General features: G+C 38.1%; 1 protein-coding gene across 1 annotated transcript; it reads right to left on the bottom strand.

Annotated features, from left to right (window-relative positions):
- Positions 1-19,488: 19,488 nt before the first annotated feature.
- Positions 19,489-56,228, bottom strand: Plppr4 (phospholipid phosphatase related 4). Its single transcript, XM_041654761.1, has 7 exons — positions 55,808-56,228; positions 36,175-36,360; positions 32,779-32,908; positions 29,432-29,627; positions 27,880-27,937; positions 26,982-27,155; positions 19,489-23,514 (listed from the first exon to the last, which is right to left on the bottom strand). Exons 1-7 carry the CDS (start codon positions 56,027-56,029, stop codon positions 22,183-22,185), a joined length of 2,298 nt encoding a protein of 765 aa, XP_041510695.1. The 5' UTR covers positions 56,030-56,228; the 3' UTR covers positions 19,489-22,182.
- Positions 56,229-72,089: the final 15,861 nt, after the last annotated feature.

Here is a 72,089-nt window from a genome sequence, read left to right as displayed (position 1 = left end):
GGGGATCCACTTGCTAAGAGGCTCATTGGTCAAGGGACTTCTTGCCAAGCCTGAGGAACTGAATTCCATTCTTGTGAGTCACAAGGTAGAAGGAGAGACTTGATACTTGAAAGCTGTCCTTTGAAACTCCACATGTCCACTGTGGCATACATGCTTCCCTACACATAAAGATACATATAAATAAATACATGCAATTTTTTTTAAGGCAAAAGAGATAAAATGTCCATTAGGGAAGACACAAATGTTAGTGTGTCTTTGAACAGCAAAACTGGGGTAGGACTACTGGGTCACATGACAAAATGCAAAATAAACATGCCAGAACTGATAGTAAATAATCAGTTATGAGGACTGGTAATTTAAAAATCCTGACACAATTCTAGATTCTTTATGAGTCACAAATGAAAGATTCTTTGCTATTGTTGAGCATAAAACTGAGTAGATAGCTCCACGTTCCATGGGAACACTAACTGCTGCTTGGATATAAATTGTAAACTCAACAGTAAACCAAGCAGTAATGGGGAGTTTATGGCACTTTAAGCTGGTTTTAATGTTCTTATAGAAGAGTAGTTAAACAGAACCCTAATATACTTTGGAAACATATTAAAACACCCTTATTAACTGGTATCAGGGCATAAATAGGACAATAAATGAATAAGCTATAACAGTGAGTGCACAGTTGAAACTTCAATGTATGATAAGTAGTAATGTAAGATAAGGCTGAGTGCTGATAATCCCACTGAAGTCCATAAAGAGTATCTCATTAAAAACACAAGAGCAAATTGCAATAGATTTAAAACATAATATATTTTAAACGTCAAAGTGAACTAAAGTGGGATTTAAAAAGAATATGAAATTTGTGAGGGGATAGAGGAGAAATCGGATTGGGGGAACAGAGGGGGACTTGACTGAAAGACATCCTCTGCATGTATGGAACTCTCAAACAATAACAATGATGATCAAACTAAATGTAGGTGAACATTATCTAAATCTTGAAGTAACAAAAACGTCCTAGAAAAAAATACAGACTCAGAAATCACAAAGCAAAGGCTGACTCACTTAATTTTATGACGCCACATATCCTGAAATGGGGGTGGAGAGATGACTCAGTGGTTAAGAGCGTTGGTTAATCTTCCTGAGGACCTGAATTCAGTTCCCAGAATCCATGACAAGCGGCTCACAGCTCCAGAGGATGTGATGCCTTCTTCTGACTTTTGGTTGCATGTACGTGCACGCATGCGCATGCACACACACATACACACACACACACACACACACACACACACACAAATCATGATATGAAAAAGTTGAAAGACAAGGGATGGAGTAGGGGTAACACATATTCCATCTATAACTCCCATTATAGTTTCTACAAAACTGTACCACAGGGTCCTATAAGAGCCAACAAAGAAAACACAGTCTGTTAGAGCTTATATGTAGATGGCGGATGCTATTTTAGAAGATATCACACTTTTTCAATGGAGGCTAAACTTAAGGCATTTTCCAACTCCACATTCTGTTTTTAAAAGCTTCACTATTCTTTGCTTGCCACCTGCACTTACATGAATTTTCGATTTTACTCTTCTATTTTTACATCCTGACAGGTATAAAATACCTGTTTCTTTAAACCTTGGTTCATATGTTATTCTTTCTCTAGCAATTCTCCTCCCTGTTGCAGAAGTGTGCTTAAAATTGAACTTTCATATGCCTGCTATTATAAAATATCTATTTATAGGTAGGCAACTGGCAGAGTTACCATAGAAACTAAAACAGCAATCAATTCAGAAACCATGCAAGCGTAAGAAAAGATGTATTATAAACAGAATGCAACAAAATAAAAAAATACCTCATAATTATTAGAAAATGCAAAACCCAGAATGTTGTGTGAAGTGATAATGGTAGGAAAACAGTTGGCAATTATTGTTTATTGAGTAGTGCAAACCTGGACAGCTAATGAAATTAGGCATGCTCTCTTTGCTAGGTGCCACCACATGGTCACTTACCTTAAGAAAACTGGCTAAATATAAAATTTCAGTGTGCTCTGGAAAGACCTATACATGAAGGCATGTATCTGTGATTCCTCTCTCTAAATTCCAAATATCACTTCTTTTTCTAATGCAGTGGGCAAATCACTTTACCTTGTCATATTTATTGACTCTAACTCACTTCTAAAATGACATGATGACCACTGCCCAGGTTTGGTACTTGAGCCCACTGGATAAAATGCAGAGAGACTCTCAAAGTGATAGAATCTATTAATGATTAATTGCTGAAGGTGTTCTCAGTTGATTTATTTGGTGCGGCAATGCCATTTGTTGGGACAATTAGTGTGGTCAATTTGGAAGGATCTAGAATGCCCTGGGAGACTGTACTCTCGGCACACCTGTGCAGGATTATACTATGTTAATGGTTTTGGGAGGGCCGATCTAAATTATGAATGGGGTCAAATCCTGCACAGGGGCTCCTGGACTGTGCGGCACAGGGTGAGTGGAGCACTTCCTCACTTTCCTTCGTTTCTGAGTGTGGATGCAATGTGACCACCTTCCCTGGCTGCTGCCAAGTCTTCTACACAATGACAGATGCACGCTCTGGAACTGTAAGCCAAACTATACCTTCCTTCCTTAGTTGCTTTGGCCAGGGTGTTGTATCACACTGACAAGAAAGTCACTAAGATATTCCTGAGCTCATGTCTGTTAACTTACCAATAGGACTGCAAGAAGAGTTAACGCTATTTCTGGTAGGAATAAAATTTGGTCTTCACATTTAGAAATAAGCTTTAATTTATGAAAAGAAAAAGTGTTCTATTAATAAATGCCTTTATGAGTGGGCATTTATTTTAATCTATGAATTTTTTGTGCAGTGAAAAAGAGTTATATAGTTGTATGAAAGGAATGTCATCAAGCTGTGTTTCTCTAGTTAGTACATTATATCAGCTACATCTTAAATTCCAACGCAACCTGCATTTACTCTAATATAAATCAATGTGTAGCTATATATTTTTTCACATAACAAGGAAGTTTATAATTACTATGAGGGACAAAGTAATTTATGTTTCCATAAATATCCTTCTTTTAATTAAAAGCTTCTCAAAAGTTGACATGCAAGAAAGTGATTGCTTCCTCACGTATTTCTGAAAGGAAAAGAAAACGGTTAGAATACAGGAGATACAAACTAAACATGCCAGGTGCCTGCAGTGGTGGGGAGGAGGAGGATTATGGCTCAATGTAGACTTCTTCATCTGCAGCCAGCAAAGCCTTCCCTTCCTCATAGGAAGCAGCAGAGGTAACTAGGGAGCTACCACCCTCACCAATGGCCTCCGTTAAAGAAGAGGTAAGTTGAATGCAAGGGAATTACCTTGGAAATGTCAGAGGTCTGTTTTTTTTTTTTTTTAAATATCCCATGAGAACAACCATACAAACAATATAATGCACGGCAGCGAGCAAGAGAACAGTGGCTGACAAGAGCAGGCATAAGACGTTCAGATAATGAAAATACTTTGATAGTGCTTTTAACCAGCTAAGTTAGCAATAAAGAAAAGCATTTCTTCCATTTCTATTTGGATTTTATTTGAAATGTGGCAGTTGAATGAAGAGTGGACAAATTCAGCATGACAGGCCAAAGAATTCATACTAAATCAACCCTCTCTCATCAGCTGAACGCAGGAAATGGAACATTGCCAGCCTCCCACGAGCTACATACAGACCTCTCTTGGTCACTATCCACTGCTCAGTGATTAAGTTTATTCTCGTTCTTTCCACCCTGGAATGGTCTTGCCTATTGTTGAAACTTACCTGAATGAAAGCATATACGATTGCCACAGACACTGTTTCAGGTCTTGTTTCTTTCACTGGTTGCCTTTGTCACCTCTTACATATATTTGTTGCAGTTAATATTTATCATTATATTGTGCCTATTAGTGTGGATGCTACAGCTCAATTTTCTCTTCTGCTCCAGATCTTCGTGTTGGCTCCCACAGATAGTTCAGTTCTGAATGATTTTGAACATGACTTCATCAACATGTAATGGTAGAGAATACACTAAGAAGGTGGACTTCAGAGTCATAAGGTGCATGTATGCAGCTTCAGTAGGTACTGGAAACAGTTTTGCACAATGACTGCACACCAGTTGAAATGTCCATCAACAGCCTGAGAATTCCAGTTCATCGACGTCTTTGCACTCTAGCTTATTTTTGTTTTTATTCATCTAGCCATGCTGGTGGGTGTGTAGTGAATGCTCACTGTGATTTCTACTGAGCAATTTGCAGTAAAATTGAGGACTTCCTAGATTTGCTAGGCACCTGGATGGAGATGTCCTGGATGAAGTGGAGTGTGTACTATGTATAGTGTGTGCTGGATATCGTTATTATTTCATAAGAAAAAATTGTGATATGATCTATGTTTTAATAATTGTACATTCACATGTTAACTTTTAAACTTTAATAAATAAATATTGTTCAATGGCAATTTCATACATTTATATATAATTTACTCCCATTGCTCTCTCTCAATCTTCTCTTATCTTCCTCTAATCCTTGGTAACCATTTCTCTTCACTACAAATCTTTTTACCATATCAGTGACTTTTTGTTTTGTTTTGTGACCCACTGAGTTTAACCTGACCTGCCCATTGGGGCCGGAAAGGTTCAGCAGTGGCTATGCAAATGGACGCTGTGGATACTGTGCCTACCCATCTCCTTGACTAGCTAGTCACAGTCTTTCAGCAGTAAGTGACAGGGCCCATGAGCCCCTACCACCCATAGCTGACTGTTGGCTCCTGATGATGGTTACTTGTGTGGCCCTACAGTAACCATTGTTCCAGGCTGTGGTCATCATTTGAACAGGGGGTGTGTTGTAGTTACCATTGTATTTCTAGGGTATGCCATTGGCTTTGCATATTTTCTTTTAAACATGACATCTAACACAATAAATTTCCTTTTAAATACATTCCCCTGTACCTTGCTGGTTTCAGTGCATTGAATTTTTGTTATCATTTATTAATTGCTTTCTAAATTTATTCATTTTTTTTGTTGTTGTGATGGTTGTCTAAAAGAAAACTGATTAGTTTTAAAACTCTTAAGGGTTTCCTAGGTATCTTATTGATGTTTGAAAATGATATATGACAAAACAGGAAAAGATGTGATTATAGTCCTTTCAAATTTATCAAGACCAGCAAGATGGCTCAGGAGGTAAGATGCTGCCGCATGAGTTGGAGTCCCAGGACTGACGTGATGGAAAGAAAGTGCTGACTCCATGAAGCTGTCCTTTGTCCTCTTCAGGCATGCTGTGGCATGCTCATGCACCACCCCTCAAAAAATAAACCTAGTAAAAAATTTTAAGTCACTGGATTTGTTTCCGGACTCAGAAGGTCTTTCCTGGCGAGTGTTTTATCATATATTTACAAAGACTATATATGTGTAGTATATATGTCTGTTAAGTCATGAAAACTATATGTGTGTAATATATATGTATATTAGGTCATGAAATCTATATGTGCATAGTATATATGTATGTTAGGTCACGAAGTCTATATGTGTGTAGTATATATGTATGTTGGTCAAGTTCTGGTAGTGTCATTTAAAAATTTTACATTCAGCTATAGTGTTAACATCTCCACCTATGAGTAAGTCCTTGCTAATTTTTACTTTATATACTTCCAAGTTCTCTGAGTAAGTATGCATATGCATAGAGTTATTATGAATTCTCTATTCATTAGCTCTGGTTAGTCTGGCTTGGCTGATATCAGCATGCTTAGTTATTTTGTGTTAATCAAATTTTCTATCATTGATCTGGAGAGTATTGAACCTTTTTGACATTGTCTTGACATTCAATAGGAGAAATTGCATTTTCAAAATCCAGTCTACATATATGTTCACTGAACCATAGTATGGGCTTCCACCCCCATCTGTGGTGACTGCTTCCCAGGGGCACACCTCTTATTCTAAGGAACCCCAGTTTTAACCTCTCAAGGTCAAACCACTTCCTTATTTGTAGTTAAGAAGAGCAGCAATGAAAGACACCCAGTAGTTCTTAAACAGCCTCTGTTTTATCTCTATTCTTTTAAGGTACCCAGTTGTGCAGATTTAGCCATGTGGATAAGATGACAAAGAATGTTAGGCTATTTCTAAATAAACCCAAGCTAATGATATTTGTGAAGTATCTGGTTGCCAAAATTATGTGAATTAAATATCTTTTGGATCTACACTTGGGTTAAGGCTGAAATACTTTACTCTGAATCCCTTTTGACTACTGATTTGTCTATTTACGAGAAAACTAATTTTCCCAGGGTTCAAAACAGCCAATTAATTTTTTCCTGAATTATCAATGTTTCTTTCACATGTAGATAGATAACCATTGGAAGAGAAGCACATCAAAATTCTCACACGTTATTTTCATTATAATGTGACTAATTCAATCAGACCCTCCAATCAAAAACACCAGAAATCTGCTAAGACGGGGAGTGTGGATGAGTAAGTGAAGAAGGGAAGGGTATCTTACCTGCAATTGCTGACAGTTTCTATGTCTTGAGAAACGTCTTTTGGAGTTTATTGTCCATTTTTAGGTTGAGGTTTTTGTTTATTTGTTTTTCCCACTGAGACTTTTAACTTCTTATGTATTCTGAATATCAGCCCTTTGTCAGATCCACATTGTGTAAATAATTTCATCCATTCTGCAGGCTGTCTTTTTTTCTGTCCATTACTTTCATTCCTGTGCACAGACTTTTAAAGGTGATGCAATCTATATTGAGAAAGGTGGTTATACGAGCTGGGGAAAGCTAGAGGATTGCTTGGGTTGATGTTGGTCACTGGTTTCTAAGCTGTGGTTTGACAGAAATAGGATGTTATGGCTCTGGGTGATACTATTACCCTATAGGTGGGCTATAGATAATGTTCTATAAATACCATTTTCAAAAAGCTACAAGACAAGTTTTGAATGTTTTTACTCTAAAGAAAAATTATGAGGCTTTCAAGATGGATCAGTCAGTAAATTGCTCATGGCCCAAGCATGAGGGACTGAGTTATGATCCCTAGCATTCATTTAAAATGTTGTGTACAGCAGTGAATGTCTGTAATCCCAGCACTGAGGAGGCAAAGAAGGAAGGGTCCCTGAAGGTCAGTGACCAGTCAGTCTAGCTGAATTGATAAGGTCCGATTTCAATGAGAGACCCTGCCTCAAAAAATGAGGTGGAAAGTGATGGGATAAGATGCCGGACATTGCGTTGTAGCCTCCATGTGTACATTTGTGCACACACAAACACACATACACACACATGCACATGCGTCTACACATACAAACACCTACACACATTCAAGAAATTGTAAATGCTTATGGAGATAATGACATTGAATTTTTTTTAAAACATTGCCTGCATTGTATACATATATCATCAGGGAAGTCATGTAGAAAGAGGAGAATTGACAGGATGCAGAGCTTTATTAAAAATGGAGTATGGAAAGAGAGAGAAGAAAGGAATACTTAATTAGCCAAAGTTTAACATTTACATAAGGAGCTTGATCTTCCTAAAATAGCTTCTTCTTTGTTGTTGTTGAAACAACACGGCAGATGAGTCTCACTTTCTTATGCTTTCTATGAGAAGTTACATGTAAGTTTCAATTCCCTTCTAAACTTAGTGTCTTACTAGGAATTCATCTAATAATATTTGAAGTTATTGGTTACTATTATTTTATTCTTTAGGCTATCTAGAATGTTTTACAGTAATATATAGTACAGACTTATTCTTTACGAAGAAACATTTAGTATTGCATTAATTTTCTCATGTAGTCTTTATATTTTTGGCTGATTTTTTTCCTTCTCACATTCGAATTTTAATAACCCAAGTTAAAAATATAATTACCTTTCTGATTCAATATTTTTTCAAAGAACATATAACCCATTCAAGAGTTTTATTAGTACTACCCATGTGAAGTTTTCTCACGATGAGTTTGAAAAATGCAATTAAATACATTGTTTTTAACACTGCTGCTGTGAATTCACCTAACCCAGCACAGTAATCTAACTCAAGAGTTTGTTTCCTTTCCATTGCTGCATCTGTTCCTATGACAACTGGCCTCTTGGCACTCCTTTTTCTCTCAGTTTAGATACAGGTTACAAAGGCAATGTCCAGGAAGAAACATGAAATATTCATAGAGCCAGTGCTCCGCAGCAGCTTCAGTTTACAGCTGCATGCCTTCCCTTAAAGACTGTGCACACACACAGAAATCCCCACAGCACAAATTTACATATTTCCCCAAGCCTTCCTCACCAGAGCTGAAAGAAAATTCTCAACTCAGTAGCAAAACAGCTCAGCTAAGATGCTTGGAGCTTGCTTGGATGTGGACCACAGGGGTTTATACCAGAGGAGCGTAGCAATGGTACTAATGAGAATAATGAAGATCTGAGCAGGATGCATGCACATAGGTCCAGCCATGCTCCTGGAATCTGTCAAGAAAGTTAAAAAAGTCAGTTTAGAGACAGCAGGGCATCACCCAGTTTATTACTGATTTTGGCAGAGGTACCTATCTTTCTCCCACCACCAAAGTATGCATCTAAAGAACTCCAAATAAATAAATGTATTTGTTTTGTTTTTCCTAAATGAGAGAAAATTATCTTTGCTTACCTTTTAAGTTCAAACTGAACTCAGAACAAGGCCTCTGTTACAAAGTAAGCTGCTTGTATGCCTATGAAAAAGAGCAGGAAGGGGTGCCTGGGAGGGCATAGGGGGAAGAAAAGGATCGTAAGAATGAGGTATTCATATTACAATCTCAAAAGAAAATGAAAGAAATAACTTTAAAAGAAAAACTGGAAAAAATGTTAACCTTGTGAGAGTTGAAAAAGACATATGTCTCTATTTGGACAGAGGGAGAAGCAGCAGGATGGGGATGTTGGAAATGGGTGAGAACACAGAACAGTCTTTGAAATTAAGTGGGAAATAAAAGAACATAGGAACATCTGTACCTATTTGTGGTTGCTGTCAAATATGGCGATAAACTATGAAGAGAGGTTTTAAAAAGCAAGTCACTAAAGAATTAGCAATTTTTATTTTTGTTTTTACTTATTTTGCTATTGACTAAAAATTTCCCAAGATAAATTCCCTTGGTGGTAGTTTAATGAATTAATTGATCCGTGTACCTTCTCTGAACCTTGGGTGGCCACACCTCTAGGCTGGACAGTTCTACATTTCAGAGATCAGTGCTCATCTCAAAGAGGAAAAAAAATCTACGTTTCTGTAATTCATAGCACAGATACCCATCCCAGGCTGGAACCAGGAGTTAAAACCCTGGGCAGTGTGGAGTCAACCAGCCCGAGAAAGTCAAAAGCAAATAATTATTGCATTGTTGAGAGGATTCAGTCGATTTCCATGGATGACTTTGAGTTTCATTGATGCTGAGGTCCTATGAAAGACAGCAGAAATATTTCAGTGAGTGGAATATAACTCCTGTCCTCACTGTGAGGAGAAAATATGGATTTCAGCCTTTGGTTTTAGATGCTATCACCACAACTGCTTTGGGCCTGTGGTGCATTGTGCATTGTCTTGGGGACCCATGACTGAGGAAGCCTACACACACGTGGAGTGAAGGAGAGCAGAGAAAAGGAGAGGGCTGAGTGACCCAGTATCTTCTTGAAGGTCCTGCCTTCAATTTTGCACCTTCTCTTTCCTAGGTCAAATCTCCTACACTTTCTGCTACCAGGGGTGGCAGACCAAGTGTTTAGGAGACATTCAAGATCCAAACTTAGCAGACAGCAATGAAAAATTCAGACAGGAGAAAAGATTACACTGGAGGCTCATGGTCAAAACCAGGACTTAAACCTCAACCTTCTAACTTCACTTCAAGACTTATTCATGCTATCAGATAATTGCTAAGGAGAATTATGCACCGGTTTAAGAATATATCTACAATCATGCTTCTACCATATTCTTCAAATTTCTTGTCATGATTTTGAAGAATCAAATTAGCTAAGCCATTTGAAAATGTTATGTAAAATGAAATTAGCTATAAGAAAAATACTCTTGGTCTCTCTCTCTCTCTCTCTCTCTCTCTCTCTCTCTCATATATATATATATATATATATATATATATATATATATATATCTCACCGGAGAGGGAGGGATGGAGGAATGTATGATAGGGAAACGAGATAGAATGGACAAAGGATACAAAGCACTCAAAAAAAGGAAAAAATTGTGATCTATTATATTGCAAGATTAACAAATTTAGTCATAATGTATATTATTCATTAAAATTTCTAAAAGAATAGACCTTAAATGTGTCACTTATGGAAAATGATAAGTAGGAGAGGTGATCTGCTAACCAGTTTGATTTAAATAATTCCATAAAGTATATTCATGTCTAAGTATGAAACTGTACCTCCTGATTATACATAGTATTTGTTCATTTAGAATAATAAAATATTTAATGAGCTGCTATGGTGGTAAGTACAGTTCTGTATGCTGTACAGACAGCAATGGGGAAACATGCTTCTTTCATCCTGTGGGTGAAGCTCTGGGGTACCTGCTTCAGTAAAGGGGAGTGGAAGTGAGAGAAGACATAGGACCCAAAGCCACAAGACGAACAGATGGAAACATTGAAAAGAATAGTTGTGACAAGCCCAGAAATCAAGTAGCACAGATTGGAGCAGGAGTTCAGAAGATGGCAAGAGAGATGTCCTGAGGAATAGAAGTGATTGGCTGCATACAAAATGTTTGAGCAATTGGAAGAATGATTGCAGGAAATTTGACAGATATCAGAGCATTTGGGAAAAATTACCAATTGGGACTTAAAATAGGGAAGAGAATAAATAGAGCATTTACAAAGCTTTGGGACAGTAAAATAAAAGTCACTACATACATTCTTGATGTAAAGGTGGACAGCATTACATTAAAATATAATTAATATGAGCACTGAGTATTGGTTAAACTTCAGTTTGTGTGACCGGATGGCCACTGGAGGTTTTGATCAGGACATGGGACCAGCAGGGAAGAGCCAATGGCAGAAGATCTCAGCATAAATGGGAAGAAACCGGAAACTAGAGTTGGCAAATGTACACAGCCTTTCAAAGAGGACCAGCAAATATTTGTTAAAGTTTGACTAGTGCTGAGAGTTTATTTATGTAGACTCAAATTAATGCTTAAGAAAAAATTGAAAAATAAATTTATACAAAGGACACACTTCAATTCATGTCTGCATGCTCTTTCAATGCTAACCTAATTGAGATTCAGAAAGCAAACAAAATTCACAAATTGTGAAAAGCTGAAACTTTCAAAATTCACAAGGATCCTCCCAAGAATATAGAAGCAGCAAAACTACAGTAGAGGGGACACCCTCTGACCACGGCACAAGACAATTCTGTCACTGCAGAAATAACCTCACATAGAATCATTTAAAAAAAATCACACAGTGATATTGGATACTTATTCATATTTGTTTGGAAGTACTAAAGTACAGATTAGAGACTATAGGTAGACAGTACATCTATTTGTTTATATTTATTGATGATTATTTTTAATACTTATTTTAAATATGATACTTTTATTAATTCTTTGAAAGTTTCATAAGATATATTTTGATTATATTTATCTCCATCCCTCCCCCAGATCTTCCCTCTCCAACCCATGCCAAACTGCTTTACCCTTTTTAACTTTATGGTTTTTGTGTCCTGATTCTTTAAAAATAACCCAAGTCCAATTTGTGTTGCTCATATACTCATGGGGTGATGCCATCCCATGGAACATGGTCAACACATTAAGGAAAACTGACTCTTCCTTCTCCCGGAAGCCATCAATTGCCAATAGCTTCCTTTGGGTGGGGTATTGTCATACAAATGAGTTCCACAATAGTCCAGAAAGGAGTATAACAAAGATTTATTTATCTGGGAATAAACTCACAGAAAGAGTAGTGATCTGCAGTCCTCTGCATATGCTGGAAACTAGAACCAAATCCAGCATCCAAGAGGCCCTCACACACTTTATAGTACCACATCCAAAGTGGACTGGTATTTTATTTTTTTTTAAAGATTTATTTATTTATTATGTATACAGTATTCTCAGTACTCTACCTGCAGGCCAGAAGAGGGCACAGATCTCATTATAGAGGGTTGTGATCCACCATGTAGTTGCTGGGAATTGAACTCAGGACCTTTGGAAGAGTAGGCCGTGCTCTTAACCACTGAGCCATCTCTCCAGCCCTGGGCTGGTATTTTAAAGGCTATTGGCTGGAAGAGTTCTCACAGCAGTTGAGGTTCCTGTGCCCTTCCATGCTAGCCAGTGTTGTCATTTCCAGAGGACACACGCTCTGCTACCGTCCTCCCTGACCTCTTTTACCATGATCCTTCTTCCTCCTTTTGGTCCCTGAGCTGTGGTGTGTGTATGTATGTATGTGTGTGTGTTTATTTGTGTGTGTGTGCATGCAAGTGTGTGTGTGTGCACATGTGTGCGTGTGCATGTGTGATATTTATTAGTGATATATAACCTTTTAGGAAGATCAGGGAGTAAGTCACACTTTTAAGTAGGGATCACCAAATGTCAAACTTTGGAAGAAATCTCTACAGAACTATTTAGTTTTCAAGAGAAAAACAACACAGTTTCATTTGTGAGCAGGAGAGAGCATTAAGACAACCAGTTACAGAATACTGCAATAAAAGGATACTGTGAAAATAGAAGTTTGAGGGTCAGATTTAAACATGTCCTTGCTTTGAGTCACATACCTTAAACTTGTGTCCCATTGTAGGTAATATTCCTGCTCAGTTTCTTCAAGTAAACATCATCTTCTCTGGAAGAAGGACTGAGGGGGGCTTGTGCATCAAGAGAAGTGGAGAGCAGGATAATTACGTACACTTTCTACAGGGCCACTTGATTCCACTGTGTGACTCACAGCTTCTATCAAAATACCTACACAGGGTTGGAGATACTTGCCTCTTGGGCCTCTTCTTCCTAGGGTCAGAGCTCTGTGAATATTGATTTCTTTATATTATAAGCTAATATGATTACCCTTTTAGTCTATGCTCTCTTATAAAATAATTTTTAAAAAAGCCATCTATTGATATGTTTTCCTACTTTCCAAGACTATGTATATATAAAAAAACTTTAAAAAGCTTTTCTACATTGTTTCAGAATTTGGGAAGGGAGAGGAGTTAAACACATGGTTGATGAGTGTGTTTAACTCGATATTTTCCTATCCGATCTGTGTGGCTGTGTGCTAGATGATTCAGAGGTGCAACTGTAGTCAGATGGCTGTTTCTATGGTGAATGACAGCTAGGCAGCGACACAGAACATGCTCAGTGTTTGGAGACCAGAATAACTTTTCAATCATTTGACATTTAAACTATAGGCTATATATATCTATATCTATCTGATTCTTCTAAGTCTTTTCTCTTCTCAAAACAACATGTTTAGATGATTGCTATGATTCATAAAACAGCAAAGAGTTGAGAGATGAGCTATGATCAAATGCCAAAGAAAGCTTGAAGAAATCCACTTTTCCTAGCTATTTTTGAAATATTCTAGAGTCTGTATAATATGAACAGTTATTTTAGGGAAAATGAGCAGAATTGCTTAGTTTGGTGCAAATATTAAATTTGGAATAAGGGTAGCATTGTATTATCTTAAGAAATAAATGATATCTTGAGGTCTATGAGGAGGTACAAACTGCACACCTTTGATCCCAGAACTTGGGAGGTAGAGGTATAAGGATCAGGGAGTCAAGGCCATCTACAACATATGAAATTTGAAGTCAGTCCAGGTCTGCATAAGATCCTGACTCAATACCATCTTCCCTATACCAAAACATGATGCATAATTTATAAGCAAAACATATGTTAACTCTATATTTCTATAAGGGAAATAATTTCTGATCAAGTCAGCTAACATATGTTGTTGTTATGTTTTTGGTGAGAAATAGGGTTATTGCCAGAATTTTATCAAACAATGTAATTTGTTACAAAGAGTAGTATTTTTCCAGCTGAATAAGTTAAAAACATAGAGATATTACTTCACTGATCATCGCTTCATGTATTATACTGTATCATAATATGTATTGTTTGTTATTGATTTAGTACTTTAAATCAAATTGTTGTACTTATTGCTTATTATATAATCTAAATTATGATTTACTTTTAAAGAAACAAAACCAACTCTTGTCTCTATTACATTCTGTAAGAATATGTTTTATGTATGTCCATTTCCAAAATATCTAAACTATTTTTTCTATATCATATCATATCTGTATCATACATATACAAATTAAGTGCCTAAAATATTTACATATAAAGGTTAAAGGGAAAATTTCTGATTTATTCTGAGGTATGAAGAAGAAAGTCTTGCCTAGATCTTTCTTTTTGAGTTGGATATGACCAGTTTTTCTGTGTTTTTCACGTCATTATGCCCCTGTATAAATTCTGTGACCAAATTTTCCACAGTTAGATTGCATTAGGGTTCACTATAGCACATGCAAATTTACTCTCCTTGCAAAGACTCTGTCTTCACATATTGTCATATTCTGAAAGCCAGGGTTTTATGTGCTCAGCATGTGAATTTTGAGACAAAAATTCATTTCATAAAAGCTATTTCCAAAACAAAAAGCAGCATAACGTATAGTTGACTACTGTGGTTAAAACAGCAAGGTTGGGGGCACAGAGGGCATTACAGCTGAGTATGAAATAGTCACACTAAGGAAGAGGAAAGACAGCACTCTGAACAGAACACAGCAGGGGGTGGCAGGCTCCACCCTGTCCTGTGTCAGCCTCCCCTACTGCAACCCAGGAGCATGTGCAAGGCACTGGTACTCAATCCCCTAGTTAACCCAACTGTGTGGGTCGTACCTCCATACACATTCCAGAAACTAATTGTAGCAGACTGAATTGTGGGGAAGATTGGACACCAGTAATTTTTCTTCCCGTTTCAAGAAGGATATCACCCCAGAAAGCTTCAGAGGTTGGCAGAGGGAGGAGAAATGGTGGCCCAAGATTGACCTGTTCAGATCCTAGGTGCAGTTTCTCGATGCTGCTGCTAGTCTCCGTCTGCCTTCCACTCTGGAGTGTGTACTTAATTTCCACATTCCCTTTCTCACCTACTGAAATGAGCTCTGACTCCTACTCACTTTACCTGTGCCACAGTGTGATTCTTTTCCTTCTAGCGCCAAGAGCCAAGACTGTTACAGCTGGATTTGGAGGGAATGTGAAAGGAGACATCGCTCTTTGTCTATAACCAGCAAAAAGCAGGGAAGCCTGTTAATCTCTTTCCCAAGGTGGAGGCTCAGTAAATACGCTACTCTTCATTCTCCAGCATCTGGAGACAACAGCCATCATTTAGCAATACTCAAGTTTGCCTTCTTTTAGGCCACAGTGATTTGCCACAGTATGGCTTCCATTATATTTTACTCTGCCTCATTGACTGTTAGTACTGTTCACACTTCTGTAACTCCCTTTAGTGAAATCATTTAAGGGTATCATTCATATCCTGCTGACACCCTGACTGAATATACCTGTTTAACCAAATATACCCTTGAAATCTATTGGTTTTGATTTCAGGTTATGTGGATATTTAGGATATCCCCATGTCTGTTCTTTGACAAATAGCTTATTTTTAAACAGATAAAAGTTTATTTGGTTTAGAACTTCATCTTTGAAAATTAAGTTTTGGAAAATTCTAAGGTAGAGTTTATTAAGTTGACTTTGCCTTGACTTTTCTTTTTCATATGTCAACATAAGTTGACATATATATGCATATAAATAAACATTGCAATGAAAATATGTATATAAAGTGTAATATATACACATATATACACTACACATATATGTTTAAAATTAGCTAATTTTCTCAGTGCCTGTCTTAATGCCATGTTATATAGCGATGAATGATGAAGGCTTATTATGTATCATTTTGAAACCAATGTGGCTTTCCTTGACTTTCTGAAAATTTGCAACACTCAGAATGACCTTAGAAGTCACATGTTAAAGACTGTGATTCCCTCTCTTTATATGTGCACTTTTAATATCAAAATTGCATATCTCATGTGAATCATATAATATGTCAGCTCTGTGTTGGCTTGTCTGCCTAGCTTTTAATGGTCAAACCATTTCTCTGGATCTGCCTGATTATTTTCTGCATAAGTTCCTGGAGAATCATTCAAGTTGGATACATTTTTTATTTTTAAATTGCAGACTAATATTCCACAGGATGGATGTATAATGTCTTAGCTGCTCACACATAAAAGCACATCTGGGTTGTTCGGTGTCTTTGGTCTACTAGCAATGAAGCAAATCTCTGAGTGACTATGTGCCAGACTTTTGGTTGAAAGCCCCAGTTTCCATGTCCATGTGCTAAATGGTCAAAACTATGTTTACTGGTCTACAAGGTAAGTGTGTGTTTAGCTTAAAAAGACATGACTTGTGGTGACTTGAGTGGTAATGGCCCCAGTAAGCTCTTATATTTGAATTCTTGGTCTGCAGTTGGTGGAACTATTTGGGACGAATTAGGAGACATGGCCTTGTTGGAGGGGGTGTGTTGATGGAGGTAGACGTTGATGTTTCCAAAGCACATGCCGTTCCCATTTAGCTTTCTGTCTGCCTCATTGTTATCTCAACAGGTAAAGTTCTCAGCTACTGCTGCCGTGCCATATCTGCCTGCTACCACGCTGCCCAGCATGATGGTCATGGATGCATCCACCAAAACTTTAAACTTCAAATTAAATTCTTTTATAAGTTACTTTTGTCATAATGTTTTGTCAAGACAATAGAAGAGTAACCAGGGCATGGACAAACTGCATTTCAGAGTGGCTGGACCATTGTTTTCCCACTAGATTAATTATGGCAACCATTTTATAACATATATATCTTAATATAGCAGACATCTCTGAGTATATCTTACCACATGCAATTTTTATTTAACAATTATATATCAATAAGTTATGCATTCCTGGGGGTGGGCACAAAGGAAAATGCTTTTTCAAAAGGTGATAAGACAAACTCCAGACCAGGAAAATATATTTGCAGGCCAGCATTCAAAAATCTCAGATTTGAGTTTTTTTAACCTGTTTTTAACAGAAAGTTATATATTTTATATTTAAGTGTTTGAGCTCTTCTGAGAGAGTTTTTGACATGTCTGCCTTTATTTAACTTAGTCCCACAATGGGGAAAACTGACCTGGAGGTGGAATAAATTATGTTTTCCCAAAACTCCTAGATGGCATAATTATCTAGATATCACAGGCTATTAGGTGGACACATTCCCACAGAAGCCAGATTTCCGAGCTTTCAGAGCTTCTTGGTTTCCAACAAGGAGTAGCCATTACTACCCTACAGAGTACCTTGGAGGAATCAAGGGAAAGGGTGATTTGTATGACTGTAACACATTCATATTTTTTTCAGACTCATTCGTTTAAAAGGTTATTATACAATTTTATAAAGAGAACTTTAGGCTTTTAACAGATTTTCTCTTGGTGATGGCTTCCATCTTAAACTAGGCAATACCCTGAAATGAGATGAACACTCTACACGCTTGCTAAATTGGATCGTTAGCAGAGCTATGGCTAACCTTAGTTCTTTTTTTTATATTATCTTTACTGAGCTCTACATTTTTCTCCGCTCTCTTCCCTATCTTCCCTCCCCGCAACTTCAACCCTCTCCCAAGGTCCCCATGCTCCCAATTTACTCAGGAGATCTTGTCTTTTTCTACTTCCCTTGTAGATTAGATATATGTATGTCTCTCTTAGGGTCCTCATTTTTGTCTAGGTTCTCTGGGATTGTGACTTGTGGGCTGGTTTTCTTTGGTTTGTGTTTAAAAACCACTTATAAGTGAGTACATGTGATAATTGTCTTTGTGGGTCTGGGCTAACCTTAGTTCCTAGTCTTTGACATCACCTATGAGGCATGGATATACGCGGTTAGGAACTTGCGACTACATTTTATGAGTATTGAAATGGCTCCTCTCTGCATTTGTGGCTCACCTAGATATTTTCTTGTAACTAGATAGTATGGTTACAAAAGAGTTCCAGTAACTGCATTTTATGTATTATAAGCCACATACTGTTACCAGAATCTATGTCGTCTTCCAACTGGTATGTTTAATCCTAGAGCATTTTAAAGCTTTCTACCAAATAAATGCACGAAACGCCTTCCACATCTAGAGGACATGAAGTACAGGGCCATAAACACATCATTCCCTGTTTTGCAGATGTCTTTCTCTCTCAGATTAAAACATTTCAATTCCTATTGCATGCTTTCAATGATATTAACTAGATTACTCCTGCAACCACATATGTTTTTTTGTGTTCCTAGCTCTGGGGTGTGGAGTACAACCCCATTAATCTCTTAACCTATAAAAGGAAGAAATGGCATAGCTGTGACAGCAGCTTCTCGGGTGTACAGTTCAGAAGCTGCTCACCTGAGTCCTCACAGACGATGCTTACTTTGGGGAGGCAAGTACATAAATCACCCCTTTTGATATATGGCAAAATGGTTGACACAGGCTCTCATCATCCTGTATTTCTTTATTTCTCCTAACATTTTGGCCAAAAAGGCCAACATTAGATATTCGAGCATGTTATTTTGTTTCCATATCAGGAGCTTTATTTACTGGGTAAAACAGTATTGCTAATCCATAGAAACTTATGAAGTATTACTGGCTATTCTTCAGAAAGAATCAAATGGCTGGTATAGCTGATTCAGAAATGAAAATTTCAAGAACCAAAGGAGTTAAAAAACCCCTTAAATTACTGTAAGACACACATTGTGGTTTCATATTGTTTTAAAACCAGAATGTTTCCATAATTTCATGGTAGCTTTCAATGGGTTTATCTAGGTAGCAGTAATGATCTCATTCCTTGGTATCCATGAAAATGATTGCTCCTGAACAGCTGAACAAACTTAGTGGAATTTCTAGATAACTGTCACTTTGTGTTCAGAGAGCATAAAGTCATTGGATTAAAGCATAAATCTTGGTTGTAGTCTAAAACCTTGTATTAACTATTTCTAATAAAGTATAGATCAGAAAAGTCAGAGAGTGGACTCTTATAGCTTAATTGACAAGCACTCTTTTAAGAAAAGCTGCAACTTTTCTGTCTACAGCGGTGTAATAACTAAGGTAATAATTGAGAAGGGTATATTGACCACTTTTAGACATTAAGACCACTGATTTTCTTATTTCATTTTTTTTTGTATTTTATAGTATTGAAGAGTGGAAAAGTATGTCTAAATGCAAGAGACCTTCTATATTAAACATGGCACAAAATTCTTTTTTTTAAAAGATCTATTTTTATTGAACTGTATGTGTATATGTGTGTGCCATATGTGTGTAGGTCCTCACAGAGGCCAGAAGAGGGGTTGTAGTTATGGGCAGCTGTGAGCCTCTTGTGGGTGTTTGGCGCTGATCTGGAAAAGAATGAAGTGTTGTTAATCACTGAACAATCTCTCCAGGCTCCTGAAATAAACAAAGAAACATCTGGCTTGACAAACTTTTCCTTTCTTTAAGTAAGACTCTTTTTTTTTCTCATCAATTATTAATCATAACAACTCATATTTATACTTTTCCTCAGCTTTTTCCAAGTTATTATCAATTCCTAGTCTATCTAAATAAAAACCCAAATATTCCAGTTTTGATGAAGAAATCTAATCTTTATTTCTATGATGTTAACACAATATACTCACACGATAGCTTCGATCTGTACTTAACAAAATACATTTGTAGCACTTTACAAACTTCCTCAGTGTGGAAAACATCGCATAACATTTTATTAAACACAATACTTCGTATATATTATATATTCATAATTTTATTTACTTTAAAAAGATAATTAACTCTCTTTATTCAATACTTGGTTTTATCATCAATAAAGCACAGCCTAACAAAAGAAGAAGTGCTCTCGTTAGCAAATAAGATAAATAGAACACTAAGGAGAGATAACACCTGCTAGTCTGATTTGTTTTAAATTAAGGTACCAGTGGGATGTAAACAAATTTTTTGTAATTATTCATTTTTTACAAAAGATGTGTTATCAAATATACATGCAGAGGTCTGAATCCTAGTGTCTATCATTATAGTTTCTTAACAATGTGGTACAATTTGTTAAGTCATTAAAAACGGTAGCCTTTGGCACTTGGAGTAGAAAAAGAATATATCAATAGTATGTAAAGAAAAAGAATTCAATGACTAGAGAAGTACTTTAAAATCTTTTTTTGTTAAGAAATAGGAAAGATTAGGAAATATCATATACTGCACCTCAAATACTGCAGCTTGGTTTTTCTTCAGAGTACTAAAACCAGTCTACCCTTCCCTCTAGGAACTGGCCAGGCCAGTAGGCGGGGACATTGCGATGGTCGTGATGGTAGAAGTGGGGAAGGCAACATTTTACACCCACTTCCTTCTCTGAGAAGGAAATTGCCAGAAGGGTTACTGTTGAGTCTGTATTTTATTGCCAGAGTTTTCAATTCTGCTGGTTTCAGCTAAATTCCTAACGCCTTAGGAGGTTGAGTTCTCTAAAAAAAAACCTCTGCCCTTTGCATGTCGAAGTGGATAATGGGATGAGAGGGTTCCTTGCCGGACAGTTGTTCTCACTGAAAACTGCACTGAGGTCAGAACAATCAGCTCTGCAGTTTTCTTTTTGCTGCCTCTTGGCAATCAAGTGTGCAATATAATCCTTAAGACACGGCATAAAAGTATTTAATACCAAATTTCAAGAGCCAAATATTTCTCCACCCTATAAATCTCTAACCTGGAAAAAATACTTCAAAATGTTTTGATGGTATTCTTGCTACCAATAACATGGTTTCCTTTGATTGAGGCTCAAGGCTTTTGATTCAAGACAGGCAGCCAAAACTACAGGTTGCAGTCTAAGCACAAAAGCTGTGTCTACTCTGATGTCCTGAAGATACACTTTCTTACTTTGTACTGTGAGACACTTTTGTTTCTCGATTAGCGTCTGCCGAGATTATTACTGTTAGTGTCTCATTACAGGCATGTCAGGGAAGAGAGTCATGCTCCCCCCATCGTGGCTCCAGTTTATGAATGAGATAATGCAAAGATGAAACGCGCTGGAACAAAATGAAATTTTTATCATTGCTTACTGAAGCTGTAACCTTTGCCATCAGGTTGGAGACATCTTGAACTGGACCAACATGTCTGGCAATGGAACCCACAATCTCAACTTTTGGCTCAGATTTTCTTATTTATGAATTCACAGCAGTGTAGTTTGCACAAGGAATGTAAATAGTTATTTTTTTTTTTCGTTTTAAAATAGAAGAATATATGTGTGATCTCAAAAACACTTAATAAACTAAGGAGAAGCCATAAAGTGGAAAATATAATCACAGTAATTTCAAAATATTCTCTAAAACAATGTTTTAACTATGCAAATGTACTCACTAAAAATACCAGAAATCAGCATTACCAATACTTAAATAAAAAGGAGAAAAATGGTGCAGATAACTAGTTATTCCCTTTAACTGAAAACATTCCTACAGAGTTTCAGATATTGAAAAATGCATTTTTTCAAAGAAATGCCAGAACCCTTTTTAAACTTTTTTTTTCACTGTGAGAGAGCCACTACAGGGAAGCCAAGGATGGCCTAATCTGCCGAGGATGACCTAATCTACCACATCTTCGGAATGAAGGAGCATTTCTCTGACGAGGGATTGCACACCACTATTTCACAGCTAAGTAGAGTTTGAGAGTTTACATGGTCTATGCACTGGAATAATCAGCACCTCCCAGACTGAGTTTCTGGTGCAGATTCAGCAAAAAAAATGAATAATATATAATACTGCATGGCCTCTGCTGTAGGGAAAACCTGTGTGGTTTGGGTTTCCACAGCTAATTATAATGAAAAAAAAATCTCAAACTTGGCACATTCAGAAAGTTAAGTACTATACATCGAAGGAAATCGCTTGGTCTTAATGCTGCCCTCTGTGAAGCCTCAGTGACGGACGGGTCTTAGGAACTGTTCAGATGGAGAGATTAATTGGGGCCTTGCTTTGTGCTTTTCCTTTCCCTTGGTGTAAAATCGCCACGATTTCTGTGGTAGTTCTATGAGAGTTCCGGACTGATGGTGAACAATCTAGTTGGGCAAGAAGGCTTTCCAAATCCTCCTGAAAAAAAAAGAAAAGAAAAAAAGAAAAGAAAAACTAAAAAAGCACAGGTAGAATAAACGTGTGGTTTTGAGGGTGGTGGTGGTCACCCATATGATGGCACGAAGGGCCACTGCTCAATCCTTATAAGCCCGCGTGGGGGACGTTCCTTTGTAGAAGATGTTTCTCGTGTTCTCAGGGCTGTTGCTTCTCTCGGGGATCAAGATAATGTTGCCCTTTCTGCGCAGGGTGGAGTCGCGTGAGGAGGACACAGACAGCGTCTCTGAACCTATCTCGCTGCCCTCCACTGGGGTCACTCTGATGGTCGTGATGCCATGGTGGTGGTGCTCATTGCTGTCGATGTTGCTTCTCTTGCGATCTCCAGACCCAAAGCTGTCTTTGAGGGACTCGCAGCTTTCCGAGTCCCTGTTGAGATCATTGAGCTCATAGGTTTGGCGCAGGCTGCCCTTCTCTGGAGCTTTCCACTTCCAGGAGCCGCTGCCTTCTCCCTCGGTGGTGGATGGGATCTGAATGATAGGCCTGTTGTTCTCAGGGTGGGCCTCTACCCGCACGATGCCACCGGGCTCATGGTCTGTCAGGGTTTTGTAGCGGATGGAGCCTGTGCAGGTGACGGTGCTCCCCTCGGCATTCTTGGGGCTGCTCTGCAGCACGCCCTGTTGCTTGGACATGGCGATGACCTGCATGATGCGCGGCTGGCTGTTGCTCCGGTTACAGGCCACTGTCTTCTCTGCGGCTTTCAGCCACTTGGCCCGTGCAGAACTGCTCTTGGGCGAGGTGCTTATGTTTTCCTGGGTCTCCTCAGGGATGTGCACCAGTTGAGAGGAGCCAGGGCGGGACTGGATGGACACGCGTGGCCCTCCAGGCATGCTATTGTTGCACCCGGGGACAGAGCCAGGCTGGATCTTGAGGTACTGATTGCCTGGGACATGGTGGTCTCCATTCACCCCTACCCTGGAAGGCTCTGAGCTGGACCTCATTTCTATGGACCTAGGTGGTGACTGCCCTTCTGGCTCAGTGTCCATAACCTGCAGGGACATCTTGCGACTCTCGTTCTTGCTCTTCCACTGGGTGAGGAGCTGCTTGGACCGGGCAGAATCCATGGAGGCGTGGATGCTCGCGTTTCTTCTCACAGGGTCTTCCACTGAGGGGGTATTGGCTCTGGGCAGCGTGTTGCTGAAGGTCACCATGCTCTCTTTCCCCATGGGACTCCGAGGGGTGATGATTTCTACGTCAGCATTGGCCCTCTTGAGATTTGTTAAGGAGCTTGCATCCCTGTGGTTTCGGTTGAGGATGCCCTCTGTGTGAGCAATTCCATCACTGCTGCTACCATTTTTAGCTGATAAAACCCTGCTGGCGTCTTGACTGAGGTCTGTCAGTGACCTGAGGGCATCTCTCTGCTGGAGCATACTCTCTTCACTAGGGAGAAAATTCCCCACAGCATACAGGCCCTGGTGTTCGAGAGAAAACAACAAACATCACACACTAGAAGGTGCCATCAATCACGTTTCTCTTAGAATACCCACAGTTGAGGAAGGTACTGAGCATTAGCGAAGGACTAATAGAACAAAGAAAAAGTACAATTACTCAGGGCATAGCTTTAACTATCTAGATCATTGGACTAATTGCTTAGAAATAAGGATGATTCCTTTCAGTTCCACCAAAAGTTGTTACACCCTCTGTATGTTTTTTTAAAATTTTTATTGCTTTATAAATAATACCATTCAAAATTTCCACTTCCTCCCTCCTCCCATTTCCCTCCCCCTCCTCCACTGACTCTCCCTGTCCCCTCCAGTCCTAAGAAAAGGCAGGGTACCCTGCCCTGTGGGAAGTCCAAGGCCCTCCCCACTCCATCCAGGCCTAGGAAGGTGAGCATCCAAACAGACTGGGATCACAAAAAGTCAGTACATGCAGTAGGAACAAATTCCAGTGCCATTATCACCAGCCCTCAGTCAGCCCCCATTGTCAGCCACTTTCAGAGTCCAGTTTGATCACATGCTCATTAAGTCCCAGTCCAGCTGGCTTTGGTGAGCTCCCATAAAGGAAAGATAGCCAATGAGAGAAGTACCGACATTTTCCCCTGCCTTCTAAAGTTTTTCTTTTCTTTCTTTCTTTCTTTCTTTCTTTTCTTTCTTTCTTTTTCTTTTTTTTGGACTAGTAGCTTCTTTTTGAGTGACAGTCCAAGAGGCTTGAATTATTCGTGTTCCCTTCCATTTTCAATCACTCCTGATGGCAAGCAGAGGAGTGCTGGAAATATAGAACAGGAACCATTCCTGAAAACACCGAGTGGGGTTTAGAAATGAGGGCAGCGACACACATTGTTGCAAGTCACGCTGACTTCAGCCTTCCTGTCTGCTTCAATCTTGACCTTTAAGTGGGAAAGTTCTATTAAAGTGCTGCTTTGTATCAAATGTGGGCCAAATTTTACTTAATTTTGCCTGCGTTCTTAGTCCCTCAATTTTATTTGTTTGAGATTTGGAAAAGGTTACATTTCAGTTTCAAAATTGTTACCCGGGTTACAGGAGATCTAATGCCTGCTGGAGTTCCAGAGACAGGTTCATGAAGCCGGTGTCTACCTGTGAGTTATTTCAATTGAAGGTGGCTGGTTCTACCACTTACATCTAAGTAATGCGATTTTATGGTTTTAATATTTTATAGACTGCTTAACAGTGAGGAGTAGCATATATTTAGGAATGATAATGCACCAATTTCAGAGCACAGAGAGCAAATGGAATAAAAATAAAATTCTCTCTCTCTCTCTCTCTCTCTCTCTCTCTCTCTCTCTCTCTCTCTCTCTGTCTGTGTGTGTCTGTGTGTATTGAGATAGGATCTCACTATGTCACATTAGTTGGCCTGAAATTTGTTATGTAGATCAGGCTGGCCTCAAACTATTTATCTGTCTCTGCCTCTCAAGTGCTAGGATTTCAGGCATGTGCCATCATATTTAGACAGATTTTTTTTTATTGTTTTTGAGGTTTCACTAGGTAGACCAGGCTGCCCTTAAATTTGCAGTTCTGATGCTTCAATCTCTTAAGACTACAGGAGTGAGCATTGCCCTGGCTATCCTTTAGTGTCTCCTTTTAAATACTTCTACCTGTGCTCTTACCATTAGGATATGCTTCCTAATACTCTACCAATAATTGCATTGCATTTGTAAATTTGAAAAAAAATCTGCCATTGAACTTCAAGTTCTGGCCCTATTGTATAATATTCAGTGCTCAGAACGGTAATATAGTTATTTAATTCTTATTTTGAAAGAAATATGACATAAGTCATATTTAATTAATTAATTAATGAGCCATTGGAAATCAAACCAGGGGTTTGTGTGCTCTACTTTTTTGTGCTCTATACGTCTACTTCAATATTTTTGTTCTGTGGGTAAAGAATCAAGACTATGAGTGGCCAGGAAGACTTGAACTTCCTACCTACATCCTTTGGATTGGTTGGAACACGCATGTGAGTGTTAGGGTGCCATGATCTTACACGAGTGCAAGGAGATGCCCAGACTATGGAGTGGAAGCTCTTTTCCCCTTCTTTTACAGCACTCAGTCACTACTCCAATAGCCGCCCTGGCCTATGTGCCATGATTTCCCCACCGACTTCAGTGTGATCCAGTCCCTCTCTGCTGAAGAGGGCATGTGAAAGTAAAGTTTAAAGTGTTATCACCAGCTCTGCTTGCTTTTAAAGAGGAAATCATTGCACACCTCGGAAATATTTCTTCTTCGAGATCATTTGTTTTTGTGATTCCATTCTTACAAGTACCAAGACCACATTACTGTGGCTAGGGACAACTGATTTTTATTTCTGTCAGCCCAGTAGTTTCCTTCTTGTTGCCTGTTCATGTCTGTCACCAACATATTGGTTATCCTGGAAACTTTCTCACTCTGTGACCTGGCAATTTTACATACTCTAAATAAATGCAATGATGCATCTATAAACAATGGCCCTGGCTTCCAAAGTACTCATGGCTCTTCTGCCCTTCAGACATAGCTACTAAAATGCCTATTACTTAATAATCATGAACTCCTTAATTGTGTTTCTATCCAGCAATATGTTAGCTGGATTATTTATCTAGTCTACTAGTGTGATAATCATAAGTCTAGTCTTCTAAGTTATAGATTTGGTCATTGTTCCTCATTCCAACACTTCCTTTTCTCTCTGATTGCTCTTTAACATCTTTGTGTGGTAATCTCTTCCCCCTGAATGAGCTCTCTATTTTATTTACCTTAAAATATTTTTAGCCATATCCTTTCTAGAAAGGTTACTTGATGTTCCTTTGGCAGTTTCCTGTTCACAAGGAATCACATGCCATCACTAAGTATGTTGTAACCATTTATGCTGATGCTTGTCTTTACACGAGGCAAGCATCAGGAGACATCTTATTTTCCTTAGTTTTATAGTGGATAACAATGTGTAGATAATGAATAAGGAAAGTGAATGAAAGGATGCATGCACGACTGAGTTCAATAGACAATGTCGGTCTCCTTATAATGCAGATACTCATCTTGAAGGTATTTAGTGTGTTTGGGAGATTAAAAAGCTTCACTGTTGGTTGGAACATAGCTACATTCAGAAAAGTACCACTTTGTGTTGTTGGGGGAAATTAGAGCAACTTTTACTAACTCTTCACTATTCCTAGTTTTACTTATATCTGCTCTCCTCATGTATAAAATTTCAGTACACAGTACTTTCTTTAAGAAAGGAATATAACAATTCTCAAATCAATCTTGGCTCATAAGAAGAACTCATTAAATCATTTTATTGGAAGTAGAGAATAATTTGCCCTAGAATAAGATGCACCGTGGGATTTTCTCATGAATATAAATGCATCATGAGTAAGTAATTATTGTACAAAATATCCCATGCATGCCTTTCCACATTAAACTGCACTTCACGAAATAGTAAGAATGTTATTTACCAAATACAGGGCGATTCCTCCTCCTATCAAAAAGCCACAATAGACATCGACTGGGTGATTCTTATACTGAGTTATCCGTGTTAGCCCGCAGATGATTCCACAGATGATAAACGTGAAGACCAAGAGAGGTTTCAGGAGCTTGGAGGAATCGGTTAATGTGGAATTGAAGTACATCTTTAAAATGAAAGATGTGAGGTAAGTATGCTAGAAAGGCCATTGTGTTAGAAACGTCTAAGCAAATAAAAAGTTCAACTCAAAAGTTTGGCTGACAAACTTGACATAACTTTCATCCATTCCCCTTGCTATGGCTAAGTTCTCAACTGACCTAAGAGGGAAGTGCATGACAACATTCATAAAATACACAGCCTAGCTCTCCTTTAATTGCAAGAAAGTCTGCAAAATATCAAAGCAGTAGATTTTCCCCTAGAATCCTAATATCCCTCTTACATACCACAAAATTTCGGTACATTTGTCTCACAAAAGACTACTCGGGTTGTGGTGTCAATCAAACACCAGGACTCTTCATTGTATAACACTTATCAAATTGACCGTGACCTAGAACTCGCTATTGTTACATAAATACTGAGAGCTGTGTTCCTGTCTGTGTCTTTGTACACTTCCTTAACAAAAGGCCTTTGGTTTCTGCCACATTTGTGTATCACATAAATATTTCCCCACCAAGTATTGTGTTCAAAGGGCCTAAGGGTAAGCAAATATTATGACTCATTGTGGAAGAATTCTTTGATTCTTCCTTTTAAAAAAAAATGAAAAGTAGCACTTGATAATGGCTTTAGAAGCTATTGTATTAAATTATAATCTAATTAGTCACCTGGAGGAAATACTCATTTCTCAGCTTTTCTCTAGGTCACAGTTTAGCAACCAGGAGCTTATTACTTACCGACACATATACAGCAGCAAAGGCAGCAAGGGTTGCGTGTTGGGACGGGAATGACTTCCTGCCAAGGGAAGACATTCAAATCATGCATTTAGTCTGAATGTGCTACCAGCCACCATTGCAAGAGGGCAGGGTAAGATGTTCAACTTCAAGTCATGAAACAAGAAGTTATAACCCTAATTTATATTTGGTTTACTGAGAAAAACCAGAGTGATTACAACCCTTGGGAACACTGCTGGCCACCATGAGTATTAAAGAATGGCGGTGACATACTTTTTAGTAAAAAATGAAATGAAAGGAAGTGGAAAATAAGTATGAGGTTGGCAAAGGGACATGTGAAATAAGTTAGAAAATAACTGCGTTTTGATTGCAGTTAGATCAATTCCTTGTTCAAGTCCATAAAATATAGGGCTTTGATGTTTTATGTGCTTTTTCTGCCCTGAAATAGTTTCATGGCAATAAGTAAGGACATTATTTTCCCATACCAGTAGATCTTAATGTACTTTTATACTCTAAAATGCACAGAAAAGCCCTGCTTTAACAAACTGCCTCTCTGCAGAGCTTACTCTGCAGTGACTGTTACTTCTAAAACAACACAGAATTTTCTTAAGTTGAACAACTTAAGGAGCAAACTTCATTTGGGACACTGATCAGTGGAACATACTGATCAGAAGAAACACAGGAAAAGGATTAGAAATTTCTTTCAGTGGAATAAAAACATGGACAAAACGTCATTGATATTATTTCTTTTCTAATTATTTGTTACTTGTTATATTGTTATAGACAATAAAATGTGGAAGTATTGAGAAAGAATACAGGACATGGTTCTTCAGCATAAATTCAAAATTACTAAATATTCCATGGGAATTTGCTTTGTTGAAAAGTCAGTAATAACAACTACAATTTTTATAATAATTATCTGGAACTCTGCATCTCTTTACTGATTTCTTTTCAGCACCTCAGAAACTTCCTCTTGTATTATAAGTGTATTTTACTTTGTTGATTGAAAATAATTTAATGTAGTAGTAGTTTCATGTCCTTAACCTTCTGAACTTTAAAGTCAGGAGATGTTTAACATTTATGTATTTATTATGTATTTATTAATACATAATAAGGAAAAGAGATGCAGCCAAAGGCAGATGCTGCTTCTTTGTAAAGTTGAGCAAAAGAAAAACTTTACATAATTTTAAAATAAGTGATAAAGAAGAGACAGAACACAGATTTTTGGTATTTGACTTGAGTCCAATGCACATATTGTCTGTCAGCTACAAAGAATGGACCATTACTATCTTAAACCAATTGTGGTAGAACACAAAATATAAGTTCAGGCAAAGGAGGGCTTGTGGCAAGAATGTGAAACTGAAAATTGGAGACTTCAAGAGAAGGATTTGGAACAAGTCACTAGCAGATCTCATGTTATGGCTATTGAATTGATTGTTGCTTTGATAATATAAGCAAAATACAGATCATCATACTGAAAATGGCATGCTTGGGTGTGCAATGTTTGCACGACACAGGGACTGGCATGGAATAGTTTGAGAGTTCTGTTTCCAACCTGCCACTGTTGATCACTGTAAGGTCAGATCCAGAACAGATATCCTCCACGATGTAGGAATTTTCTTTGCAGGACACATTCAGAGAGGTGTAGTTCGGCTTGCACACAGTCAGAAAGTACGGGGCTTGGTACCCTGTGGAGAGCTGTATGATGTCTGTAATGAGAGCCGTGGAGCACAGTCCAAACACATGGACTCCTAGAAGGAAAACGGAAAATGTTGTTACCAACGTGATGGCCAACGCTGGGTTTATATTAGTGTCAACTCTGTTTATTGTACATTAGTGTGTTGACCTTATAATGTGCCGTCATTTTTTCTAAGGTAATTTGAGAGGTAATATAAACATTTTCTAAGCTTCTACATTGATATTTAAGGGCAAAATAGTACAGCGAGAATTTATCAGCTATATAGTCAATAGACTATAGTCACTCTTGTCAATTAGGGAAAATATTTTATATATAAATATTTGCTTTTAATTAAGCATGTCTAGGTGTAGGTCTGTATACATGTTTGTACAGGTCCCTGCAGAGTACAGAAGAAGGTATCGGAGTTCCAGAGCTGGAGTTCCAGGCAGTTGTGAGTGGCCAGATGTGAGTGCTAGAAATTGAACTTGGGTCCTTTACAAGAGCAGTGTGTATTCTGAACTGATAAGCCATGTCTTCAGTGACTAAGGTCAATTTTTAATATGATTTACCATAGGTCATTTCCCATCTATCTGGGGGAAAGTTAAGGAAAGATTAGGGAGGGACAGAATATGAGAAATGCAATAGAATCGAAAATGCTTTTACGTTAACGTTATTTTTATTTTGCCGTCACTGAACTTATTCACCGCAATCTGTGTGATCATGGGTTTGCATCTGGTCTTTGGAGTCTGGTGAATTTTTAATTAAGACAATGATTGCCCCTACTCCCCAGTCCATCAGTAGCTAAATGGTTCAGTAATGTGGAAAACAACTTGTAGGGAGGAGGAGAAGTTGTCAGGGATGGAGGAGATAAAAGCAAATCAGGAGGTGAGAGTAGTCACCATGCATTAAATGTAGTTCTAAAACTGTCAAAGAGCAAGTTTAATAAAAGTTACTTAACTCTGGAATAAAATGTACACAAGTTTTTATAATGGTAATTTAAAAATCCTGAGCATTTCTGAGGGGTTCGGACTCTTTTCTCACCTTGGTCTATGACTGTAGGCACAGGTACTAAACCCCAGAGTCCATTCTACTTCTCTATAAAGCACAGTATTTCTGAGAATTATAATTGAGCAAAGAAGGGAGAAGGCAGGATTTGCCATAATAACCAAACAGAAGTTACAGCCTGGGTAGCTGTGGGAGCTGCCATATTTGGTGATGATGTCCTTATATATCCTGCCAAACTTTCAATTGTATATTCTGGGACCAATCTTCAATTACAAATCCTCAAGCTCTATGTTATTTGAAGTCACCTGCTTGGCTCATCATGTGAGTAGTTCCTTCTAAGGAAGGCATAGATGATTTAGAACATGCCTACTCTTCCCAGGCTGTCTTGCCTCCCTGAATTCATTCTGACTCAATTGCTTGCGTTCTGATTTACGAGACGCTCACTGAAATCATTCTAAAAGGCACCCTTTCATCATCTCCAGACCAAGAGTGTTGGATTGCACCGATTTTCATTTTTCTTCTCCAATCATTGTCCTCTAATCACCACAGCCTCAGTTCCTTCCCAATTACACCAGGAATTCACAGCATGGAAAACTGATCTCTGCATTCCAGTTCCGAGCCACATGCATAGGGTCTACTCTGTTTTTTTTTTTAAATGTATTTATGTATAGGTGTGTGAGTATGAACATTAGTATGAGGGTGCCCATAGAGAACAACGGAAAGTGTCAGACCCCACAGAACTGAAGTTTCAATCAGTTGTAAGCTGCCTATTCTGGGGTCTGTCTTGGAGTCAAACTCCGGTCCTCTGAAAGAGCAGCAAATGCTCTTAACCACTAAGCCACCTCTTCAGTCCCCCTAGGAGTCATTCTTAACCGATACAGCATAGACCACAATGTGCTGGACATGAAGAGCAGGCGGTGTGATCTGAGGCTTGCTTGATCTAGGTAAAGACTGAATAAGAAGGGAGTCAACTTATTTTACGTTTAGGGAAATAAGACTCTGCAGGCCCAGGCTGAGTGAGGTTGCAGATAGCATCATTTCAGAGTATATACTTCTTTGTCCATAGCATTATATTCTATTGTGGAAACCTTTCTCTGGGTTCAGCTTTATGTCTTGGAGTTCTATTTCCTTATCTCAAATGTTTCTAAGTGGGATACTGTTTTATTACCATACCAATATGATGGTAAGAAGATGCCTTCAAAAGGCAGGGTTTAGGAAATTATTCAGAGTCAGTCAGGGAGAGAAAATTTCATGTAATTATTCATGAGATATTACATGAGGCTGCCAATTTCTTTCTGTTGACAAGCTATAGGTAAAAATAGCCTAATATTGACTTATTGGGATGAATATAAAACCTTCAGGTTGGTTTCTGGTATCATAGATGATCATTTAAATCAGTAAAAAAAATGTAAAATAAAATCTGTGGCTCAAACTTGATTCTGATGGTCCCATGCTAATTGTGATTTAGGAATTAGTGTGAGTCAGATATTTACTTAGTCAGACCTGTGGTTTTTCTTATAGGCTTCATTAAAAAAAAATGTAAGGTGTGTGTGTGTGTGTGTGTGTGTGTGTGTGTGTGTGTGTGTAAAAGAGTCTAACCAAGAAAAAGTAGCCAGGATGTAGCAGTCTAGTGTGACATATCCATCCACAGTGATTTTGGGATGAAACCACTAAGAAACAGACTCACTTATGTGAATAAGTTAATTTCTGAAACTTTGTCAACTAACGATGACCTACTGACATTTAAAAAATAAATAAAACGAAGCATGGTGCCACACTCTTGCTATCCTAGCACGTGGGAGGTAGTGGCAGGAGGCTGAGAAATTCAAGGCCAGCTTCAACAACATATTAAATAGCGGCCACATGGAACTTGCCCCTACTTTTCTCCTTCTCCCATGGGAAAAAAAATATCAAAACCTAAAACATCCACTTTGTGAAACTATTTTAAAGTAAACTTATGCTTCAACTAGAGTTTGGCAGAATGCCCTGAAATGTGTGGTGTGCTAGCTCACAGAATCAGGGCTATGACTCTAAATAACACATTTTCGATAGAGATCCTAGATTCTGATTTTTAAAAATCAGTTTCCTGTATACTGTGAAGCTCATGCTTACTGAACGTATACATCTAAATTACAGCTTTAAGGGTTTAATATCTGTAATTAGACATCGTATTTCTGTGCAGAAAAGCATTTTCTTTCTTTTTGGCTCCTCACACCCACCAACGAATCTGACGGCTCTTCTGAGAAAGGAGTTGAAGTTGCAGCCCCCGGCATTGATGTGGGGTTCCAATCCAGCCCCATTTCTTCTTTTGGAAAGGCAGCAGTATAGAATCCCTTCTCCCACCATGATCTGCAAAGGCCACACGGTGTCAGCAAGAGTGTCACTGTACCTGCACACTCGCAAGTATACACTATGCATCATCCGTTCACACATTGTCAATTCAACAAAGAGAAAATGTATTTTTCTGAGCACTTCAGAAATGTAAGCAATTTATTCTGGGGATTTAGCAAGCAGTGAGAAATAAGCAATTAGGGCACTGTAAAGAGTTCTGGCTGTGTCTTGTCTACTTCCATTTGTCAAAGGTGTGAAAATGTCTCTGAATTTCAATTTGATTAAAAGAATCACCCCTTGGTATTTTGCTCATCACACCCAGTAATTCAATCAACCGCACAGTTGCTGATTCTGCTCTAACTTTGAGATTCTTGACATCAATTCCAAGATGCCTTAGAAGAATCAAATAAATATAGAGTTAGTATCAGAAACATTTGACAAGCAGATTTGGTCAACAAAACACTTTCTAATTTAGCAGAAGGAAAATAAATGCATGGAAAGCTTGTCTAAGTATAAAAGTACTATTGAGTATAGCCATTCCATACATATTTCAGTAGGGATGGAATGATGTTTTGTATTGGTTAATATGGAAGGAACCACTCCCATGTAGCTGCCAACAACTCAATGTAGGCACTGCAAATGGCTCAATTATTTAATGTTAATTGTACTACATTAAAAGTTTAAAACATTAAATTTAGACATGAAAAGGTCACACGGTGGGATGGCTATCTATTGTTTCCAGCACATGCACCAACACCAGGAGAGGAAGCATCATGTGATAAAGGTTCCTGATGGGGAACGTAGCAATTGGACTTCTTCCAAGTGACTCTGGGTTTATTTGCTTAGTTTATTCACTCATAGCTTAGTGAACAAACGACTTTACATCTATAAAGTGTGAGTTATTCCAGTGATTGCATATAAGCAGTCCTTTTACCAGGGTTGTATACACCCTGATGTACTTTACGTGTTTTATTCCAGATGTATCAATTAAATTCATATATTGCATTCTGGCTGAGAAATATTTTCTAATGTGATAGGTTTAAAACAAATATACTATTTCCTCTATGGTCAAATGACTAAGCAAAATGACGGAAAGATGTTGCTATTTGAAGAAATGTCATCCATTAAAAAGCTTTCTTTGCTTCCAAGTGCATCATAAATACTTCTAATCCTTTGAATTCGCTGGAGCTCAAATACCATTTGTTTGCAGCATGACTAAATTAGGTTTCAATTATTTTATCCAAATATTTCATTAAATGTATTTATAGTATAAATAATAAAATATTATTTACTCTAGGGGTAATATTTGGAGTACAGAAACATGGTTACACGAAAGTATAGAGTTTAGAAAATCTACAAAGAAACTTTTTAGAAACTGTTGATATACTGAAACTCAAAAGGCCAGTGCATTGGAGAATCTTATAAAAGATCTGTTTAATTGTGCCTTTTAATTTCATAAATGTTCAACATTGATGAGTGTAGTGAAAGAACCTGAGATGAGCGAAGGCTCCTTCTGGCATAAGCAAACAATACCACCCAGGAAATGTATTTCTTTTCTTTTAGACAAGTAGTGTGGGGGCAGAAGAAATGGCAGGAAGGCTTATCTAACCTTATCTATCAATGGATGTACATGAAACATGCTATTTGTGATGTGTTATAACACATCAAAACAACTGTTTAGAAATTTAATACCAAGGAAATAAATACCAGTGAACATATAGGCAAATGAACTGGCTAGATAATTTTCAAAAAGAGAAATATAAATGGCCAATAACTATTTTAAAAAGTTCTCAGTATTCATAGCTATCAGAAACATAAAAATTAGAATTACTTTAAGATATTACCTTTCCTCAGTGAGAATAGGTCTCATCAATAAACATGATAAGAAATGTTGGAGGGGACACAGAGAAAAAGAAAGCCTTATGACTGCTGGTGGAGGCAAAATTAATATAACCATTGTAGAAATCATTTGGAAATTTCTCAAAAAATTAAAAATAGAACTACCTTATGACTCCAGTGTTTATTTACGGGCATATATTCAGAGAAGCCCATTCCCTTCTCTAGAGATATTTGCAACCAGTGTTTATTGTTGCTTTATTCACTATAATAATGAATTGGAATCAACTTCGTTGTCCATCAACAGATGAATAGATATTGAAAATTTATATATATATAAAATGGAATACTATTCGGTTCTAAAGAAAAAAATACAATCACAAAATTTGCTCTAAAGAAAAAACGCAATCACAAAATTTGCAGATAAATTAACTTAGAATGTACAATAGTAAGCGATGTTATACATTCTCAGAAAGATCAAACTGCATGCCTTTCCCTCACATGCAGAATCTAGTCAGTAATGCATGCACACAACTAAACAAGTGTGCATGTTGGTACAGTGTGTCGTGTAGGAAAGAGAGCAATGAAAGTTAAATACCAGGGGATGAGGATGGGCTGACTGCAGGAAATGGGCATGTGCTCATTATAAAAGAGGATATAAAAATTGCTGTTTAGTTCTAACCCTGTAATGGATATTCCGTTTTTTGTTATAGATAATTACATAAATGCATAAGTAAAAGTATCAAATAAAATGTGAAGCTCCCCAACTTCAGTATAGAAATTCTTTGATTGCATAGCCTTTGCTAATTTTAACTTGCAATTTTTTGCAATATTTATTTATAGTAGGGTTTCATACTAAAAATGACTGTGTTTTAATTCATGTTTGATAGATTGGATATGTGTGTGTGTGTGTGTGTGTGTGTGTGTGTGTGTGTGTGTGTGTGTGCAGTAAGCATGAATACATGACCAAAAGTTAAGTTTTGAGCTTTTTATACTTGGTAAGTCCCATTGATTATAATCAGCATAAAGTACTAATTTAGTAAAATTTAACCTATAAATGTTACTAAAATCATTTTTGAACAGAAAATAATTAATTTCAACTCCCTGGAATTCAGGTAGCAAACAAAACATGAAAAATACATCAATTAAAAATATATCACCAATATAATAGTATCCATTAAGAATAATTGTCTAGTTATAAAATCTTTTTCATAAATGCAAACATCATTTTGGAAACTGTGTAATTTTTAAAACTAAATGCCAACAATTTTAAGCAATCAACTACATGATAATGTCAATATGTAATATATCCCAAAGACAAGACCTTCCCAATCCAAGGGTTAGAGTTCATCTTTTTCTTGTTTTTTTTTTTTTTCACACTTGCTACACAAACTGAATCAGTTTTTGTTTTCTGGGATTAAACAATAAAATTTGGGGCCAATTCTTACCGTAATTGCAGGTCCAGCAAAAGCCAAGCTAAGCAACATGAGGAATGGGATGGCCTCCTGGGTTGGCTCAATGTAGGGCATGCTAAGACTCCGGTCATAGCAGCTGAATCCAGAGTGCACAGGTTTGAAGACATCTGTGAGTTCCAGGAAATAGAGGCTAACCACCGATGATGCCAATATAGGCAACTGAGGGTGAAAGACACAGGAAACAATCTATTTTTGTAAATAGGACAAATAGGATCAGTACAACTTGAAGTCTGAAACTGGTGGAATTTTCCCCTTCTGTCACAGCCCCTCTGTGGGGCAGAATAAAATGCACTCATAACATGCTGTGGGTTTGATGGTCACAGTATGCCTCCAAGTCCTCTACCTTGCCGGGAGGCTCTCATCTGTCACCCTTTGCCTAGTCTTTCCACCTTTCTCTTCACTTACTCGTCCTCTTATCCAGTCCCCCACCACTAACGCCACAAGAAGACTTTTGGACATATTCCAACTCATCTCACTTCCCGCCATATTGGTTGCCATTCTCACCTGAACCGAATCCAAATGTTTAACATGAACAGAACCCAAGAGCTACACCATGGAATGGAGCTTCCTTCAATACCTGGCCTTGGTTTCAGTCTCACGCTTCTCTCACTCCTCAGCTCGCTGCTGGCCACGCTCAGATGGTTCTTCATGACTTTCCTGTCAGAGTCAAATTTATTCCTTCCCAAGGTCCTTTGCCTCTGCTGCTCCTTTTCCTTTCATGTCCTTTCCCTAATTCTTTTCATGAAAGACATCTCTCCATGATTAATGGGATGTCCTGCATCCTCTAGTTATGGTGACCTTTGATCCATCTTCAACCTTGTTATCTCTCTTGATTTTTCTTAATAGTACTTATTAATTAAAATTATTTTGTGAATTAACATTATGTTAGCAAAATTAGCAATTATTTAATTTTCTTCTTCTATAAACTACAACAAACACTTAATTAAAGAAGTAAGAATCTGTCAGTGTTGTTTATTGCTGAGACCCTGGAGTATAAAACTATTAGTTTCACATAGTAACATCCAATATATCACTTAGTAGTTATAGTGGCCAATTGCTACTTATCAATAGATGACTAGCTGAATAAAAGTGTAAACCCTAATGTATTACAGTAAATATATTGAAGTTGCCAGGTTTAGCAAATAAAAATGCATGCTAACCAGTTAAATAAACATTTCAGATTGCAATAACTAATTTTTATTGTAAGAATATCCCTCTCAATGACTGAGCAATACATAAAAATTATTCAATGTTTTTCTTAAATTTTGATTTCATTGGCTACCTTAAACCAATCTCAATGTAGTTTCTAACCTTTTGTTTTATATAATTTGTGAATTTTTCTTTCATTCAATCTTTAATGCTCCAGGTTCTCACTACACAGAAGTTAGGTATCATAGAGAACATGATGTTCAATTTGCCATCCAGGAAAAAAAAAAGCATAGAGAATGAGCTACTGTCAGTTTGGAAGAAAATATGAATTCTTTGCTATAGTAGTCCTGTCAATGCTAACAATATAGACTTATGCATTAATCAATGTTTAGTTTGGCATTGGGAAGATGGTTCGATCAGTATACTGCTTGTTCTGTGCATGTGAGCATTTGAACTTGATCCATGCAATAAACTTGCCACTACACACACTTAATTCTAGAGTTTGGGAGGTGGAAAGAGGAGAGTTCCTGGAGCATACTGAGCAGACAGTCTAGCAGAATTGATGCAGTTCTTTTCCCAGTGAGCAGTCCTATCTCAAGACCAAGATGAATAGTGACCGAGGAAGATACCCATCAGTGGCTTGCCTCTCCAGACGTTCCCCCCCATCATGATTCCCTTCTTTAGTTTAAGGTTTTGATATTTGTGGAATACATAATGTTTACATAACTAAACAGGAAAGATATTTTATAAGAACATGATTAACCAGTGATGATTTCTGGCTATTTGTTTAAAATATAAATTTTCAACATAGAGTTACACTTTCTATTTCCAGGAAGTCTTTATTTGTAATGAACTGAGCATTAGGTTTATTGGAAAGCTTAGTGAGGAATGGTGATTTCTCTGCTTGTGGCTTTCTGGTTTTCAACTGGATGGTTTCTATGGAAAAAACATTGCGTTGAAATATTTGTGTTTTATCTTATCCATTAGCATTCGATGACTCTAAACAGCTTGCTATTTTTTCACACTCCTTCCTAACTTGGTCTACAGTGATAGTAGCTTTTCATCATGAACAATGAAGCAGTTCTCCCTGGTGTATTCATGTGACTGAAATTCCCATTTCAGTCTGGATTAATATATTTTATCTTTAATTTAGTAAATAGATCATGCCAGATAATTTCCTGTTTTGGAAATTGATGCGATTCATTGATTTTTAATCCACTTAATTTAAATCTTATTGCTTGGCAGATAGGTTATATTGATGTCCTCGTTTTTATCGGTGATAAGCATTCATAATAACAAGTGGCAGAGTTAGTTGTTGAACCTAGCTCATTCCAAAGTCTTACGTATTAAAAACTATTCTATCTTCCTTTCCAAATATTAAATAGAAATAAATGTTTCAGATAATGAATTAATGGCTTACATCAATTTAAGGATAACTGTTAGCTTGTGGCTGTTCTGTATTTATCACTCTTTGTGAAAATATGCATTAATTAGTATAAATAGACTTTATCTTAAATATGTGGTTTCTATAAAACTGGAAAGAATTTTTCTACTTATTTGAATGCTAAATATTTCACCATTAATCAGATTTCTCCATCTACTTTCTATCCTTTTTTTTTTTTCCTGGAAAATTTCTTGTGTCACCTACTTGTACTTTGCCCATGGGAGTCAGATTTGTGATCTTCAGTGCCCATCTGGATAACATGTGACTATCAATTTTTTAATGCTCATAAACTTACAAGTGAGCAAAAATTTTACTAATATAATCAATCTGAAAATAAAGTTGGCCTTATTTGTCAGAGACATATCCCCCATGGGACGTTTGTGTCTGATCACATGTAGACTCCATGCTCGACTACATTAACAATGACATAGCTAAAGAATGAAGGTATTATTTTCAGTGCATATGCATGGGCAATGCGAAAGAATGCTTAGAAGTTTGCAGTGTGGTAGAACCAGTGGCGTCGGATGGCTTTCACGTGGCTAGGAGGGTCTAGTTCCAGTATGTTCACTGTACCAGAGATCACATTGGAAGGGCTTCTTCAATTTCAGTTTTCTTATCTCTGAAAGTAGCTATGTTATGAGTAACCATCCCTGCCAGTCAGCTGACGCGAAGAAATGTGCTATTGTAAACAAAATGACAAATGCCTGGAATAGAGATTAGCGCTTTGATCCCATTGCGCACTTTCTTTTCTACCTCTGATTTCAGTTACCCATGATTTAAAAATATTAAGCAGAGAACCTATGGATAAATATGCAAAAAACCCATAACAACTTTTATTATAGGATATGATAATTGTTCAAATTTATTATTTGTGTTGCTAATCTCTCCCTGTTGCTAATTCCTAAGTTAAGCCTTATCCTAAGCCTGTGTAAAAAGAAAAATGCACACAGGGTTTCTATAAACAACTTCAGGTACCCTCAGCCATTCCTGGAATAGAACCTCTACAAATGGTTTATGGCTGCTGCCTAAAGTCGTCCAGTGTAATTGTATAATGTTAGCAATATGCTTCTTATATTTCTCACCTTAATTTCCTAGGACTTTTTTTTTTCAGGGAATTATTGAATACTGCCCCCCCCCTTTTTTATTGTTTTGGAGTTAGGTAGACTGGGTATATAGAATGGGTCTGATGCTTTCCCCAACTAACATCTTTAGGCCGTGGTCTAATCATACTTCCTATATTGCCATTAATGGTTGCTGATACAATAATAACTTCCAAATAGATAAACATGCGGTACACACAAGCAATAATTTACCTTGTGAATGAAAACAATGTTTATTACTAATCTCTAGGTCTTTTTGTCTTTTGCACATTAGTCAATTTTTGTAGCTGTATTATAGTTATCTGTGTTTCAGTCAAAGCCTGTTTTAATACCTTACTTGTTTTAAAAATTAGAAATAATTTTCTATCCCTTTGATGTTAGTATTTCCATTTTTTTTTCTTAAAAGGCTAGTTAGTTTTTGTTTTTCTCATCAATATTGCCTTTTCCCACCCAAGTACAGTGGATTAAATCACAATGTCATTTAAATCTGTCGTACTTGTCTTCAAAAGTGTTTTTTTTTTTTTATCCTTGAGGTGCTTAGCAATGGAAGTTGCTTTTGAATGGAGAATGTTAGCAGATGAAATATGTTAATTTGGGAAAACATATATAGAATTTTATATGCACAGAATAGAAAAAGTTACACAGATTTTGATAGCATTTAAAATGAGATCTTGAAGATTTAAAACTTTGTACATAGCCAAGTATAGGTCTTTTATTCTTTAATTGTGAAAGAGCTAAGAAACCAGCGAGCGCCAGCCTGCTTTGTGCAGGAGCACTAAGAAGGGAAATTACCGGAGCGGTGGGAAAGCGGCTTTCAGGAAGAGCAGATTGAGTCTTATAATTACTATGTACTGAGGAACTTGGGAGTGACAATGATAGGGCAATTTAAAATAAAATAAAACGGTAACTTTTGGAGCACAGAGCCGAGGGGAAGAAAGTTATTTTAAAAGATCACATTTGCTGTGTAATTGTTGTTTTTTTTTTCATTTCAGTTTTAAAGCCCAAATCTACAGCTATGTATCAGTTTTAGTGGCATATTTTTGCAACCTACCATGGCGTCTTATCCAGGACAGATAACTTACTTGCTTTCGGCATGCTGATAATAAGGGAGCGGTTCCTCCCCATTGGGGAGCATTCACTTTGCTCTCCACCTGGTGGAACACATATTGGTACCTGTCTTGGGCCGATTTCATGGCCATGGATGATTCAGAATCCTAGAAGACTCTCTTGAGGCGGTCGCACCATCTCCACCAAGGGCGCTCAACAGACCCAGCAGTGTTGGATAATAATATCCAATGTTTTCTTTAATAAATATCTATCAAGAGCCTGCCTGATCACATAAGTCAGTGTTCAGGTTGTGATTAAACAGAGACCTTAATGTCACGATAGATTTTCTCGATGAGGAAGGCAGATAAAAATTAAGAAAGAAAATTGAAAACCTACGGTGTCTGAAGACGAAAGTGGTAGTATTTCAGTGCCGCCTGGAGTCTCTATACCTTAAGCAAGACCTAGCTTAGATGCCATCTAATTGTATGCAAGTAACCTGAGAAAGTATGGAACTGGTATGTTCTGCAAAATAAACTAGACAATATTTGGAGAGAGTAAATGGAGGTATAACAGAACTCAGTGTATCTTTTATCAAGATTGCCCTGGATGTGGGACTGAGGATAGACAGCGGAGTCCCAAAGTAGAAGTAGACTGAAAATTTGAATGCCCCCCAAAATTTAGCAAAACGTGTGTTCACACACAACAGTTGCAAGAAACTTGTTTATGTGCGCTGCTCAAACTCAACGGGGGAGGGAAGAACTTTCCAATTCAAGCAACTTGAGTTCCAATGGATGCGGGGTAGACCTACCTGTCTACCCATTCAAGAGAGGAGAAAACTGTGATGTGGCTATAGAGAACTCACTAGTTATAGTTGTAGTTGTGGAGACATGACAGGAATTCAGTGGATGGTCACTGAAGAAGAGAAAACAAAAAAGGTCTTCATTGCAATCCAAGCATCAGGGCCAAAAGGACAATTTCCTAGGCAGAAGAATACTGGGTGAAACCTGAGAGAGAGTGAGCAAATGTTCTGTTTTACAGCTGTTCAAACTGAGGTGTCTCTTGGTTGTTTAATCACAGCTGTCCAGCAAACTTTAATGTGCTATTTGGAAGGATGAGGCTCCACGGCATTCGATGGTTTAAATTTGAGCATCGTCCCGTGGGGACGAGGCAGAAATCCTTAATAAATAAATAAATTTAAAAAAAAAAATAAATTTGAGCATCATCCTCACTCTCGAAGAACTACACTTGCACAAAACTTCCCAAGTTGTCTAGGTTTTCCTATGAGTAATGCCACAAGAAATCAAAGAATATTATTATGTGAATTTTTCAAAGGAACAATTGTAGATTAATAAGAAATTTGAAGTGAGAAGTCTAAAGGCCATTTTGACAGAAATTCCAAAATCAAACACAATGGGAAATTTAGGACTGAGGCAATGACTCAGACAATAAAGTGCAGAGAGTAGGAGGACCTGAATTGGATCCCTAGCACCCTTGTGAAAAGTAACCCAGCATGGTCGCCTTTGTAATCCCCGTGCTGGGGTAGAGAGAGGAGCTAGGAGGAACTGTTGTTTTCTGATGAATGGTCTGTTTCCTGGCTCAGTGAGAGACCCTGCCTCAAAAATAAAGTGGAGAAGCGTAGCAGATAAAACACAGTTGTGAGCCTCCTTGAGTCTCATAAAACCACACAGACCCACATAAAAACTGTAGAAGTCACATCTCTAACCCCAGTGGTATGACAGAAAGATGGCAGGCAGTAACAGGAGAATCCCCAGAAGTTCTCAAGCTTGTTAGCCAAGGTCGCAATCTCCAGGCTTTCCTCTGACCTTCACACAAGTGCTCTAGCATGTATGCCCCTGCATTTACACACACCATCCACATACACACAAAAGAAAAAAGGAAAATAATGGAATGGTGGATGAGGAACAGGCTTGATGTACACTTCAAGCTCCCACACATATTCACACACTTACGTACACATGCACAAAATGTGAAATTCCACATAGCACTACATATATTTAAATAAAAAAATATTCATAGGTCGAAATGGTCTTTATTAAGGACTGACCACTAAGAAGGTTGTCAAAAAGTGGAAATATAAATTGTTTACAATATTTAGTATGTGGCATAGGGAGTAATTAGGAGGAGAAATTTAGGCTTGGAGGAGAAAAAAATAAGGGGACCAAGAGACACCAGGGAGATGTCAGGGACTGGCCAGCCAGACAAGAAGGAAGCAGAAAGTAGAATGAAAGACAGGTAGAAAGTCCCAAGGCAAAATGTAGATGAGTAGAAGATGGTTAAATTAAGTTAAAAGGGCTAGTGGGACAAGCCTAAGTGCAGGCTGAGCATTCCTAACTAATAATAAATCTCCATGACTTTATTTGGGAGCAGTTTGGCAGCCCAAATAGAGTTCCAGCTGCGCTTGTGTGCTTTGACAAAAGGCTACCCTTTTGTTTTTAACTCTTAAACACTTTCTATATTCATTTCTTCCTTATAATCATAAAGTGTTTCACTTGCTCAAATCTATGATCTGTCCTTTCTAGATCCCATTGTATTTTGACTTAAAACAGAATTTATTGAGCATACTAGTGCTTAAAGAGAGAGGTGTGGATTCTGATTTTTATTTAGATGGTTCCTCCTACTTATCTGATTTAATTTCAGTTACTTCCTTGGGAATCTTATGATTTATTTTAGTATAAGGACTCTGCCCCAGATAAGTTAAGCAGTGTTCTTGATGTCTGTGTGACAAGGCCAGTAATTGAATTCTGCTCTGTTAAATTCCTGGAATCTTGTGGCCCCATTACATCTTATTGCTCCTTTGTCACATGTCACCATCTGGCATCTGTCTAATGCTTTTCAGGAAAAGTAGCCCCAGGAGTCAGTGACCATGCCAGTTCTGAGGACAGACGGTTGGAGGGAGCCATGTGTGCAAGGGGCTTGAGCAGTGCCAAGAATGGGGGATATTGGACATTTTCAAACTGCGGTCCTACTAATACAATATTCCCAGGTCTAAGGTTCTTTGCACAGTTTCTCCAAAGCCATTCTTGTTTTTGTTTATTTTGATGATATCTTAAGAGTTTTAAATACTTAGAATTTGGACTAATTTTGTCTCCACTTTTATCTGCCTTAGTGAATTGCTTTTAATACATCAGAAATTGGGCACACCTAAGGCTCTGGATGGTTTCTCATCTTTGGTACTTCTCTGGTATTCCTGCCTTGGGAACACTGCTGTTCTGAGGATGCCTGGATCATAGCAGTTGCCATTCATCATTGGGGATAAATATTGTTCATTTGCTGGTCTATTTAAACAACATGGTCTTTTAGGGCAAAGAAAGTCTTCTGTTCCTATTCTATTACTTCTTTATTCCTGATACCTTGATGGCCCTCAATGCAGAGTAAGTTAATGCCTATATAGGTGATTGAAAAGATGACATATGTTTAGGCTATTCCTGTAATGTAAACACACACACACACACGTAGTCTTATTGTGTAGTTAAAATAATCCCATACTTGAAAGCCTTATTTATATCAACCATGCACACCAACAGAAATATTTCCTATTTTGAAGTTCTAATGATTTTGCTAGCATATGAGAATATAAGAAACTTACATTGGGTCTTCCCAATTACAGTGTTGGTTAGTAGAAAATAGTTACCATTCCTAGTATGTATTTTACATTTAAAGGAAAAAATCTGTTCTATGTCTGTTTTTTTTTTGAGTTTGTATGAAAGTATTTAATAGTTGGTAAAAACACTAAAAAGCAGGATTATAAGACTAATTCCATTAATGAGTATTTAAGGCTCATGAGCAGTTCTCGCTACTCCTCTTTACACCTGAATATTCTGGGAAACCACACACAACACACACAAATCCAAGCTTTCCAATACTCAGTGTAAGTGGATATTTTATGTCTTTAAGCCTGAATATAAACTATATGTCTATAGCTCTAAGAAGACTGATGACAACCACTCAATGATTTAATAATAGAAACTAGTATAACAGTTAGTGGCTGCTTTATTACCTGAACATTGATGTGGCATTGGGCTTAGGGGCTGGGCTTTATGAGCATCAGCCTTAACCCCTGGCACTGAAGATTGCTTTCTCATACATGATTAGACACTGAAGTATGTGCATTGTCTTGGAAAGAATTTTGTTCTTGAAACCAAATTAGAGATGAAGACCCGAGGCGGTGGATCAGTATTTCATGTGTTGAAAGTAAATTGCTTTGTAAATCTTTTCTTATGGGCATAAGTTCTCTTTCCCTGTAATATACAGATGACTTTAAAAAAATGATACTAACAGCAATTTAATGCAACTGATATTTGACAGGTACTACTTAAAGGGCTTTGCATGTTTGAGTTATGCAATCTCCAAGATTAATTTTTTTAAAAGGAAGTTTCTACTATTATAGATGCCTTATGGATAAGAAAACAGAGCATGGAGAAATTACATGATTTTTTTGTAAAGTTAAGCTTGGTAGCTCGATTACTAACTCAAGGCATCTGGTTCCTGACTTCACGTTTGTAATCACTGCATATATTTTCCTTTCTTAGAAACATCTACCAGTGACCTACTCTTGTTCAAAATCACCGAGAAATTTGAGAATTAAATATGGAAACATTTTCCTTTGGATATCATCTACTGCGTGGTGTGGATATCAAATGTTTCTTGATATCTTCCAAAGAAAAATGAGGTGAGTATATACTTCCTTAGAGAGGCATATTCATTTCTAAGTATCGATTTCATTCCAAAAGAGAAACCATACAGATATTTACCAGATATTCTGTTTTTCTTTCTGCCTTGAACAAATAGTCCATAGTGTTTTCCCATTAGATGATAAAATAAACCTAAGCAGAGTTTCAAATGAGGACTCATGTGGACCACAGACAGAGACATCACTCTCCAGTCTTTCAGCAGTCTAGAAGATAGGCAATGTTGCTGAGACAGTGCTCACTGTCATTTACTTTACAGTTAAAAATGTTCACAGAAACTAAATACAACAGTTTTTTAGAAAACTACATACACTGGAGATGCAGCTCTGTGGTAGAGTTTTTGCACAAGTACACAAACCCATGGGTTCGATCTTAGCACTAGGAAAAAGCAAAATGAAAAACAAATGCTTCCACTATTAGCCTTATTTAATTCATGCACTCAATAGCAGTTCACAGAAGAATTCCTTCCTCAGAGGAAATAAGCCAACAATGCTTAGATGTTGTTTCCATCCAAGCAACAAAGAGTCATATCATAAGCAATCAGTAAATATCTTATTTGATGGATAAATAGGTTTTCATGAAGATATAAAATTAATCAACCCCATAACACAATTTTAACATCTATTTGATAGAGTGTAATTGGTCCATTGAGACTCCGTGTGTGAGGAACTGGTGTCTGAATCTAGAACCTTTAGAGCTGGTGGTTCACCTGTAACCAGTCTCGAAGAACAGTTTTGTTGTGCCATGTTAAATCGCTGATAATCTATCTTGTGTGTTTCTGTTCAATTTTTTAACAATATTTGTCTGTTAGCAATACTGATAGTTTTCTTTTCTTTGGCCAAAATTACATTTATTTTAATCACACACATTTCATTTTCTCCTTAATATGCCTAATGGGTTGGCCAGCTTTAGAAAAGTCAGAAACCATTTTGTTACAACAAACAAGCAATTATCCTTTCCTATGTTGATTGACATTATTTTGTTTTCTGATTTAAAAACAACCAAGAAAACAGTAATGGACTTCAGTGCCAGTTAATTTAGGGTCTAGTTACTCTCAACAAAACACCTCAGCATTAATTTGGTCATAAATAGCATTTTTATTCTTGACATTCAGCATTTAAAAACCCACTTGACCAGAAAGAAATTATCTCATTGCATGATTATCTGGAATTTTAATTCTAATCTATTCTAGAAGGTACCTTAGAAAGCTGAGATGTTCATGGCCCTCACAATCAAGCCAGTTCATACTTTAAATATAAACTTCACATTTCCCTATTACGAGATAAGAGAACATTGCTGGTTGATATTCTTTCTTTTTCTGTTGTATGTGTATGTGTGTGCATGTGTGTGTGTGTGTTGCATGTATGCATATGTATGTGTGTGAATGAACATGTTTATAGGTGTGTTTGCATGCAGAAGCCAGAGGTTGCTGTTAAGAATTATCTTCCAGTGCTCTTGCACCTCATTCACTGGGACAAGATCTCTCAATTAAACCCAGAACTCACTGATAGGGTAAGTCTTGATAGCCAGCTTGCTGTGGAGATTTCCCTGTAGGTTGGCCACCATTCCCATTTGACATTTATTTAGGCATCTGAGGATCCAGCTCTGGCCTTCACACTTGCCGGGAAAATGTTTCAACTTCTGAGTCCTCTCTTCAATTTCTAATAGTTGAGTTTTAAACAAGTTCCTTGACTTCCCTGTGTCAATTACTTAACTAGTAAAGACGAGTTAATATCTGCTCTTAACCTGTGTTTAAGAATTAGATGAGATAACAAAATATTTGCAAAATTACATTAAAGAATAATGGGAAATTCAGTTATTTTATAAATAATGTTGTAAATCATATACTTATTTCTTCCAGTGTTTCCTTTTCTCTCTGTAAGAGACTCCATTCATACCAAGTGAAGAAATTGCGAAATTACACATGAACAGTTTGGCAATGGGACAGAAAAATGTGATTTTTTAGTATTTTTATATTTCAATTCAACCATACTCCATCAAAAAGGGGGTAACAATTCAGAGAAGCAACAGATCCCATCCTGATTACTGTAAAATGCTGCTTAATATGATGCCATTAAATGCACCAAGAAGCTGGCGTGAAAACACACACACACACACACACACACACACACTACATCTACATGCTGAATTCGAATGACCTGCATGAACGATTATTCAGACCAGAGCATTCGCTTATAAAGAATGGGAGCATGGTGGAAAAAGATGCAGAAATATTTTATGAACCAGAAGTTGGGGAGGACTACTGAGAAATAGTGTCTTCTAGACATTACAGGGCCATTCTTTCATAAATTCCCACATTTATGGTTACTTGTGCAAGATCAAGCCAGTCAGAATCACCTCATGAATGTAGGAGAAGCTCATAAGTTCCTAGTTGATGGTCACTGAGGGAGGCTTAGTCAGTTTTCTTTAGGGTTGTGGCCCCTGGTAGCTTATGCTCCATATTGGAAACATTAATTCAGTATGTTATTTTATTATTATTATTATTTAAAGAGAGATAGCGTGAAGTTAGGAAGGGGATGTGGATGGTGGTTAGGGGAAATTGGAGTGGGAAGTGGGGTGGGCATGATCAAATCACACTATATTTATGCATGAATTAAAATATAATCTATTACATTATTCTAAAATAAAATATATTTAATAAAGAAATTCTAGAAATCATAATAACTAGGAAAGAGCATTACAATAGAAGTCAGGAGAACTGAACTTATTCCTGGTCTGATATTAACTGTACACACCTTAAGTTAACTCTAACTCCTTAAAACAGTTTTCTTTTACCTGACAGAATTGAGACAGACTAGATGTTCTTGGATTATGGAGTTAATTCTGTAATAAGAGTTCCTGATTTTGTATTTTTTACAAGAGTGTTTGCTTGGGGCAAAGCCTTGGCTTCTATATATAATATATACTCACACCAAGAGGACACTTTTTCTGCAAATGAAATTTGTAACACACTTCCAGTATAAAAAGCAACCATTGTATCCCAGATGCAAAGTCATCTCAGACAACTTGAGTCCCCAAAGAAATCTCTAAATTTCATTCTTAGAGTAGGTTTCCAATGATCTCACACACGCTTCACCCTATGTTCAGGTTTCTGGACATGTCTCTCCTAACCCTGGTTGGCTTAGCCTCACTTTGTTTCTACTTTCTAAGAGTCATTTCTCTAGCTCCATCACTTGTGAACTCGCCCCACCCATTCCACTTCCTTAAACCCTCAGTTCCAAGCCTGTCCTAGCCTGTGCACAGCACCTTATTAATTTCCATGGGTGCCTGGTGAATCCGTTTGTTCTTGCTGAGAGGAAAGGATTCTGTAAGTGAAAAACCATCACAGTTTCAAAACATCCATGCCAAAAGGAAATCCCTTTCCACTGAAAGGAAATAGTACCAACAAAGTCAAATTTAGGAGTTAAAATGCACAGAAAATTTCTATTCTTCAGTTCTGACCCAATCCCAATCATACGTATCTACGCAAATGACCTCCAATACTATGAAGCTAGCCATGTGAAAGAGAGGCAGGTCTCTATTCTATGTCTTCGCTAAACCTAGCATTGTTACTGGAAGCATGCAGGATGAGCATGGTACAACCTCAGTGTGTGAGAAAAATGGGTCTGTACTCAAATCTTGGCTTCATCCTTTAATTGTAATATGCCTTTGGTAAGATATTTTTCTACATGAGCTACAATTTTCTGTTTAAAAAGCAAAGATAATAATGCCTTGTTTGAGGTTAGGCATAATTCCAGCACTTGAGAGGCTAAGGTCAGAGGGTGCAAGTTTGAAGCAAGCCTGGATCTGTAAACTGAAATTGTCACAAAACATAGCTAAAGTGAGAAGGCAAACAACAAAATCAAACAACAAAAGAACAAGAACTAACTACCTCCTTCTTCTGAGGAGTAGTGACAATGTAGCCAGAGCTTCCTCCATATAAAGAACACTTGAAATTCACCATACTTTATTATTATTATAAATAAGATCTTTGTCTCCTACATCATCAACAATACTACCATTACAAATCTCTGAAGCTAACAGGCAAGAAATAATTTCTTTCCTGATATAAGTGTAGGAGTGATTTACTCAAGGAGAAAGACAGAGATTGTGCCTTGGAAGAGGAGAGGAGTCACTAACAGAAGGTTATGTGCTCCATACTTGGTGTTGCACAAGTGTCCTCATTTAACTCTGTCTCTAGGACTAGAAATCTCTTCGCTTTCTCTTGACTTTCTCTTTTGCATCAATTTGTGGATTGTAACTAACTGGGGAGGGGCGATTTGCCAGCCTCTCTCACTTGGCAGGATTTGGAGTAGTTTTTGAGGAGACTATCTCTATCCAATCCAGGAAAGGAGGAACATTCACAGTTACTATTTTGGTACACATAAATGCAGAAATGTTGTGATGTAATTTTTCTTGCTGATATTAGTATTCATGTAAAAATAAATCTATATTTCACAGAAAGTTCAAAGAAGCTACATAAACTTGAAAAAAGATGATAAATAGCAGAAATGTGAATTCATGGTAATGAAAGTTAAGATACAAATTTCTTGATAAGAATTCTTGATACAAACTTCTTTCTCAAAAGAAATAATTTAAATTATTTTGAGGTTAAAATACTGTTTCTGATATGTTTTAGATGCCAAGTGGAGAAGCATGAATTTTTTTCACACCGTCAGCGCTTATATGCATCTGTGTGCAGAGTTTTGAGTGTGTGCTTGTATTTACATGAAACAAAAATTTCAGTCGTATTTATGAATATACCTGTCTATTTACATGGGTAAGCATTATCCCAGGAATTGGAAACGATGCTACAAAGTTGAAGAATATTTAAATAAAAAAATCTGTGACCCACTTATTTTGCTTTCAGAATTTCCATTTTGGGGACTTTACAAATGACTTACCAAGTGTTTACAATACATATTGAATGATCTTTGAATAGTGTGAATAATGAGAAAAAATTATGAGTCTGGGCACAGAGGGATTGTTATAGTGCTTAGCATAAAGGGGATGCACCCAGACTACAACCCTACCTGAATGTAACGCTGGATGATTCAGCCCCAAAAGCCCAAAAGCATACTACCTATGCTCTGAGTTGCGATCAACAACATAGACAAGAGAGCTATCACTTGGAGAGGACTTTGCCAATTAAAATTCAAGAACATTTTGGTCTACTTTTGGTTAATGTAAGACTGCCTTGTATATACTTGTGTGAGGGTCCTTCCATAGTTGACCTTTTTTTTTTCTCATGCTGAACACTGAAAAACTGAATTATCCAACTTATCCATAAAGTAGGGTGATATTCTAGAAGCCATCTTGTTTGCAAGCTGTCATAGAATGTTGCTATCAACCATAGACCTAGTTCTCAGCTAAACCAAAGATAAAAGAGGAAACATTCTGTCCACTAACTCACTGTTGAGTGTGGCAGTAAACAAGGACACCATTACTTGAACTGAGAAGCTGAATGCTGGGGCTTGTGTTCACAAGATTATAGAGGTTCTTTACCAGAGTAAGTGGGTTGGGGCATCTCTCCTCCTTGTCTATCCTGGGGATACTAGCTGCTGGCTAGCAAGACAGCTGAGGAGTGCCCACTGTCTGCTCAGTCTTTTCTTGAGTGTCTTCCAGCTGAGGAATGTGCTGAGGAAACATGTCTTCCTCAAGAAAGATCTCTCACTGTCTCTTATTAAATCTTCCTGCTTTGTTGTTGCTTCTTTATCTGCTGTTTTCCTTCCGAATCAGGGTCTTAAAAGTGTTGCTCAGGCTGGCTTCAGACTCCTGGACTCAAGTGATCATCCCACCCCATCCTCCCAGGTGCTGTCTTCTTGTTTTAGTAGGGAGGAAGCAAATGGAGTAACTTTGTTTGCATATACATTCTCTCTGTAAGTAGAATGCACCAGTCTCTGTGATGGTGAACATGAAGTCTGAATTGGTACCAGCTCAACCTCAACCTTAGCTTTGTAAACTTGGCTGCATTATTTAATTTCTATCTATTACTTTAAAAAATCTAGTTAACAATGGCCTCTTTCATTTAAAAATTAATTTCTTCATTTTGTATGTATGTATATATGTATGTATGCACGGTACATACTTTGATATAAAGATTAAAGGGCAACATGTGGGAGTGAGTCTGTCCTCTCCTTCTAACCTTTCCACCATGTGGGTTCCAAGGATTTAACTCAGGTCACTGGGCTTGAGCCATCTAGCTGGTTCATTGGCTTCTTTTTAAAAACAGAACCACTGAAGACTGAGCAAGTGCATACCCTTCTAAAGGCTTCATAAATAATGGTCAAATTTCCTATACAAAATTAGGAACACTCCACTGTCCCTATCCATGGCCAATATTACCAAGATTGATTCAAAGAAACCTATGAAACTCAAAGGAGATGGCTTTCTGGGGATCAGTGTGAACTAATGTAGTAGACCTTGTCCAATCTAGCAGTGAAAGAATCTACTTCAAGTCAAGGGCAATTGTAAAAGAGGAAATGAAACAGCACAGTGTATCCATTTTAACACAGGCCTGATGCTTTAACCACAGAGTACATTCTATAGCCAAAAAATAGGCATCTTATTTTCTATTATAGGTGAATATATGTGTGCTCATATTGAGCCTATGCCAAGTGGTGGTGGCACACGCCTTTAATCACAGCACTGCGGAGGCAGAGACAGGTGGATGTCTGTGATTTCAAGGCCAGCCTGGTCTACAAGTGCTAGTTCCAGAACAGGTTCCAAACCTACAGAGAAACCGTGCCACAAAAAACAAAAAACAACAACAAAAAAAGAAAACAAATAAACATACTGAGCCTACATAATTTTTATCATATCAAAAGAAGTGTGGAATGAGAGAGCAAACATAATCAAAATTATGCACGATAAGGCACTGGTGATGTGGGAGTGTCATATATCAATCTGTTGATTTCATTGGTTAAGCAATAAAGAAACTGCTTGGCCCTCATAGGTTAAAACATAGGTGGGAGGAGTAAACAGAACGGAAGGCTGGGAGAAAGAAGCTGAATCAGAGAGTCGCCATGATTCTCCCACTCCAGGCAGATGCAGGTTAAGATCATTCCAGGTAAGCCAGCTCGTGGGCTACATAGATTATAAGAAATAGGCTTGTCCAGGTGCGAGAGTTAGCCGAGAAAAGGCTAGATATAATGGGCCAAGCGGTATTTAAAAGAATACAGTTTCTGTGTAGTTATTTTGGGTAAAGCTAGCTGTGGGGGCAGCCGGGTGCCGAGGACACAGCCCACCGCTCCTACTACAACACACTGGTGATAATTGAATCAGGTCAACTCATCTTTAAGGTCTACTTTGTTCTCAATCAACCAAATGTTGCTATTTTTATGCCAGAATTGCATCCAAGTTGATTATAACACTCTCTGGTCCACTTCAAAAATTTCCCAACTAAGTTCCTTTGTGTCCTCTATGTATTATAAATAGCAATCCAAAGTGGTCAAATACGTTGAAGAAAGACAGCTTTGTCCGCCACCGTCACAAGACTCCCACACTTTCCCCCTAAATATTGGTCCTCTCACATACTTTTTGTTACCTCGATTATGATATCTAGGCTCTGGGTCTGATTTGTTATGGAAGATTTGCTTGTGTTTTGCCAATCTATCTTAATCCCTGGGATCCTGGGAAAGTATGTTCCAAGGCCAAGCGCTATCCTTCTGGTGCTTTATATTGACATGTTAATTCAACCTCTGTTTATTCATCTTCCAAAAGAGACTCATCCCGCAAAGATTCATCCCACTAGCTTCAAAATGAGTCATTTCTAAGGAGCTGGGTAGTGCTTCCTGCCAACTCCTAAATAGCTGGAAGACTGATGCTTTCCCCAGTCTTCTGCAGTCTCTTTAGAGGTTCATCATGCATTTAAGGTTAAGGAAGATAATTTGCAATCCAAATTTGTAGCTCTCTATTAGAAGTCTATTACCCCTTGCCAAATACAATGCTGTAGGTGCTCATTTAAACCTCATGAAGCAGGCACAGTGGTACATGCCTGTCACCCTAGTATATGGAAGGGAGAGAGGCAGGAGGTCAGGAATTCTAGGCCTGTCTTGATACTAGTTAGTTTGAAACCACCTTGGGCTCCATGGAATCCCATTTCAAAACATAAAGATCAGAAAGCTAAACAAGAAAATGACTACAAAAATGAATCTTATAATAAACTGGACGAATGGTTTCAGGTGATCTCTCTGTGACTTGTGTCAGAGTAGGTCAGAATAAAAGTAGTGATTTCTACTCCTGGAAAATATATGACATTTATAAGATATTTGTACCCAGAGACACCATTCCCATGAATTATAAACACTTTTACCTTTAAAATCCTAGGCTAAAGGGTATGTATTTCGTAAACGTTTCCTCAAAAGTTTGCATTTCTATTATTTAAGGGAACAATTAAGTTTTGGTTTGTGCCCTCATTCAGAAAGTGTTCCTGGAAGCCATACAGCTGTGTTCTAGTATAGTCAGCTTCCAGTTGATCTCAAGTGAGCATCTCCTAGAGACAGACCCAACAATTCATTAATATATTTCCAATAAATTTAATAGTTTTAGATGTGATTAAAAGTGCTTTAGCAAGACACCCCACTAAATGGATTAGCAATGCCACAAGTGGTTTAGCCACTGGAATGCAGGCAGCCTGTTTTTCTAATCCTTTATTCTGTTCATGGAATCTTCTGGGCCCACAGTTTTCAACCACCCAAGCAACAGCTTCAGGATTCTTTGTAAAAGGAACAATAAAGAAAACAATGATTTTAAGCAAACAGGACTCTCTCTCTCTCTCTCTCTTTCTCCCTTTCATTCCCTCCTGTCTCTCTACTTCTTTTCTATAGGTCCTAGAGGAAGGTGTCACAGGTCATTTCTCTGAAGCTTATGCAGGTCACATACACCTCTCTTAACACTTGAATTATTTCAAAATATATGGCACATAAAAGAAACTACCAAATATATAGTTATCTCCAAGGATAGGCTTGACACAATATTTCTTCTCCAAGTTTCAAGGCAATGGCTCTTGCCCAATCCAGACACACCTCTCAGTCATCAAATACAGAATCAGCTACCTATCTGTACTTGGAAGTGAGAACCTCCATGTTTGGCTGAAAAGACAACGAAGGAAGGCTATTTTTAATGCAGTAATAGTTTCAAAATTTTCTATTCAACATAAGATGTAATTACATGGACACAGTTTTACCTTTAAAACTATTAGATTTTCCTAAATGTATGCAATGCACCCTGTCTCCACGTATAATTTAACAAACCCCTTGCTTTAAAATGTCCTCCGAATGCAATGGATCACAGTACACGGAATCCTGTACCTGTCAATCTTTACACCCCTCCCATAAACTGTTCCTCCCTCAAATGCTGCATTAGGTAAGCCAGAGAGGTTCATTATGAGTGCAACCCCATGTTAATTGCTTAACTGTAATACTGTTCAGGTCAGAATAAGAGCACGGATACAAATCATGTGAACTCAGATGATGTCATACATTTAAAATATATATTCACTTGTTTTTCTATGTTTCTACACCATGCTGTATAAATAAATATGAATATATGTCCGTGCACACACCCACACATAGCATGGCAAAAGGCCAACAGACTGATGATTGACATCTAGAAATGACCCAATTTTGGAAGCAGATGAAGTACCATAGCAACTGTAGTAGGAGAAGGGTTTGGGAGGGTTAATAGGCGCCACATAATCCTAAAACCACACAAACATCTCCTACCCTATAGCTCAGGCAAAGCTGTATGCATTTGAATTCCCACCAAAAGCTCAGAGTTCTAAATATCATCAGCAAATTGAAAATCACAAATTCCAAATATAGGCATCACGGCCCCTCCGGGGCACTTATGGACCCTGTACACACAAGCACTACAGGGCTGAAACTAGACCTATACTCTGACAGGTATCCTTTCCTTTAAGGCCACCCAGCAAGGCACCCCTAGTGTTAAGCAGCTGGTGCTGGCAGGTGTCCTCAGGCAGACTCAGGGAAGCTCTGGAGAAAAATATATAGGGGGAAAGGGAGAGGGTCCAGCGGGGATAGCAGTGACGCACACCCTGGTGCTTCGGTGTGGTCACCAATCTTACCGAGGACCCAAATTCGTTCCGGAGCTGTCCGGAAAGATCTGCATTATGCCAGGGCCCTGGGCCAACTCACCTCAACGAAATAAAAACAGGGCAGGAGGGTGACGCTGTCCTTGATCACTTTGCCCTTTGGCCTCTCCTTCGCCGACATCCCCGCCGCCTGCCTGGCTCCGCGTCCTTCCCCGGGCGAGGTGTGCACCGCGCGGGCAAGGCAAGCTGCCTGCTCCAGCCGCAAGCGCCGGGCGCCGCTGATGTCACATTCCCCGCGGGCACCGCTGGAGCCAGCGCGCTGCATGCAGCGTACCCGCCTTCTCCCCGCCCCTCTTGCAGTAACCCCGCGGTTCCCTGAACCCGCAGGTCTTCTTCAGCACTGCGTTTGCCCCGGTCGGGGTCGTGCTGGCAAGGGATAGTCTGTTACCTCCTCCAAGCTGTTGCTGCTATGGCTTCCCCTCCCTGCCACTCTCCCCGTGCTCTTCGCCGCCCAGGCGAAAGGCTCCTCCGCTGGCTGTCGGAGCTTGACGTCAAGAGTAGGGGGGGGAAAACTGGTGAAACACTCCAGGTTTCTGCAGAAGCAAGGCTGAGGAGCCAGGAACCTGGCCTCAGATGGTTTCCTATCTGGTATTTGTCTTGGCTTCCTGGAGAGCAGAAACCTGTGCAGCACCCCTACCCATAGCAAGAAAAGCTCCCTCAACCTGTGCAGAATTAAAACTCGAACTTCATTCTGATAAGTAGGACAAGGAGGGAATTTACTGGGAACTGGGCTGCTACCCAAGAGTGTCAGCCCTGCCTGCAGATCTCTAGGGAGGTAACTCCTAGGAAGCATGGAGAAAAGCTTGGTTCAGCTGGGGACCTAAGTGAGTGTTTCCTGCATTTGAAGAGATAGGGTGAAGTGGCATCGTCATAAAACCCAAAGGAGAGGAAAGGTTCTAACTTCACTCTTTAAAAAATAATAATAATAAATTTATTGATTTATTTCACTTTGCGACAGCAGTTTCCCCTCCGGCTTCCCTTGCCGTTCCCTCCTGCTGTACCCCACCTCCCTTTTCCAACCTCACTCTCACTCCCTAGCACAGTGTGGGAAACACAGCTATAACACTGAGGTCTGAGTGGAGCCCTTTACCTGATTGGCAGTGTTCATGGTTTCTCTCAACTTTGTGATTCTTTTGGCAACCACTAGAATCAAGCGATACAGAAGAAACACTCAATGAACAAAGTAACACACCATGCTTATGATCACCCACTTGGGTCATTCTAGGTCATTTCTAGCACTTTCAAATGCTCCTCATCAACCACATGACTTTAAATCCCCAGCCTACTATTCAGCTGGCTTTTCTCATTGCTGCTCCAGTGGGGTTTGGGCGAGTTAGGGGCCACATCCACTAACATTCATGTTTAACTACCCATGCAGTGTTCTGCCAGGATTAGGTTACAGAGTCCAATGATATACTTTCCCATCCCGATGCAACATACTCAGTGACATTCTATCTCCAGGTAAACCAGATGTCTATTTGAATAGCAAACTATAACAGAATAAAAATATTACATAATATCTTGACTTCCTGAGACTTGGGACCATAGCTTTAAGTCTCCCCCACCCTACGATCTTAGTGTTCCCTTTTTAGTTGGTGATGGTTCAATTTCCATTGACTGTGGATCCATCCATACCTTTTTATTCCCCCTAAAATTTATATCTTAACTTTAACTACATCATTTCTGTGTTCCCTACCATCTTTTTTCAAGTTTATATAGGTACTTGATCTTTATAGTTCTTTTACATGATAACTTATCAAAGGCCAATATAGTCAGTTGAACTTTAACTCACTCAGAAAATAGAAGCCACGAAAAACACTATATTATCTTTTAAAATCGAGTACTCCCCACCACCACCCATAACCACTACCAGGTCTTACTTTGATTGGCAGAAAAACACTCAGTCCCTACCATCTTCAAATCATTCCTTATCCCTCATACAATAGCCAAAATGGATTTCTGAAAAACAAATACTCATTTCATTTCTCTGATTTACCTTCTAGAAGCTTCCTATCCATGCAAAAAAAAAAAAACCTCTTTATTTTATCTTGAAGGGTCATAGTCAATTTTGTTTATTGGACTTCACTGTTTGTCTGGTCCTGAAGGTGAGGGGATCCAGTTTAGCTTCTCACTACCTCAAAATCTTTGCACTTACAGTGCCTATCTGTTCACAAATGCAGTTCTATCAACATTGCACAATTAATTGCCTATGCACTTCATGTTTCTGATCAAAATTTGAGTCCTTGAAAAATTTTTCATTCACATAAGAAATAACAGTTACAACCCAAGGCTTACCATTCCCTCTCCCTCCTCCTCCTCCTCCTCCAGCCCCTCCCCTCCCCCTCCCTCTCCTCCTCTTCATCCTCCTTCTTCTTCTTTTCAGATTTTCGAGACAGGGTTTTTCTGTAGCTTTGGAGCCTGTCCTGGAACCAGCTCTTGTACACCAGACTGGCCTCAAATTCACAGAGATTTGCCTGCCTCTGCCTCCTGATTGCTGGGATTAAAGGCGTGCGCCACCACCACCTGGCTTGTTCTTCTTGTTGCTATTCTTCTTCTGTTCTTTTTATTCTTCTTGTTCTTGTCTTTGTTCTATCTCCTCCTTCATGTTTACTTCTTTACTTCTATGAGTGCTTTGTCTGTATGGATGCTTACACACCAGAAGAAAATATTGTACCCTATTATAGATGGTTTGTAAGCCACCATGTGGTTACTGGGAACTTAACTCAGTACATCTAGAAGCTTTATTATTTTATTTCATGTTTAGAGCTTACTACTATTTTAGTAATTGATCAAATATTTCACCCATCTGAATTTTTAATTTTTAGATGAGAAAACTGTTTGAAAATGTCTCTCCCCATACCTTATGGGAAGTCTATTTCCCTCTCCGTGCACTTTCTACCCTGCTTCCCAAAGCTACATGATCAGTTCTCTTGAAGAATTTCTCTTTTGGAAAAAGGCAATCAGTTCTTACACTATCTTTTCAAATGCTGTGGAATAGGCTTCTACATGGAAATAATTCTGCTAATTTAAAATTAAAAAGACTTATGACCTTACAGATAAATGCCATACACATATCCCAATGAGAATGTTTATTGATAAAGGGAAAGTGGTTTGTGCTTGGATATAGGAACTCAAAACCAATGTAGAAACTACTTTTTCCTTAGTTAGCTGAGAAAGTTGACGGATTGAATAATGATGTCAAATGCATTTAGGGGATTTTTTTCCAGGTTATTGGTGCTGTGAAATATTCTGTCTTGAAATGTCAGAGAACTGCTTTTGCAGTGGGTGCCCTTTTTCAATGGAAGAAGATTTCCACTGAAAATATTCATGTTCCGGGAAGCATATTAAATTGCTTCTACACAGCTATTATGATGAAGATCTCTAAGTAGCATACTTAAACAACTTATCTTGTCCCAGATGTGAATTATTCACATGGTTACAATGGGTAGAGAATAGTTCTTATAAGAATGTTTCCTGGTGTCCTCAATGTTGAAGGTGGTTTGTAAAAATGGTTTCATTTTTTCTACCAAGTTCTATATAGCTGGCCCTAATTTTCTTTTAGTTTACAGATAAGTGTTATGTTGATTAATCACTTCATGAGTGAAAGTTTTGAGTAATACAAGCAAATAAATTGTCTATCTTTTTCCTTTCTTGCTACATTATGCAAAAGTTTCCCATATACTTTACTGGAGAGCAGAAAACAGAAGCTAATTAAAATATTAAATGGTTACATCTAGCCAGTTCAAATATCCCATCATTCTTGATGCTTCTTATACTTAGTTCCAAAATCTTTTTACTTTTCAACAAGATGTTACCTTTGTGACTTATTCTCTTCTTATTTGCATGGGCATCAATTTAGATTTGGTTTCCAACATAATGACAGAACCAGTTGATATGCCAATATGGATGGGGGAAATTTTGCAAGGCCCCACCCCTAGATAAAGAGCTACAGTAGATCAATGGCTGTTGAGGGAGGGTAGCATGCATATATACCTATACCTACATACAAGATGTATGTTTGTGGTATATATTATATGTGATATATGTGTATGACATATAGGCATTATATATAATATATACTATAAAATATATATTACTTTATAAATGAAAGTATTGAGTATGTGTGTGTGTAATGATAATAGAGACGAGGTCATGAGTTTAAGAGGGAATGGGGGCACAGGAAGAGTTTTAATGGAAATGAGGAAGAGTGAAATTGATGCACATTTATTTCTAATGCACAAAGTAAACAAAAATACAAAATTAAAATAGAAGTCTTTGATTTTCTTTTTCAGAAGTCCAGCCCAAAGCTCTTTCACTCCCTTGTGAAATTACTCTTAGACTCTCCCGTCTCAGCCACCTGCTTGTCTATCACTCTGTATATGTGTTTTTTCTTCTGATAAGTTTCTTTGAGCTGTATGTGTGCTGGGTTTATTTTGCTTTAGTGAGTTCCCACATGGCATTTTCTCAGAAATGCACACATATATGAATTCTATCCATTTTCTACCAGCTCTCAGTAACCTCCTGCTCCAAGCACCACCATCTATTTTTCTCAACTATGCACATTGGAACTTGATTATGAACTGTTTTATTTTACTATGCATATTCTTATACTTCTAATTAAAAGATAATTAGAAAAATAATAAACACCATTTTTCTTCTGTTCAAGTCATCTTTTTCTTTCTTTTTTTTTTTTTTTTGGTTTTTCGAGACAGGGTTTCTCTGTGGTTTTGGAGCCTGTCCTGGAATTAGCTCTTGTAGACCAGGCTGGTCTCGAACTCACAGAGATCCGCCTGCCTCTGCCTCCCGAGTGCTGGGATTAAAGGCGTGCGCCACCACCGCCCGGCTCAAGTCATCTTTTTCGTTTCTTCCCTCGTCATTTTTATTTGTCATCATCGCCATGAAGTTGTAAAAACCATTATTTAATTCTCCTCATTTCAAAATTTTTCTTTTCTGATCAAGCCTGTAATTTTGCACCAGGAAAATTTTCATAAGATCCAGTAATGACCGAGTTGCTCCTTCAGGTAAAATGTTCGAAAAGAGGCTGAGGAGACAACTCAATGGGTAAATCACTTATTGTATAACCCTGAAGACCTGGGTTCAGATCTTTAGACCCAACATAAAAGCTAGGCATGGCAACATGCATCTGTAATGCTGGCCCTGGGGATGCAGAGACAGGCAGACCCTCTGTAGCTCCCTGGGCAGGAAGGAGCCTATCTGGCCAATCGTGAGCTTCACCAAGGAGACTATGTTTAAAAAAACAGAAAGAAGTGACAGAGTGGTATATTCATCATTGACCTTTGACCTACACATGCATGCACATACACAAGTATGCACATCTTTATATACTCGGGTACACAAATACAACATTATGCAACATTCTCATACACACACAAACATAAATACAATACAATACTATGTTCCTTGACTTTGTGTAGCCTAGGAAATTATACTTAAATTCACAAACTTGGTATGTAAGAACACCCATAGCCTAATCTTCACCAATATTTGCATCTTATCAATTATTCTCTGTTTGCAAAGGCTGAAGTGGTGTTGAATAAGCCTTATTCTCTTGAATTAAAAATCTTTCATCAGATCTTTTTTCTGTCTTTTTTCCATTCTTAACTTTCAAATTTGTATCAACTTCCTTGTAGACTTTCTTTGGCCTTTCATACCTCTGTGATATTTGAGGCTTTTTTAGACATCTCTGGTATATCCTGTTCCATTTTGCTTTGTTTTGGTTCTTGTAAATATGAAAAAAATGCTTAATTCATGTTTTTCTTTTGAACCATTAGTATAATATTTTTCATATGTCAAAATTTTGTTGAATAATCATTAAATATAAAATTCCATAGTTTCTACCCTCTAGAATGCTGTCAAGACCTTTGGCATTGTGATGAGCTCTTCCTCTACAAATATGTTGGGCTGCATTTATATCTATCGTAGTTGCATTTGACCATGCACCACAGTTGGTCATGCCTGAATTGTCACACTGATTTGTGTAACATAGGAACAACGTTACAATTCTGAAGGAATAATTATTTATTAATTTAACATTTTGTTTTTTTATTCTTTTGGGATAGTTACCTTCTTTCCCCCACCCCCCAAATGTCTTTGTGAGTACTTTCAACTCCCACAAGAAGTTAAAAGAGCCTGACATCTACAACTGAGAAATTATTTTAATTAGCTCACAGTAGCTCCTGTTCTCTCTGTCTTTCAGTAATTATCCATGGGTTGGTAGTTAGAGGTTGGATTATAATTAGTCCTACATGAAAGTTCTGAGCATTTCTTTGGAGCTGCTGAGAAATATGCTATAATGAAGTGCATCTGTACCCTCTCTTCACTTCCCAGTATCTAACCATCACATCTTTTCTTAAATATTGTTATGCAAATTATCCTAAATTCTATCGAGCATTTACTTGCACTATGAAAATTCCCAGGGTTGTCTTCAGACTATGAAAGCTTAAAATAATTTCTATACTGTACCTGTCATTTAGCTCCCTTAATTTCAGTATATCCATGTGTGCATGTAGCTTTTCCAAACACCTTCCAACCTGTGGTTTACTTAGCTGTGTAACTCTTTTTTGAGCTGCAACTCTTATTTTATTTTTTCACACTGAATTATAATTCATGTGATTATTTTTGCTTGATTGTCATGGTGATAATCATTATGCATCACAACCAGTTCTCAGATAAACTAGGGAAGGAATCTAACTGGTTTTGGAAGGAATTAATGAAATTAATGAAATGTCCTTATGGGCATGATGTGGTAATGGAAAGCAGAGGATCTTAAGCTTCGTTGATGCTTATTCAATTCTGTTTATACAGCATGCCCTAGAAGATCTTGTGAGGAGGAGAGAGGCATTCAGGGCAGTATGGTCATATACTAGAAAAAGGTCTTGTGAAAGCAGCTGAAGCAAGATCATTCTTAAAGTTGGTATCACTTAACTTCAGTATAAAGTAGAATTATAGTTTAATAATACAATATATCAAATACCTACAAGCATATGCTTACATCATTTATCTGTAGCTATTCTACTGATGGCTATTTAATAATAGTTAAATAGAACTTTTCCTTCAGAGCTTATTTTGATGGACCATAACTACACAGATTTGAAGGATGCCACACCAGTTAGGATCTGTTGTGTGTCTTCTGCAAATGTGGAGACTGTGCTCATTTAACTCAGATTCATTGACACATGCCCACACAAAACTGTGACTAATAAATTTGCAATTGAATAGACTTTGCTTACAAAATCTTTTTGAATTTAGAGAACTTGATCACAAATATCGACTGATATGAAGTCCCAGGAAATGGCAGCACTGTCTGAACTCACAGAGATAATAAGGGACTGAGCACTGAATTGAATGAGGCTTCTTATAAGTGCCAATATCTGACGGGCGTGCAATGCACCTTTTTTCAGGGATGACTACAAAGTCAGTGTAGCCTCTCACAGGTGTCATTTATAGCATCAAGAGGGAAGAACATTCTTCTGTGTTTGGTGGCAAGGCTATACAGGTATAACAAATAAGTTGCCTGTTGGTCATATTTACATCACCAAAAGAAGAAAATTTGTAACAGAAAGCAAAGAAAAAAAAGTAGTCACAAACCTAAAAAGATGTGATGTGGGATGCCCATCTCGATGCGATGAATATGTCTTATTAAAGATGGATAAGAGGTATGTGATACCACAGAGTTTTAGCACCTGAATAAAATTATTTACAAGCAGAGCTCCAACACAAATACTCCCGGGGCTCAGCCATGTGCATCAGTGAACTCTCACATTAACATTTTTTATGTGTTATATGACTTTGAATTTCTGATACTCATCACCAAGAATACCAGTATAATGTATACTTTATAAAATACATTAAGGTTTCTCTGTGGGAGTAAGGCATAAGGTTTCAGCAGTCAGTGCCATCTGATTTCCAGCCACAACCCATTCTGCAATGTGTCATCTTAGATCATAAATTAAGCCTCAATGCAAATCACATATCAAATCTTAATTTGGTACCACCCACAAATTGCAGGCAGGAGTGATGATCAGGATGTCTGCCAAACCTGGGTCTGGAGTGACTCTGGAACTCCATTTGTGGCAAGAATTCATCTTGTTCATGTGCATAATTCAGTGGGGTAACTGGAGCTGGTGTGTTTTATTGGTGAATTGTGCATGCTGTGTGTAGGAAGGTGGTACCAGAATGGACAAATATCAGTAGAGCACTTCCAGTCTAAAGGAATCAGGATGTGAAATGCTTGCTCCATTTACATTTTGAAATATAGAGCTTGAAATTTAGAATGTCTAGTATTTCAAGAAAAGGTTTCCTTCTATCTGAAGAAGATGATCTTGCTCTTGGTTAATAAAGCTTTGTACGCAGGCTAGAAGATAAGTCATTTTAGAGCAGATCATGGGAAAATGGCAAATGACAATAATTAGGGTCCTAGTATCCTTAAGAAAGGGCATATAGTTACATATTTTGTTGCTTTGATAAAATTTCATGACCAAGAATAGCTTAGGATTAACATTTATTTTGACTTGCAGTACCGTAGGGTTATAGTCTGTCATGATGGGGAGGTATATCAGCAGGTGGCTGAAACAGAAAACTCTCTGGTCATATTTAATAATCCAAAAAGCTGAGAGTGAACTGGAAATGAAGATAGATGATAAGCATTCAAACCCCACACTAGTGATATGCTTCCAACATCATGGCTCTACCTCCTAAATGTTCAATAACCTCCCCAACAAGCAACACCAGTTGAAGATCCCATATTCAAATACCTGAGCCTATAGGGGACATTTCTCTTTCAAACTACCCCAAAGGATTTCACACAGATGTGTGTTCCAATAAGTTGTTTCTCTATCTTTTCTGTCTGGGGAGAGTTGAATCTGTATTACAAAATGCTAAACATTTTTATAAAAGAGAACCAGACTCTAATTTTAATTTTACTGATTGAGAGGTTAAAGGAACTCTTAGGTAATCAAACTAGACCTGGAACAACAGGTCTCCTGAGAAAATCTGACAAATTATAAAAAAGCAGAATTCAGTAGAAACAGCAACAACCACAGTAGGGGCAGGGTAAGGGACCAGGATGACAGTCTTGGCTTACTTTCTATCACTGTGCTAAAAAAAATATGACCAAAAGCAACTAGAAGAGAAAAAGATTTATTTTGCTTACATTCCTGTATCATAGTTTGTTGTCAGGAGAAGCCAAGACAGGAACCTAAAAATAACTGAAGCAGAGACCATGGAGTAGCACTCCCTAGTGGGATGCTCATCATACATCATATCAGCCTGCTTTCTTAGATGCCCCAGGACAAACTACTCAGGGGTGTTATTCTTGTGACATCCAGATTTTACAGGTTCAAACATTCCAGGGTAGGGGTGCATGGATTAGAAATGTTAGGCAGAAAAAACAGAGATATAAAAGAAATATATAGAGACACAAAATAGAGTCAGGAAGGCAATCCAGTGAATACTGAGTCAGCCTATATTTATTTATTATATGCTTTATATATCCCAATTCAAAAGGGGGGAGGCAAAAGACTTCTTTACCACGATACAAAGAACAAACAGAGCAATTACCTTTTCTATACCTAAAACACCAAGTGACCATATCCTGAGGCAAACCTTCTGTTGTTTAGGCAGGATATACAGTGACCTCACCCTAGGCCAAGCTTCTGTAATAACCTTGAATGAGCAAGAATAGGCCTGTCCTCTCTAATCTCTAGTCAACATGTGGAACAGATGATCCACATCCATGGGCTCTGACATATTCCTCCTTTATAAATTTATTTATTAAAGCCTAAGCTTCTGTTACAGGACAGATGACTGTGCCTGGCTTAGGTTGTTCTCTTCCACCTTCCAGACTTACATATCGTCAGTACATCCATTCCATCACGCACATCCTGTCTTAGATTTCCTGGAGGGAAAAAGATCTTACTCATTATTGACTACCATAATCTCCTTATAAAGTGTTAAGGGATGGTATGTAGCTAGATGTTGTACACCCCTGAGCCAACTTTCCATCGAGAGTGTTCACAAAAACCTAGGTAATCATAGGAAAGCAGATAATGCCTTACAATAACATGCCCCTATAGCCACAATATCTCCTACACAATATCTCCTTAAAAAGGAGTAGAGGATGACTAAGATGGGATGACCTATTTAAATAGGTCCAGGATAGCTTTGATAGTTTTTAGCTGCATTAAAATCCAAATTTGTCTTATTAAACATAACAAATCTAAGGACTCATTAGCTCCAGGTCAAATTTTTCTCATATAAACTCTAACAATTTTTTTTTTAACCAGTAACGTCTTCATAGTTAATCAAAGTAGTTACAAAAATTAACAGGTCAATACCATAATTCTAGAATGAAAATTAATAATAAACACACAATCTGTAAAATCACAATTCTCACAACTTTATTCTAATCAAAAAACAAGAAAAAGTTTCTGTAATAGGTGAGTTGTGAGTCTTTTTCCTTTCCTATAGTCCAATTGCATTGCTGCTTCTAACTTTCAAAGATAAGTTTGAGTAGTTACAGTTCATCAGCAAAACTTTTCTTCTACCCATCAACCTGTGGGGTCTCTTCAGTATCTCCAATGAGGTTTATTGGACTGAGGAGGGGCTTTAGCCAACACACTGCTTCTATAATAGTGTTCGATTGTTTCAATGAGTCTTTTTCCCATAGAGGGGAAGTCTCTGAGATACCTGTTTTCCAGGCTTTCCATTTAAACAGCAGACAAATATTATACAGACAAAATGAGTTCTGTGTCCCAAGATATAGTATGGATAAATTGCTGAACATTCAGTCAGTGTTCTTGGGCCAGCTCCAGAGTAAATAGGATTCACTAATATCTAGAAATCTGTGTAAGAATTCTATATGGAATGTGGGAATCATCAACCAGTCAACCATTACCATGATCTCCTTTCCTAAGGCTTCAGCAGCTACTGTGCCATCAGGGCTTGGACTCCTCTGTTCCATACATTGCACCAAGTGTTCAAGAAGCCACTGAGCTTCATTCTCCTCCTGTGGAAAAGTACAAACTTACCCTCAACCCCATATTAAAACAGGGTCAGGCCTTTTCCATAATCTAGTACAAGGGTATTTCCATTTTGCTTTATTGAAGGTTACTCTGGTGCCATCATGCCAAAATCTACCTATTGCAGATTGCTCATGGCCATCTATATTTAAGAAATTTAGAATAAAAAGGACATTATTTAAGGCATTACATGACAACTGAGGGTATTATATTTTTAAGTTGTGTTTTCAAGGACCCATGGGTACTCTATAATGGTTTGTCTTTGGGGATTATAAGGAATGTCTGTTTTATATTCAATATTCCCTGGGAACAAAACTGCTGAAATGCTTTGCGAATATGTCTGGATCTATTAACCATTTTTATAATTTTTAGGGATTCCCATATATGAAAAACACTTTAAGCAATGTGTGATCGCATGCTTAGTGGCTTCCTCCAGTTTGTATAGTGGCCATTAAGAAACCTGAATATGTATCAACTGTCACATGCACAAATCTTAATTTGCCAAATTCTGTAATATGCACAACATCAATTTGCCATCAATGATTTGGAAGCAGTCCTTGGGGATTTACTACCAGATGAGGTACAGGTAAATATTATAGACATGTATCACAATGTTTAGCAATCTGAAGAGCAATTTCTCTTGTTAATCCAAATTATTTTCTTAAACTTTTACTATTTTGATGATATAAAGCATGTGATCACTGTGCAATTGCCCAAGAATCATTATTTTGAAATAACCAATCATCCTATTGCTTAGTATAAGGAACATTGGTCACCTTAAGTTCTCTACCAAAGTATTACCTAGATTCCATCTAGTTTCTCTGTATTAAACAAGCTACTACTTCAAAATAAGGGTTTAATACCTTGACTGGTGAGGCAGAAAAGTATATCTGTAAAAGAGAACCATTTTGCCATAATACTCCTGTGGGAGTAAGTTTTGTAGGTAAAATATATACTTGCTAAGTTTGGTTATAATTAATTTAAAGTACCTTCTGATTCTGCATTGCATATTCCACCTGCTCCAGCACCTGTCTAGCAGTGTCTTTGAAGTATATGGGAAAAACTGGGATCACTACTCCTCTTAAAAATACCACTGAATGCCGGGCGGTGGTGGTGCACTCCTTTAATCCCAGCACTCGGGAGGCAGAGGCAGGCGGAGCTCTGTGAGTTCGAGGCCAGCCTGGTCTACAAGAGCTAGTGCCAGGACAGGAACTAAAAAGCTACAGAGAAACCCTGTCTCAAAAATCCAAACAAAAAAAAATACCACTGAAGGGCTAAAGACACCTTTAAATAGGGCCATAGACACTGAATACTTCACAATAATTTCTGAAAATTATTTAAAGTTTGTAAGCCATGTTTTCTAACCCAATCTCCAAATTTCCCATTAGCTGACAGGCAGCAATTTGCATTCTCATGGATGCTTGGCTGGGTAGGGTGAAGCTAGGGCTGGGATCTATGCAGCTTGCCAATCCCACCTGGGAGCAAGAATGGAGAAGCCCGGGTTAGCTGATGCCTGCTGGGTCTGGGTGGAGTACAGGCCACACTCTCCATGGCTGGGTGGTCCCACTGGAGGCCCACAGTGGTGGTGGCCGACAAGCTTACCTGCAGTACAGGTGCCCAGGTGACCATTGAAGAGCCTCTGAGACCTAGACGCCCACAGGCTTGGCTGGCTGGGTGTTTAGGTAAGTGGAGCTATGCCACTACCCCCGTTTTTCTTTCCCCAAGCTCAGGAGCAGATAGGTGGGCCCATGCCACTTTTCCTTCTCTGAGCCCAGAAGCAGGCCTAGAACTGCAGTGATTTCCAGAGGCATTGGCCTGCAGTCATTGCCAGGCCTCAGACCCTGAGCTCTCTGCTCCCCGGCCCACTAAGCAGTCACAGTGGCTATGGCTCTGACACCCCAGCACCAGGAGTTTGCTGGGAGCGTGGGCGGGGTTGCTTCCCTGAGTCTTAGCACAGTCTGAAAACACCCTAGAGTGGGGGATGGAGTGAAATATTTACAATATCGACAAACTCTAAAAATCACTGCATTTGTTTCGGCTCTACCCTCGCTCCTCTGGCTATCAAAATACACCCAAGCAAACGTACAAACAGCTGTCTACTCTTTCCTCGTACTATATCTACAATTATATACAATCTTACTCCTGATATTCACCACCCTTCCACATTTATTATTTATTTGAGTGCGCACTTCTCACCTCTACACCTGCAGTGTGATATTCAATACGGCATCCATCAAGTTCTCCACCTGTACTGCTAGCCACACATCTGGGCACCATCTGTCTGGGTCTGGACTCGATGGGTTCATACTTTCCAGGGTTGGGGCATGTGGATTAGAAATGTTAGGCAGAAAACACAGAGATCCAAAAGAAAAGCCAGAGACACAGAATAGAGTCGGGAGGGCAACCCAATGTATACTGAGCCCACCCACATTTATTTTCCATATGCTTTATATAACCCCAATTCAAGAACAGGGGAGAAGGAAAAGACTTCTTTACCATGATTCAAAGAACAAAGAGAGCAATTACCTCTTCAATACCTGAAACATCAAGTGACTATATCCTGAGTTAAGTATTCTGTTGTTTAGGCAGGACATGAAATGACAACACTCTAGGCCAAGCATCCTGTAAGTAGCCACACCCTGGTCAAATCTCCTGTCATAACTTTGGAGGAGCAAGAATAGACCTGAACTCTCTGACCTTTAGTCAAGGTGCACGGATTCCCATCTCTGGGCTCTAGCACATTATCCTAGTGGGATGGACCCTTTCGCATCAATCATTAATTCAAAAGATGCCCCCACAGGTTTATTAAAGATGCCTACAGCCCAATCTGATAGCGGTATTTTCTCAGTTGAAAAACCCACTGCAGATGATTCATAGTTTGTTCAAGTTTGCAAAAAAATCTAACCAGCAAAATAGCCCCAATCCAAAGCTCTGAATAGTCATGTTAAGATTAACTATGGGAGAATGTATAGCTGAGTTTAAAGCTCTCAGGACTTGGCCATGTCGTGTGTTGAGAATAAACAAGAATGTGATTAAATTGGTTTCACCATCTTCTGGGAAGTATTTCATGAAGAGTTGATTCCAAAGAGATTGCCTATCTGTTTTCTGTTTGTTGAATGATAAAATGACAGAGTTCTAAGCTAACAGATTAAAAATTCTTGCTACTGCAGACCATGCTACCTTGCAAGTCAATGAGATGGTCCATGAAGCTTTGAGGTAACCTGTATTGGACCATGGAGAAACAGTCTATCCTTGAAAATGGGTCAACATTGCCACGGGGAAAAAGCTTTTCAATATTCTCTTTTCTGGTTTTGGAGTGAAATGCTTTAACCAACAAGTAAGCCTTTGTGGGGTTCTATGAAGCAGTGTTTGGAGCACCAACTCACAGACCAAGTCGATTGCTTGTCTCAATAGCACTCTTGGAGCACTAGCTCATTCACATCTTCCTGTACTGACCATGGCTGTTTTGGGGCTAACTACAAAGTCAAGTAGCTATGACACAGATTACAAGTTTATGAGAATTATAATAGTCACTCTTACACCCCCACTAATTATGAATTTTAGCCTGAATTTACTCTGCACCCATATGGTTGATCTTACTGTCTCTAGAATCAATCCTCACTCTTTTTTTCATATTCAGTTTCTAACAAATCTATCGTGACTGAATTCTTCTGCAACATTTAATTAAACCACGATATCTAGAGCTTGGCTCTGACTGTCCCATTCTATGGGTATAAATAAATTCACTGAACCCAGTGAATCCCTGACACCACTTCAGACACATAGGAATAACATGGGTGCAAAATACAGCCTAAGCTTTTTTTGATCAAAGTTGATGGAAATGAAAGAAAATGTTCTAATAAGCTGTAAAGTGAGTAGGGTGATATGTTTAATGTGACATTTAAATTCCAGGCATCTATTTGCCATTGCAAATATTATCCAGAGAGACTCTTTAAACCTTAAAATGTCATAAAATGGCAAAAGCCACATTATACAAATATCTTTAATTTGCTCAATCTGTGCTGAGTTCTTTGAAAGTTATGCAAAATGGCATACTAATCAGAGTAAATTAACCAATATTTCAGGAAAAGCAGATGGCATCTTGGTCTTCATGCCATTTGAATACTGAAACCAACTGCTGTATTGATCAGAGAGAAAGGGGATTTGATTTATGGAAATAAAACATTTTGCACTGTTGGCCCTTATAACATAATGTAATTTTAAAAATAGATATTTTTGGTATATATGTACATATATTTAAACATAAATATACAGACATACATAAGAAAGAGGTAGCTACTTTCCAGCATGTATAAATCTTTGCAAGAAACTGCTCTTACCTAAACTGCTTGATGGTATGCTCTATGAATTTGACATGCAGGGCTCACAGAAAAGTGACTGCTGAGCTTGCTTAAAAGTGAGACATTCTTTTGGGGTTCCTGTTTCATGAAAGAGTCTGCCACAAATTCTGTAGACATAGAAAAAAGTGACTGATAAAGTACCAATATAGGTGGAACTGTCTTTGAAATTTTCTGCTTCGTGGAAATCTCTGACAGATTCTAAGGGCATGAAGGCTTAAGACTGGTGCCCCAATGTTACAGAAGAACTTTGGGTGACTGTCCAGGCAATTGAGATGTCTGTATCAATTCTAGAGGTTTGGAAGTTGCTGACAATGTACTTCCTGTTTACTTAGTTAATATTATATCATTCTGGGTCTTTGATGAAGTTGAAGAATAGAAAGTTATAGTTTTTCTTAGTTATAATAAACAGTAAAGTAGATATAAATACTGATATTGTAATTCTAGTCTGATACCTGTTTTGTTATATGAAATTTTATTATGTTAAGTTAAAACCTTCCTTTATATTTAGACATAAAATGGGAGGAGGTATGGGATTCCCCTCTTATGCTTCACTACTGTTGGTTAATAAGGAAGCTGTGAGGGCCTGTGATGGGTCAGGATAGAGCTAGGCAGGAAAACTAAACTGAATGCTGGGAGAGAGAAGGCAGAGTCAGAGAGAAGCCATGTTGCCACCTCAGGAGACAGATGCTGGACAGAAGACAGAACCTTACAGGCAGGCCACAACCTCATGACAATATACAAATTAATAGAAATGGGTTAATTTAAGATATAAGAGCTAGTCAATAAGAAGCATGAGCTAATAGGCTAACCAGTGTTGTAATAATACCGTTTCTATGTGATTATTTTGAGTCGGGTCAGACAGAAAATGAATGAGTAGCCTCCAGCTACATGCCTCCAATAATTTCATCTTTTGAAACCCTACAGA

This window comes from Microtus oregoni, unplaced genomic scaffold (genome assembly GCF_018167655.1).
Source record: "Microtus oregoni isolate MIOR12 unplaced genomic scaffold, Mior012 000000F_ref0000247, whole genome shotgun sequence".
Taxonomy (NCBI): Eukaryota; Metazoa; Chordata; class Mammalia; order Rodentia; family Cricetidae; genus Microtus; species Microtus oregoni.
Note: the sequence above shows the minus strand (reverse complement) of the source record. Positions and strands in the feature narration are given on the sequence as shown.

Bases quoted from the DNA above. Each gene is read 5' to 3' on its own strand.
- Plppr4 (XM_041654761.1), bottom strand. From the start codon at position 56,029: ATGCAGCGCGCTGGCTCCAGCGGTGCCCGCGGGGAATGTGACATCAGC. The intron at 32,909-36,174 runs GTAAGAATTGGC...TGGCCTTTGCAG, and splicing joins TTGCTGGACCTGCAATTACG to ATCATGGTGGGAGAAGGGAT. The intron at 23,515-26,981 runs GTAAATAACATT...CTCGAACACCAG, and splicing joins GAGGAATCGCCCTGTATTTG to GGCCTGTATGCTGTGGGGAA.